Source organism: Dioscorea cayenensis, unplaced genomic scaffold, assembly GCF_009730915.1.
Source record: "Dioscorea cayenensis subsp. rotundata cultivar TDr96_F1 unplaced genomic scaffold, TDr96_F1_v2_PseudoChromosome.rev07_lg8_w22 25.fasta BLBR01000946.1, whole genome shotgun sequence".
In the NCBI taxonomy this organism is placed as follows: domain Eukaryota; kingdom Viridiplantae; phylum Streptophyta; class Magnoliopsida; order Dioscoreales; family Dioscoreaceae; genus Dioscorea; species Dioscorea cayenensis.
This window is the reverse complement of record NW_024087337.1, coordinates 25,718-97,250: the sequence shown is the minus strand read 5'-3', so window position 1 is coordinate 97,250 and position 71,533 is coordinate 25,718. Positions and strand designations below refer to the sequence as shown.

Below are 71,533 nucleotides of genomic sequence, written 5' to 3'. Positions count from 1 at the left end.
GGTGGGTTGTGTACACTTTGTTTCCTTGAAGAGGTAAGCTCAGTCTTGAATTTCTCTTTGAAGTAACAGAACCTGATAATGAACAGTTTCATATGATAGAAGTCTTTTACTGATATATTTCTTATTTTGGCAGATTGACCATTTGATAAATCACAACCATCTCTTCAAACGAAGCATTATATTGATTAAAGCCTGGTGTTACTATGAGAGCCGTATACTTGGTGCTCATCATGGGCTTATATCCACCTATGCTTTAGAAACTCTGGTTCTTTATATATTTCATGTGTTTAACAATTCGTTTGCTGGACCACTTGAGGTAACTTTACTGCTAGTTGTATACCCTTTTTACTTCCTAATATTTTCTGACCATGTCATGTTTGTTATCATTGAATTTCAGGTTCTATATCGTTTTCTTGAGTTCTTCAGCAACTTTGATTGGGACAAGTTCTGTGTGAGTCTTTGGGGTCCAGTTCCAGTTAATTCATTGCCTGATATGATTGGTAAGTTAGGATTATTAATATTGCTAGTGTGAGAAACTCAAGAACTTTAATCTCATGTTTTCCTCTCCAATTCAGCGGAACCACCTCGGAACGATGGTGGCGAATTATTGCTTAGCAAAGGATTTCTTGATTCATGCAGCATGGTGTATGCTGTTTTCCCAGGAGGTCAAGAAAGCCAGGGCCAGCCTTTTATTTCAAAACATTTCAATGTAATTGATCCCTTACGAATCAATAATAACCTTGGTCGCAGCGTCAGCAAAGGTATGTGTAATAAAATTTAAATTTGAACTTGATGTGCCAGTTTGGTCATCTTCTTTTCCCTTTTGATATTGTTACAGTTGTCTCTATTCTTTCGACTTTTTTTTTTCTCCATGCGTTAATATTTGTATTTTTTGGTTTTTTCCCCTCCCGTTTTAATTTATTTATTGTGGGTTTCCTTCCTTGAAATCTAAACTACCATATCAGTCGTTTCTTTATGAAGTGCAAGACCCTTCAAGCTTGCTTCATTATTCTGTTTTGTGATTGATCAGTTCTTTCTTCAGTACATTTTCAAATTTAAACAAGGTCAACCTTGAAAGGGCCCTATTTTAAAATGAAATTCATTTGTACCAATGCACCAATATTGTTTATATTAGCTACTGATTTTTATTACGGCCATCACTATGTAATTTCCTCTAGGCAATCTTATGCATGCCTTCATTTTTTCATTTCACCAAAATTTTCTTAATTAGCATTTTTGCATTTAGTTTCTCGTTTTTTCTTCACCAACATCTTAACTAACATGATTTATGAATACCTTTACTTCCTCTTAGAAAATACATGAAGTTAATCCTGGTTGGCTGTCAAATGCATCTTCTAGTCTAGTTTTTGTCTAATGACATGCTAATAGTCATCATCTGATTCTGCTAAAGAATGTAAATAAAATGCTGTATGTTTTTTAAGTTAAATGCATTACTTTTCAATTGATTTCCCTTATGACTGTTCTATATCGGCTTAATCAATTCCTTTAATTTTATTTTCTTTGTTGTGATGACATTTTTGCTTTTCAAATTTTAAATTGATCTGCATATGTCTATGTCTACCATATATATTCTATGTGGTTGGTTGACTGCCTGCACATTCCAATCATTTTTTATAGCATTGCGATCATGACATGCTATTGGTTTATTATGGAGGCGAGATGCCAACATATTTCATGGTTATTCAACTATAAGGCATTGGTAAAATCCTGGTTTAAATACTTTAACTACCACTCTTACATGCGGCAGCTGCAGAATGTGTACTTTGCATCAAATTATTAGCTTGCAGAAATGTGCTTAATGGCTCATAAACTGTTTTATGCATTTTGTTTTAATTTTGTCCAAATGCATTTTGTTTGTTGTATTGACCTATTTGTTCAACTGGATATACTTTTCTTATACGTGCGTTTTGGTGCTCCTTTATGGCAAAGTATGCACTGAATTAACTTGGAAACCTTGCTATTACTGAGTTTGGAGCCTTTTATTTCCTGCATGCATATTGATAGAAATGTTGCACCAGTTTTGACTTTCTTATATGATGCTCAGATAGTTGACTCTGATAATTGCGCCAAATGGCTTCAGTGTTTGCTCCTTATCCAACATTGATTTCATACAAAAAATTTTATTTATTGCCATTTTCTATTATTACTCTACTATGTCTTTTATGAAAATGATTTTTTGAGCCACATACTTCTTGATGTTATGTAGGAATTACAAACAAGCATGCTCACATCATGCTGTATCTTTGTTTTTATTTCAGGGAACTTTTTTAGGATACGTAGTGCCTTTTCTTTTGGAGCAAAAAGACTAGCCAAATTAGTTCATTGTCCAAAAGAAAACCTCATTGCTGAATTGAATCAGTTCTTCATGAACACATGGGAGAGGCATGGTAGTGGTAATCGCCCTGATGCTCCTAGCCCAAGTCTCTGCCAGTTGCAACCTTCAAAAAGTGGTTCGCAAGAAGAATCTAACAATTCCAGAAGCACATCAAGCATTAAGAAAAATAGCGAACGTTTGGGTCCTGTTGAGTATCAGGCTGAAGGCAGTCTTGGCGTTCAAGCTAGGACTTCTCAGATTTTTAAAAATATCAGGCAGCAGTCAGCAAATATTGTTAAAACGAGTGCTCCATCAGCTTCTTACTCTCCAATCCAGCAAAATATCTCCAACCCAAGCAACACCAGGGCTTCAGATAAGGTTGAGAAGAGCACTAGTTCAAGAGGGTCTTCTCAAGCTGAAAAGAATCAGAAAAATTCCAGGCCTGTTTATCCTCTAAATGATCTGGGAGGCCAGGCAAGGTTTCAGTTTGCAAGGACACGTTCAAGTCCAGAACTAATTGATTCATCTGCAGAAGTGTCATTTGGGGGGAATAAAAACAAAGTTCCAGGTACAGGGAAAGATCAGATTGCTCACACAAAGTCTGAGTATAGTTTTGGTAGAAAAGAATCAAGCTATGAAGCTTCTGGATGCCATAGTGGAATATCTTCTGATGATCCATCATCTTTGAGGCAGATTTCCCCTCATAAAAGCCTTCGGTCTTCTGACTTAGACAGTGTTTCGAGTGATTATCAGGATGTTGGCTTCACAACTGTGGGTGGAGACCTTGGTTCTGTTGCTGAAGCAATCGAGTTACAGCAGGAATTGGACCAGGAGCAGCAGGATTTGATCAATTTGGGAGCATCTTCCAGTGGTCATAATTTTTCTGGCCCAATTCGTTTGCCCTTGCATTTTAGTATGCCTCATCTTCCTATACCATTGCCTCCTTCTCTGGCTTCACTTGGTTGTGCTCAAAGAAATTTGGCAAGCATTTATCCCACTAACTTTCCATTAATAGACCCAGCATGGGCACCCAAATTTGATTTCTCTCATGCTCTTATTTCTTCACAATTCTCCCATGCTTACCCTACTTCCACTCTCAGTTCAAATTCAGAAGAAATTGAATCTGGCAATGAAAGTTGTAGTGTGCCAGAAATAAATCATGAGGATAATGATCATTTCTGGCATGAACACGTGGCTGGATCCAATAGAGGGTTTGAACTTGATGCTGGAGGTTTTCATAGGATCGTTCCTGATGATCAAAAACAGCCAACTCTGGGATTTCTCGACTCTGTTGCATCATTACAGGTAAATAATTCGGGTGCTCCCTTTGTGCGAGGACATCATAAGTTTGCCAGGGAGGAGAAAGAATTGGCAACTGATGATTTTACTGCTTTCCATCATCAAACAAGCAGAACTAGTGAAAATAATGCTAATGAGAGGACTGGGAACTCAAGATCCCTTTCTGGCCATCAGCCTGGCTCTTCAAGGAATAAGTCAGCTTCTGAAAATTCGTGGGATGGATCATCCATCAAGGCCTCCAAGCCAGTGAAGGATAGACGTGGAAGGAAACCTTCTTCAGATGCAACCTCTGTTCCCGCTAAAACAAAAAGTGGGTGGCAGCATGAGGATTCTTTGGATTTGTTTTCTGCACAGGCCGATGATGAAGCTTCACCACGTTCTAGAAGCCATCAGTCACCCGGATATGAATCTGCAGAGATTGCTGGTGCAGACTCGATGATTTCAATCTCACCACTGGTTAGTGGTTCGCAGCAGAAGTTGGTTAATAATAATACTGGGGTGGTTCCTATTGCATTCTATCCAACTGGTCCTCCTGTTCCCTTCCTGACGATGGTGCCAGTCTATAATTTCCCTTCTGAAGCAGGCAATTCCAATGGCCCGACCACCCAAGTGGATAATGATGAGTTGCTGGAGCATGGTCATGTCAATTCATGTGATCAGAATTTTGATGCAGGAGAGAGTCTTGATCAGTTTGAAGCTCATTTAGGTTCAGCTGCATTAAGAACTGCTCCCATTCTTGCGGAGGAGCATAAGGCTGACATTCTAAATAGTGACTTTGCTAGTCATTGGCAGAGTCTGCAATATGGACGATTTTGCCAGAGCACACGCCAACAAGGGCCATTGATTTACTCTTCTAATGCCCCACCAGTATACCTGCAAGGGCATTTCCCATGGGATGGCCCTGGTAGACCATTCTCATCCAATGGAAATCTTATTACGCAGATTGGAAATTATGGCCCGAGATTGGTTCCTGTCACCGCTCTTCAGCCTGGGCCTCGTAGGAATTCTGGTGTCCAGCGTTTTGCTGAGGAAATCCCCAGATATCGACGTGGTACTGGAACCTACTTGCCGAATCCTGTAAGTTTTCCTAACCTGTGATGTGTATTTATCTGCATTTTCATTTTTTTTTAGTACCTGTTGAAGAGGTATGGTTGCTTTCCGCTTTTGATAAATTTCATCAATATAAAATCAGAATATCTTAATTATTTAATTCATTAGCTAGCCTTTTTATGTTTTAACCACCTTACGTTTGAACTTAAGGTGTCTTGAATCTCCTGCGATTTCTTTCATTTTTAAACTTATAAAATATTGTATATGAAGCCAATGCTTTGGATATAATCGATGGATGATTCTCAACTTTTAGGTTGCTTGAACATAAGTGATGATGCTCACCTGCTGTTTGTGTAAATTGACACATGAATTTAGTTGATGTCAGAAGAGTAGGCTACCTATTTAGATGATGGAATACATATATTTGTTCATTGAAAAGCATTTTTTGTTATCCTTCCTCTCATCCTTTCCTTTATAATCTAACATTATCCTGTTTGATTTGATCCATTGAAAATCTTTCCTGGATAAAGTCACAATGAGCTGGGAAACTCTGCTGTACTCGGAAATTTAATTTCTGTGAGCTTTTTGTTTTGCATCGTTTGCAAGATTTTGGAAATGATTATTGTATGCCTTTTCCATTTCAGAAATCTTTCAGGGACCGCCAATCTTCAAACACAAGAAACCACAGAGGAAATCAAAATTTTGATCAGAGGGATCGATCTGACAGGGAGAGTAGCTGGATTAACTCGAAATCACGCAACGCTGGCCGAAGTTATGGTCGACCTCAAGCTGAGAAACCAAGCCTTCAGTCTGATCGATTATCTGCAACTGACAACCGATCGGACAAAACATGGAATTCATATAGGCATGAACCAATTACATCCTACAATTCCCATACCAGTTCTTTTCGGTCAAGTAACCCCTCAAATAGCTCATCAAGCACAACATATGGTTCATACCAACCACTTCCAGCTTTAAATGCAAATGGAGCTAGTCCAACAGGACCTGCACTTCCTCCCTTTGTGATGCTGTATCCATTTAATCAAGGAGTTGGATATGGGTCTCCTGCCGAGCAGCTTGAATTTGGTTCAATAGGGTCAGTTAGTTTGTCAAGTATGAATGAAGTACAAGTACAACCCAATGAGGGTGTTTCCGCCAGGGGAGCTTATGACCAGAGACAAAATGCACATTTTGGAGGTTCTTCGCGTTCTTCGCCAGATCGACCCTCCTCTCCTTTAATACCGAGGTAACATCAGTTCATATCATACATGTCTATTTATCACTTGCTTATATACTCTGAGAATGACTTGATTTCGTATGACAACTATAGTTTGTTTTCTTACAAACAGATAAGAATTTATCAAACAATCTGCATTGAACTCGGAGACTTTAACATGCATTACCGGTCCATGTTTATTTAGTTTGTTGCTAAAGTGGTCATCTTAGCAGGTCGCGATGAATAACTCCTGAGCAAAGTCAAGGAAATCGGTCATCTGAAAGCTGGAGCTTTTCAAAGAATTACTCAATTAATCATGTTATGAACAGTGGTGGTCGGCGCCGTGAAGCCTTTATCGACAATTCCTCTTGTGCCCACAGCTCTCATCTAATCTGCAACTGATCTGGGGAGTTTCATTTCACCTGCTGTTCATGTACAGTAATGCCGACATCCTTTAGGTCTAGCATAAATGCTTCAGATGTACACTAACAAATGGTTGATCTTCTACCCATTTAGTTAGGAACCACTAGCAAGTAAAAAGGTTAATATTGTGGGTGTCACAAGAGGCATTTCCTTTCTTCTCCTCTGTTTTAGTTTTCTGGTTAATACACCATGATACCATCAATGTATGATTTAGGGTTATCTTTTCCAGCTTTAGGGGCTGCTAGACTTGTTAAATTCCATTTGTAACTCTTTTTCAAACTTAACCTACCATTTTAATGCCCAAGATTTTGATACACTTAGCTGTTAAAATTTTTCCTTTTTTCTTTAAATTTGTCTGTTTTGTTCATTGCATCTCTCTTGTGTGTTGGTCCTTTTCTTCTTATTTTTGTTATATTTTGCTCTGCTTGAAATTGTGATTAAATTTTCAAAGGACTACCAAAAAATTGATTATATTAACTCACTGGTTTTTGTTTTGGTGGCCAACGGTACAATAATCATAGAAGGCATTGTGATTTTTCATTATAATTAATCATATATATATATATGTATTATTTTTAAATAAAAATTGTATAATATATTTGTTAACTTAATTATACGCCTAATGACATGACATGCACTAAAAATAAAATTGTGTATAAATAAATTAGAAATTAAATTAAGTTAAATCAATTAAGAAATTTTTTTATCTAATAAAATAAAATAAAAAATGCAGGTGTCATGATATATGAAAACCAAAAGATTTTAAATTAATTTTTACCAAATGACTCATATCCTAGAGATATTTAGTTTTATTATGGAATACGAAGGTAAAATAGATGTATGAGTTGAATGATTAATTTTTAACTTTTACGATTAATTTTCAGCTTTTACTTATGTCCCTGCTTTTTAAAGAGGTGGCAAGTAAAGGCTCCATAAAAACAATCTTTCACTTCACAGTTCACATGGTAAAGTAATTTATGGTGAGCAAGTGATCAAAGTCAAAGTCATTAAACTTTAAATTAATGAATAATTAAAGCAAAGTAACCAACTTTAATTTCTGTCGGCAATATGAACAGAAAAAGGGTCCCATGCCATCCAATATCTTAAGCCTTGACAGTCACAATTCAATTACCAACAACCACACAACCATACAAACATATCTCACAAACACACTTTGCATGAATCTCATCCACAAAACTTCAAACAAAGAATCAATGAAATATCACCAATTTACAACTCTATAAATCCCCACACTCATCATCACCATCACCATCTTCTCCAAATCTCAAAAGCAAAGCTTCAAACCTCTCTTCTTCAAAACAATGAACTTCTCTTCAATACTCAAGGCTGTCAATCCAGATACTAAGGAAGATGACAACAACAGCAAGTCTTCATCCTCTGAACTTCTGGGTAGTGCTAAGGTTCTAAGTGATGCTGCTTCTGCAGCTTATCGGCATGAAACCGATAAGATCGATAAGTCGAAGGTGGCCGATGCCGCCGGAGATGTTCTCGGTGCTGTCTCTGATCAAGCTAAGCTTAAGAACACAAGCATAGGTCAGTATGTTGACAAGGCTGAGACATACCTTCATTCATATGGCAAACCTTCAACTACTCCTACTACTGATCATCCTCCTCCTGCTACTACTACTACTACTACTGAACCAACTGCTGCTACTGCTGCTGCTGCTACTCATGATACCACTGAACCAATTCCTGCTGCTGCTGCTGCATCTGAAGAAGAAGAAGAACCTAAAAGTGGAGCTGGTGAATACTTGAAGGTGGCTCAAGGATTGTTTAAGTAGTAATCTATGTATGAGTTTACTATTTTCAGTATTTGTGTTTATGTTTGCTTGCTATATATGTTTTGTGTTGTGCCTGTTAGAATTTTTATTATATATATATAACTTAAATTTTATGTTGGTTATTATTAATTAGTGTTTGTATTTGTGAAAAATCAGATTGTGGCTTTGTGCATCTTGGTTCACTCTAATTTAGGCAGTGTGTATTTATGTAAGCTTGTATCCTCATGGAAGTCTGTGATACTTTAAGTAACAATTATTAATGTTAGTTTGTATCCTCATGAGAAGCCTATGATACTATGGTTCTATATATATATATATATATTATACACACATTAGTAGATCCCTGATCTCCTGAGTAAAATTAGAAATAGTACTTTTAAGGATTGTCTTTGAACTAATGGACAGGAAAAATCTATGTCTGTCTTGTCCATATTCAGAAATTGAGATTCAAGTTTTTTGAAAAGAAAGTTGCAAATTAAAGGTATAGGACATGGGGCACATTATTATTATTTTTTAAATAAAAAAAAGAATACATTATCTAAAATTTATATCTGTGTTCTAAATTGTTTCAGGATATTTTTGGAATTTTATGCTCATCATATTTGTTAGTAATACATTGCTTATTTGATAAGAGGAATAACAGTATATATATATGTTTATATTTCTAGCAATATGACAAACACAAAGGGAATTTCTTGCTTTAAGTTTTATAATTTAATTGACACAGGCAGTGAGAACTTGATAAATGGCTTAAGAGAGGAATGGATTCAGGGTATCTCCATCCGAGTGAAGTGAGAATTTATTTCCTTTTACTTTTTTTTTTCTTTAAAAATGTGTCTACTTATTTAGTTTAGTTTAAGTATCACTAATGAGGGTTTTAAAATGTTATTTTATCGATTTTTTTTTTTGAATTTTTTTTTTTTGTCAGTTTTTCAATGTCTAAGTATTTCTGTTTTTGTGTATATGCTTATATGTTTTATGTAATACTTGTTATTGCTAAAATTTCTTAATTGTTTGATAAGATAAATGACATTGGAAATTGTTTTGTTTTTTTTTTATAAAATAATATAGACAAACTCCCACACATCTCTTATTTGCTCTCTAATTAATCAAATATTGAAATTGAGTTTAATTTTCAACTTCTTATAAAATAGTTAAATACTTTACAGGTTAACTACCACAAAAGCGATTGATGATACTTGAAAAATACTATAAAAAAATCTCATGAGAAAAGATATAGAATATAAAACTTTTTTTTAAAAAGATTTTTTTTATCAATGCTGTGCATTTTTTATAATAAGCTCTTATATTTTAATTATTATAAATTAAACATGCTAATGATTCACTGGGTCAATCCTGCCTCCTCTACCTCAATCTCTCACTTAGTAAAAGAGAATTATGGGACATGCCATCTGTGAGCTGAAACTTGTAGTTAATTAATACTTAATAGTTTGTTTAGCTATTTTTTAAGTTAAGGACTAGTTAATGAAAGGTTAAAATCATGGGCGTAACCAATAGGCATTTCCTTCCATTCTTTTGTAGTTTCCAATAATTAATTATATACCATGATGATAATGATACCCATCCATCTATGCATTATCATCTTTGACAGCTTTACAGGCTAGACTTCTGAAATTCCAGAGAGTATAATGTTAAAGATTTTGGTACAATTAACTGTTAACTTTTTACCCTTTAAAATTTTAATTTATATATATATTTATTGTTATATTTTTTTTTAATAAAAAAAGCTAAGTGCTATAAATAAATAAATAAATAGACCTCTATACATCAATTATGGTGGTTTAACAATCTCGTAAAAATCTATCATATGGGTGAACTAATATAAAAGAAAATAAAAATTTGTTATATGTAAATAATAAATAAATAATGTTTATAGTACTTAGTCTCCTCCTAAACTAAATTTCAGTCAAGGGTTCATAAGAAGAAATTGGTTATATGCTTGCTTCAAGACAAAAATTGGGAGTATAAACTCAACATGTGCATGGTCCCTTTGGGGGGTTACATGTAACATGTTAGTTGAGCTTTAATTCAGTGATCCTATATTCTGATGATTATCTTAAAAGAAAAGAAAGCATTGTTAGGTAGTGTAGTTTGACTCTTTAGGTCCTAAGAGAAAATTACTATTTTTAGTGACGCTTCATGGTCATCATAGATATCTTCTTGTGGCCTAAGATTTGTAATTTTTGTTGACCTTCATCATATTGTCTTGACAACAAGTTCTGTCACTGTGAAAATGGACTTAAAGCCTTCACATTGAAATTGTAGCAATACTAATTAAAGACCTTGGAATATATTGCTTTGAGAGAGGACTGCAATCCAACACAATGTTTTAACTGATGGCCAAGGTGGTTTTTTTTTGGAAGAAGAGCGGGGCGAATCCACTAGAGACCTCAGAGACGTGCATAAGCCTCGGTGGAACAAGTGGAGACGAGGCGGCGCTCACGTGGGCGCTGGAACCACTCATACACAACCACTATTTATAACTTCCAGAAATGTACTCTCAGCCGAGAATCGAACTCTCACCACTCGGTGAGAGCTCTATCGGCGACCCGTGTACCAATAGACCCGCATGTCGTTGGCAACTGATGGCCAAGCTTTAGTGGAGACAATTAATTAACCATATGGATTTTGTAGCTAGTGCATGTCTTAGCGGATAACTGAAGTGATTAATGTGATTAGATTAAGGCAATGAGTTTACTGATAAATTGCTAGACATGCATGCATGTTGTAATCCTGCTATTAATAAATTAGCTTGACATATATACTTTATGCAATCTTGCTTTATCTCTTAATTTTTCATAAATTAAGGGTTAGATTTCCCTAAGTGCATTATTGATACTGCAGGTAAAGCAAGTTCCTTTTTTTGAGTTAATTAATTGTGTTGTTTTGGTGTTTCTCTTGAAGTTTTTCTCAGTTTGTCAAAAACTCAACTCATTAGTACCAACTCTACATGCTTATCCATATTTTATAAAAAAAAAGGGAAGAATCCTCCCAAATTCAGTAAATATTTTTTTGACAACATTGCATTATTGCATAAAACAAAGGTCTCACGTTCTTAGAATATCAACAATATCTCAAACAATATTCATGGCATTACCACCACCACACAAACACAAAATATCACGTGCATGACTCTCAACCACAACTTTTTAAATTTTTAATCTAAGCTTCAATAATTAAATCTCACCATGTAGCTCTATAAATAGTAAATACCCTCATCTCCGTTCATCATCACCACCACCACCTTCTTCTCCTTAGCCAATTAATTAAGCTCACTTCAAACCTTTCAATCTTTTCCAAAATGGATTTCTCAGCAATACTGAAGCCAACCAATCCTGATGAGACTAAGTCTCAAACCTCTGGTGGGTTACTGAGCGCTGGTGGCAAGCTTCTTGATGCAACTGAAGCTGTTGTGATTGACACAGTGACCAAAATTACCTCCGGAGATATTCTTGAGCCATTTACCGGGCATGCCAAGCATGGTAAGGAACATCAAACTGATACTAGTACTACTAAGCCGGGTGAATCAAATACTAATCCTGATCATGCTTCTTCTGAGAATGAAAATGAATTTAGACCGGGTCAAGATTACTATCTTATGCCACTACCAAAATCAAAAACTACTACTACTACTAAAACTGATGCTTCTGAGAAGAATAATAAAAATGAAAATGAAAATGAAAATGATTTTACACCGGGTCAAGAATACTATGTTATGCCACTACCAAAATCAACAACCACTACTACTACTAAAACTGATGCTGATGAATATCACATTGCTGGAGGAGGAGAGGTTAAGCACTGATGTTTGTATTTCATGAGTATTGTGTTTAATTATGTTTAAGCACTTAATGTTTGTATTTCAGTATTGTGTGTTTGCTATGTTTCATTTGTGAGTTGTCTTTATGTGTGCTAATTTTCGGTGTTTCATGCATGAGTCATGAGCATGTTTTATGCATTAATTATAATTTTGTCATAAATAAAATGTGTGCTTGTTTGATAAGACGTACAGCATATATATATTTATATGGAAATTATATATATATATATCTATATTTGCTAATTTTCTATGTCAAATGAGATCTTTAGCTGATCTTTTTTTGGGAGTGCTGACAAATTACAAATGCCCAACTTGGCCTAACTAGAAGGATGCTTGCTTACTTTATAGCAAGGTTTTCAGACCCGGCCGACTATCGACCCGGAGAAGAATAGGGGCCAGGGTCGAGGCGTTCAACCGGATTGAACCGGGGTTGAACCGGGGTCAATAATTTTTATTAAAAATAATATAATTTTTAATTATATATAATTAAAAAATTTAAATATTGAAGAATAAAAAACAAAAAAAAAATAAAAACCTGATTTTTAAAAATTTAAGCGAGTATTTTATATAAATAAATATTGAAGTACACCACATTAAAAATGTAAAATACACCCAATAACATAAAAATAAACTAATATAAAATTAATTGAGAAGCATAAAAATATTCACAAGGAAATCCACAACTAAAAAATTCATAAAAAAATAAAAATAAAAATATTCCCTTAGTTTCTCCATTCCTTAGTTTTATAATTTTACATTATAACCCCAAACATTAATATATTATAAAAATAAAATAAGAATTAAAAAAAAAATTGGTGCAAACCCGGGTTGATGACCTGTGCCGGTTCAACCCCGGTTTTATCAAAATCCGGTTTTATACATTGAATCGGACCGGTTTTAAGATCGGGTCCGGGTCAACCCGGTCTGGTCCGGATCTGAAAACACTGCTTTATAGTCCTACTCTGTCCTCATGGACGACTATAACTTAAATATATATATATATATATATTAGTAGATATTATATATATTAATAAACTTCAACATCTGCAGATATGAACGTGTATGAGAGAGAAAAAAGAGAAGGGTAGGTGGTGTAATAGTAATTTTAATCCTAGATTTGGAGTAAATGAGTTTCTGGAGACATCGGTAGATTCTCAATTTGTAGATGTTCTTGTAAGCAGTGGCGGAATTAAAAATTATAAGGTAGGTGATGAATTGTTAATAAAATATAATTAATAAAATTTTTATAATTTTTATAAAGTTTTTATTTATTGATTTATAATTTATTTTATAAAAATTAGATATCAAACAATAAATTTTTTGAAAAACTCAGCTAACAATATAATTATATATATTATATAAATTAATTTATAAAAAACCAAAACCAACCATCCTTGTGCACCCTTGTTCTATGTGCTCATTTTGATAGATACAATTTGTCATATAAATTTTTGAAAAAAATATACTATGTAAAATAATTTATACAATTTTAATAAATCAAATTATAAAATTTTGTAAATATTTTTAATAAAATTATTATGTTTTAAACTATAGATATTAATTTGTAAAAAGATTGATTTTTTTTAAAAACATAAAAATAAAAACTCAAGGAGAGAGAGAAAGAGATTTTAAAAAATAAAAATAAAAACCTAAAGATATAGAGATGTGTAATATATATATATATAAGTTGAAATTTGAACTAGAATCTTGGTAAACAAGATGAACAGTTTCAGTAAGAAGGTCATGTGTCAATAAAGGAAGTGATTATTGTTGATCAAATATTATATATTAAATATGAAAAAACTTCTATTGTTAATAAAAATATCAAATATTATTTATTAAATTTATAATCTATATCATATTTAATGACGGGCATTTAGTTTTGATAAATACTGATAAACAATTGATTAATTGAAACAACAGTATGAGTAGATAAAGAAAAACCAACAGATGATGAGAATTTACTAGAAATGAATATAATTGAAACAGAACACAAGACATATAAAAATTAAAAAAAGAATAAAGTGAAATGTTGGAAATAATAAGTTGTCGGATTATACATTAATGTTATAGGATTTTTCCAGATTTAATATTAGTCGTCATATCTCTAGAATTACTCATACAGGACTCTTTAAACTTTAGATTTTTTTTAATAATACAAATCAAATTTTCAAATTTAAGTTTTTTTTTTTGTATTGGGAGTTACAAATCTCATAAAAGAAATATACGATTAATAGTAGAGTTTAGTATAAATGATTTAAAATTAAAAATACGATAATTTTGTTTCAGCTGAATATTAGATTTTGTATAAAGAATAATTTGGAGAAATTTAAGATAAATTAATTAAAATAATTTATTAAATAAAATAAAATAGTTTTTTTTTATTAAAAAGAGGGTGACAAATTTTACTTTAAATCCAAGAGATGATAATTATTTTTTTTTTCTATTTTTCACATATGTGGCAAGTATAAAATTGATTGCTTGTGACTATTTTTAATCAATAACCACCACACAACCATGCTTGGAGATTCACCAAAGTAATAATGATAAATATGCCACCATGCAGCTCTTAAAAAATAATAAAAAAATAAAAAATAATAATAATTGCAAACCTAATAAACCCATAACATCATGAAGAATAGGACATGAACACAATTGTTAAATAATAAGACATTTAACTTTCAGGCGAGAATTGAACCGTTCAATTTTTTCTAATACATAATTAAGACGTAATAATAAAAATAATTGTGAAAACACTATAAAAACTAATAGATAAATATTCTACTTATATAAAAAAAATAACAATTAAAATGGTTATTTAACAACCAGTTATATTTATGCCTGAATACATACAATCAAATCTCCTTAAAAATAAATATAAATCATCTAAAAATATCCTGTGATATCACTATATATATATATATATATATATAATGATTACACTAAAACAAAGGGGATTGCACATGAACTTTTGTTCTGTTACCACAAGTGTGTTGTGGTAAGTGGTTGGTTGTTGTTTATGTTTTTTTATTAATTTAAATGGTTTATCCACATTTTGATATATATATATATATATCTATAAAACTTGATAAGATTGACAAGGCCATATTGGTGGCTGATGCTGCCGGAGATGTTCTCGGTGAATTAAATCTATGATCTTGCTGAGCTTGAGAACACAATTATCAGTCCATATGTTGACAAGGCTGGGAAATTAATTCTTGAAATACAATATATCTTATGCTTCTGATACTATTACCACTATATATTGCTACTGAACCAACTCTTATAACTCCTATTATTAATTTAGATCAACTTAAAATTGGTGCTAAATATATACAATGTGGTTGGTGGATCAACTGCTATTACTGTTGCTGCTGATGAAGCTTAAAGGTAAACTTCAGAAAGATGCAGAATATTAAGTGGTTGTAGGATTGTTTAAGCACTGATTTTTGTATTTCAGTATTTATGTTTATGTGTGTTTGCAATTTTTAATGCATGAATCATGACTATGTTTTATTTAATACTTTGCCAGAAATAAAATGTGTTTGTTTGATAGGAGGAATAGCAGTACATATATGTGCTTATATCTCTTGCAATATGGTAAAACAAAATGGAGATTTCTTGCTTGATTTTTTTTTTAAAATAATTTAATTGTAACAATCAATGAGAACTTGATTCATGGCTTCAGAGGGGAATTGATTCAGGGTCTATTTGAGTGAAATGAGAGCTTTGCAGAGCTTCTTGGAGGACTTCGTCGTCGTCCCAGAGATCTCGGTATGTCTCTAAGTTTTTCTCTGAGTTCTTCAGTGCTGCAAGGCAGAGTTGTTTCCTCCATTCTTCAAGGTGTGGGAAATCACAGAAATCTCCATATTTATCACAGTACTGACATGATATATAAACAAAATTTGTTAAGACTAATTTGAATTTCTGCAGAAATAAATAGGTAAATAAAAGATCACCTCAAAGTTTGCAATGTCATGTGTGTTGTGTTTTGGAATTCCTGCAATGTCTCTTGAATTATAAAATTCTTGGATTGAGTTCATCATCTCATCCCATGAAGGAAGACTTCTTTTGCCGGATAGTATTTGTGCTATCCATTTTGCTTGTGATTCGAAGAATGGGAATCCGATGAGCTGATCATCGTAAATCTCATTTAGAGAAATTGTACAAACTGGTTTTTTTTGTTGCTAATTTTGTGTGCAATTAATTGAGATCTTTAGCTCACCTTTCTTGGAATGCCGACAAATGACAAACTCGGCGCAAGTGAAGGAGGGAATGTGTGCTCATATAATGGTCCTACTCTGTCATCGTCGACAACTATTCCTTTTGTGTCAAGGAATGGGAATGAGTATGAATAGCTTCAAAGCAAGACCAACAAACAATTTCATCAATATAATTTTTAGATTGATTCTAAATTCAAATGTTTCAGAAATTTGAACTTTAGAGTTTTAAAGACTCACCCTGTGCAGTAAATGATTGAATCAGCGATAACCAATGAACCATCGATGAACAAAACCCGGCCGTCTTCAAACAAAGTGTCTATCTGCACATGCAGATGAAGATTTTGATGTTTCGATATAACTTTCGACAATCCTTCAGAGACTTGAAGTGATTTTGCACTAATATGAACTTCTTTTGCAATTTCTACAAGCTCCGTTGATATGTCCTGACCACTAAGTGAATTTCCAACAACCATAACAACCTGCATTTCAATTGCAGAAAAAAAAAAAAAAAACTTTTTTCAGTAAAGAAAACAATGAATCAAGCAATGAAAACAGAAATTATAGCAACAAACCTCATCACGGAATGGTTCAGGAACTCGATACACATGACTATGAATCTGCCTCCTCCTCCATTCATTCATACCTTCAAAAGAACAAATCATTTAAGCATTCAATTCAATTTAAATTAACAAACAAGCAAACAAAATCTGTATACCTTTAATTACAGGCATTCTTGGCTTAGAGTAGTGACCGGTGGCAACAACAACAGCATCAAAGATCTCTTCAATGATCTTTTCACTCTTCTTCTCTTTAGACCTCACAATCCATTTCATGTTCTCCATTCCAACATACTCAACTCTTGTATTAAACCTTATCATTTCTCTCAATCCAAACCATTGGCAGAAATCCTTCAGATACAAAAACAGTTCACTGTGACCGGGAAATCTTCGCATATCCCTGCCTTTCTTCGCAATAAAAGGGAAATCACTGAAGCCCATGATCTCTCTTGGTGAAGTTAATCTAAGAGAAGCATAAACACTACTGTGAATACTCATTGGGTCCTCAAACTCTACATTTGGATCATACAGCCATTGCCCTCCAACTTCATAATTTTGCTCCAAAACTGTGACTGTGTGACCTTCCTTCTTCAGCTCCCTCGCCGATACCAATCCCGACGGTCCTGCACCGATCACGCAGACATGTTTCGATTGGTTCTTTTCCGACACCATTGCAAAATAATCCAACCACCAAAGATTCAATGCAGTGTTTATGTTTTATGTATGTTTGTGTATGTGTCTATATATAGATATATATATGTCATTGTAAGAGAATTAAATGCCTTAAGACATAATTAAGCAAAGAAAACAAATTTATTAAGCAGAAAACATGATGCAAACAAGAGATTTGATGATAAATTGCAGAAAAGTTTCAGAAAAAAAGCTTCCAATTGCTTGAAGCCATGGGAAGGGTGGACAAAGAACATCATGCCACATTGTTGAACACCATTGCTTGCATATCACTATATCAAGAGTGTTCATTTTGTGGGGCTCATGATCATGATCATGAAACAAATTAAACAATTGAAAAAACATTAAAGTATCATTCTTTTTTGTTATTATTATTATTTTTTTCTGAAACTGTATATAAGTGTGGCAAAAAGGAATAAAGAAATATTTTGGCATGAAGAATGATTATATTAAGGTGAAAACTATAGCGATGATTTGATGAACTATTTTTCTCGACATTGATTCAGATCGATGCCAAGCTTGCACGTCAAACTTAAATTGATGATTATATATGATTACTAAGGGAGCTCTTTCATACTATCTGTTGTGATAATAGGAAGCATGTCATGAGTTATTATCAGTATTAAAATTTAACTGCAAGCATTGTTGAATTTTTTTCTTGTCTTTCTTTGCATGAATTCAAGTTTATTTATTTATTTATTATTATTGTTTTACTTTCATGAGGAGGAAAGTCATGTCTCTGATAACAAAAGGCATTGGATTAGAATTTAAGCTTCAACTACATCATCAGGGTAACTTGATGTAATATAGTAATATATAAAGTATGATTTTTTTTTTTAACTCCAAGAATTTAATATATAAACTTATGAATGTGATCTACATCATGAAAACTCCACTTACACCAAATTTCATTTATAATTTAGAATTATTTTTTCATTCATAAAATTCAACAAATTGATATATCATAAAGTTAATTTTTATGGGCTATTTTTAAGGATGAGATGACTCTAAAACAACTCATAAAATTTAAGTCAATAATTTTAAAAATAATACGAATTCCAATAAAAAAAAAAATGTGAAGGTTTCTTAACATTATATATATATATTCCTATCAGGATCATAAAAAATAATAATAAATAATAATAAGATATTAGTGAGGAACCCATGCAATGTCCTTAGTATTTGAGTTCGAGTAGGATTGTCATGTTGATCACATGTTATTTTTTGTTCGAATGATAAATAAAATTTTACTTGTATTTGAGAGAGAATTATTAGTGAAATCCAAAAAAAAAGATCTAATTAAGAAAAAAAATAATTTCTTTCCCTAAAGAACTTAAGATTTGTGTCACAATTGAACCAATAAATTCAAGAGAGAATGGCACCTTCATGTGTTCATGAATGTTTAATTTTGGAGTAAAGGGACAAATATTCATTTTAATGTTCAAATTAAGAATTATTAATTGTGTGATTGAGAGTGTCATCTAACTCTCCCATAATTAATTACTAATATAGTAATATATATATATATATATATATATGAGATATTATTCAGATTATTGTATTTAATATGTCCTTTTCTAGCCATATTGGAATATATCATTTTGTTGATGATTTTAATTAAATTATTATAGAATATAAAAAAAGCAATATATATATATATATATATATATTCGTTAACTTTTAATTTTGTATAGATATTTTTTTTTTGTGTTACTATTGAAGTCTTCCTTATTTGCCAACAAATATATGTTGTACTTACATATAACTCCTCCTTGTAAATCTTGCCATCATAATTTTATGCAAGATCTAATAAATGATTATTTTTAACTAAAAAATTAAAGAAGTTAAAAATAACTTCTATAAAAATAATTTGGTGAAAGAAACTTTAGGTTTAAATTGATAAGTACCAAAGTTGAAAGTTTCAATTAAAATGGCATGTAAAATTGAAATAAAATTTAAAGTTATATATAATTAAAATAATAAAATTATAGAGCTATTCCCAAATATTCATTTTAATGTTCAAATTAAGAATTATTAATTGTGTGATTGAGAGTGTCATCTAACTCTCCCATAATTAATTACTAATATAGTAATATATATATATATATATATATATGAGATATTATTCAGATTATTGTGTTCATTATGTCATTTTCTAGCCACATTGGAATATATCATTTTGCTGATGATTTTAATTAAATTATTGTAGAGTATTAAAAACCAATATATATATATATATATCTATATATATTCGTTAACTTTTAATTTTGTATAGATATTTTTTTTATGTGTTACTATTGAAGTCTTCCATATTTGCCAACAAATATATGTTGTACTTACATATAGCTCCTCCAGGCCTCCTTGTAAATCTTACCATCATATTTTATGCAAGAACTAATAAATGATTATTTTTAACTTAAAAAATTAAAGAAGTTAAAAATCACTTCTATAAAAATAATTTGGTGAAAGAACTTTAGGTTTAAAATGATAAGTATGAAAATTGAAAGTTTCAATTAGAATGGCATGTAAAATAGAAATAAAGTGTAGAGTTATATATAATTAAAATAATAAAATTATAGAGCTATTCTCAATATCAAAAATTTTGGTGGGTAAAAGAAAAATCTTTTTATTTTATCCCAACCAAATGAAAGCCTTGAAGGAAGTAGTGTTTTTTGGGCCCCCAAAACATGTCACCATGGCCTTTTTTTCATGCAACGTGGCACGATTTTATGGTGCCCACCCATGCCAAACGGATCCAAACCCGATAGGACCCATTCTTCTCCTTATCGGGTCTGACCTACCTTGAACAATTTTAAAATATTAAAAAAATATATAATTATTTGCACAAGAACAAATAAATAACAAGTATCAACCAGTTTTGGTCCAGTAGTAAAAGCATTGGACCCACCGTAAAAATATTGGTGTGAAAAGTTCTAAAACCCGAGTTTAAGTTTTGCTGAATAAAGTAATAATAGGTTCTCGATTGTGAGTGTGCTTGCAGTTCTGGACAAGGGCTTATGATTGAACTTTTAATTCTCACATGTTCATGACAATACTTGTGGCATTTGTATTAAAAAAAAACTTTTCTATTATTTATTATGAGTATATAGAATAATTTTATATTTTTTTAAATAAATATGGGCAAGTTATATTAGGACGGGTTCTAAGTAGGACCGGCTTTGCATTTTCAATATAAAGTTTAGGCTTCAATTAAAGAATATATTCTATTCTTTGATTTTTTTTAAAGAAATTTCACTCATAAAATACTATAACTTGTAATTTGAATTTTTATTTCAAAACCATGCTTTATTGTTATCATTATCACAAATCTAGACATTATATAGTAAAAAGTTCCAAAAAAAAAATAAATAAATAAAAAGTATAAAAGGAAAACTAAACAAAAGCTATCGTAATAAACCTACTAAACATCTGTGATGCCAAATACAGAGCCAACAAACTTGTAAAAATAGTAGCATTCTCATGCAAGAAAGAAAAAAAGGAATAGCCATCCCTCAAGCTTAATTATGATAAGATGAAAATTATTTTTAATAGTATTTAAAAAAATATTGAATAAAATATAATTTAAATATAGTTATCTACATTAATAGGATAAGATTGGCATATTTTAAATGTTCATCTTATATATATATCCAACTATTATTATTAATGGTAGCTTTTTCAAATTTAAATAAAATAATATCTTTTACATATTTAAAAATTCTCAATAGTTAATTGTCTTAAATATGCAAGAAGGATTGATTATTGGGATACATATATAGTTTCAGGAGTTCCAATTATAGGATGTATAATTTTCATGCATAGCCAAATTTAGTTTTGTATTTCTTTAAATAGTTACTTGAACCAGAAGAAAGAAAGAAAAAAAAAAAAAAAATCTTTTCTATTATTAGCATTAGTGGTTATGGAAAGATTTCATATTTTGAATTGTAAATTGAGCTTCAATTAAGAAAATCAATTCTATTTTTTTTAATTTTTTAAATTTTTTCATAGATAGTTGAAACATATGATTTGATTTTTTTTTTTTTTAATGATAAGGAAAGTATAAAAATTGGAATTTTAATTAAAATGACAAGTGAACAAAAATATGAAGGTAAACAGTAAAAAAAAGTACAAAGAAACAATGAAACCCATTAGAAGTGGATACTTACAAAAAGAATTACGATAATAACATGAATTAAAGACAAAAAAAACAAGAAGAAAAACTACAGAGGCAAGAGAAAAGAAACTAAACTCAAATTAACAATTACCAAATCCAGTATTAAGACACTAAACTCAAATTTAAAAAAATAATATACCTAGTCTAAATTTTTTAAACAATTCTTTTGAATCATATTTTTTTTAATATTTTTGGAATTATATACCTGATAATGATAAGATAAGATTATAAAATATTTTTTTTTTTATCATTATTAATATTATCCCTAATGATTTATTTGAATTCATGAATATATATATAATTTAATATTTCATATACATTTTTATTTTCTATTTTTAGATAAATAAGTTTTGAATGGAAATGTTTTTCAATTGATCTACTATTATACTTTATTATATATATATATATATATATAATAAAATAATAAAATCATCGAGCTATGGAAAATATTGAAAAATTCAGGGAGTTTTATAATTAAATATCTTATTGTTTGTTTATTGTTAAGGTGACAAATAACAATTTTTTCTATTATTAACAAATGAGTTTGTGCATGGAATGGTTCAGAATTAATTTTATTTGATTTTTTTTTTTAATTTCTGCTCATAAATAGCTGGAACATATATATAACATAAATTTTTTTATTTCAAAATCACTCATTCTAGTGATTATCATTGGCTCAAGTCTAGACATTACATAATAAAAATTCAAATTAAAAAACTTAACAAGAAAACTAAACAAAAGCCATTGTAATAAGCCTAAGAAGCTGTGATGCCAAGCATAGCAAACAAACTGATAAAAGGAGTTGCAGTATCATGAAGGAAAGAAAAGAACATGAATTTAATAGTGGCTTCAAACACTTGAAAATCTTGTGATGGAAAGATCCTTTTATGAATGGTCTTGATGTACCAGTTGAACCAATTGTTCAAAGGCTTTATCCACTCGTTGTCTTCCGGTTTAAAGTAAAACCCTCTCAATACTCTCTTCTCTAAGTCAGTAAACTCAATCAATGGTGGTGGAACACCTCCAATATTATCTCAATCAATGGAGTTATACCTTTTAACAAGTTCACTTGCAAAACAACTCTTGCTTAAAACTCTCTCAAAGCAAGATACCGGAGAATCATTGCAGCCTGGATATAAGGAAGATGATGAGGATGACAAGTGATGGAAGCCGAGATTGGAAAGGACATGGCGAGTGAAAGTTTCAGCAAAATCAGCAGCAGTTTCTGAAGGGTTGTTCAATAGATGTTTGATGAAATAAGGTGTCTTTCTTGGTCCTTTAAACTCCTCATATGCCTTCAAACTGTGTTGGTATTCTTCAGGTATGATTGTCCAAATGAAGGAATGACCAGTCTCAGCAATCCTATGGTACCAGTAAAAATGAGAGATGATTTCCCAGACATTTAGTTTTCTTATGTTACTGTTACTGTTGTTGCTCTTGCTGTTGTTCCTTTTTTCATCAGTTGGTTTAAAGAGCTTAGAAAGGGAAATGGCATGAGCATCAACAAATGAGAGACTGAAGATGCTGACACCGGATACAATGAAGGCACTAAAAACCATGCGAAGCATATATTGTTTGAAGGCATTGACAGCCATGATTCTGCTTCTGAAGTTGTGGAATGTTATTCTACTGGACTGTTGCAATGAGGCAAGAGAATAGGTGTTCTATTAGTATTATATTATTATCATTTATGTATGTATGTGTATATATATATGTATGATTATGATTTCTTAAGGGTAAAGTTTCATAATTATTATTAATGGTACTTTATCAAATTTAATTATACATTTAAAAAAATTTTGGAAGAAAGAACTTTCAAGATTTAGATATTTTTATAAAAATGTCAAGAAATTATAACAGGCATATTTTGATGTATAACTAAATATAGTGCTATATTTCTTTAAATAGTTACTTGGACAAGAGGAAATAAAAAAAAGGAAAAACTCTTTTATATTATTGACATTGGTTATTGTGAAAAGCTATGGCATTTTGAATATAAAGTTGAGCTCCAAATAAGGACTCAATTTTTTTTTTTTAATTTTTGTAATTTTATTCAGAGTTAGTTGGCATATATAATTTGAATGTTTTTAAATGACAAGAAAATATGAAAATTGAAAATAAAATCACAAGTGAAATTTAAATATTAATATTTAAGTCGTTGTGAATCACAGTTTAGTTTATTGGCATTAGAACTTTTATATGCAGTGTTTATGTCTCATTGAAAGGTGTGTTAGAACCTCAGGTGTCGTAAAACTTGAGTACGCATGTGCTCGCTTCTAACACATAATTTATCTATATTTATTGATATATATATTCATCGAGTGAAATAAATATTTAAAGTTGCTTTTCATTAATTATCTCAAAGGCCAGGGAGGTGGTCTCGCCATGAATTCAAGTTTTCTATATTTATCTATATATTTATTATGTTTTTACTTTAGTGAGGAGGAGGTTAATGTCTCTGATAACAAAAGCCGCAGGATTAGAATTTAAGGTTCAACCACATCATTCCTTAAATTTGATGTAATATAGTAACATATAAATATGACTTTTTTAACAAAAAAAAAAATTTATATAGACATATGAATGTGATCTGCATCATGAAAACTCCACTTAACTAAATTTCATTTATAATTTAAAATATTCTTTTTATTCATTTTTATTCAAAAAACTATGAGGAGAGAGAGTTTATCTCTCAATCTCAAGCCTACTCTAATGTGGACATGATACATGAAAAAAAATAATTATTATTTATGCTACATAAATATTCATAATATTACTTTATCATGTCTTCTAATTAGGTGATAAATATGGGTGACTTTATATCCGCTTAATTTTTGTTTTTCTTCTATATTAACCTAATTTATAGTTTATATTTTTTATTTTTTATTTTTTAATTAATATGAACAAACCGCCGCACACAAATACTTATTAACGCTTCAACTATGAATAGAGAGAAAATCAAACTTTTGATCTCTGAATGAAAATAAAATGCTTTAATTACTCTGTCATTGCGACAGTGTTTATATTTTTATTCCTAATACGATATTAAGGTTATCCTATTTTTTGTTATTACATTAGAAACAAATTGGGTGAAATATATATGAACCAACATGTTTGTGTATTTGCAATAATATGATATATAGCCCAACCCCAAATGTATTTGCAATGATATATATCAAAATAGCCCAACACCAAATTGCTTGGGGCGAGTTAGTTTAATACATTTTTTTATACAAATAAAATTTTGTGGAAAGCCGTATTTAATGAAAAATAAAAGATTTAATTTTAGATGTTTCAACTGTTGATTTTAATATTAAACGAGCACATAGAATGTTAACTGAACTCAACATATAGGTGATAGGTGATAGGTGGTAGGTGGCTTTATATCATTTTATTTTTTTTTTGGTTTTCTTTTTATATTAACCTATTTTATATTTTTATTTATATTATATTTATTAATTTTTTAATAATATGGACAAACCACCACACATACATCTTATTTATATCTCAATCATGTATTGAAAAATAAAATAAACTTTCGATCTCTAAATGAGAGTCAAATGTTTTAATTGTTTGGCCATTGTGATGGTTTTATTTCTAATATGATATCAAAAGTTTTTATATTTTTTGTTATTATATTAGAAATCAATTGGGGTTAAATTTGAACTAACTAATAATATATTCACAATAATATGCTATATATATATATATATATATACACACACAAATAACCCAACCCCAAATATTTTGTAGTGAGTTAGTTTAATGATTTTTTCTTTGATAAATATAAAATTTTGAGAAATACTGTATTTGATGAAAATAAGAGATTCAGCTTCAAATGGTTCAATTTTCAATTTAGTATTGAACTATTTGGGAGAGTGTTTTTAACATGTAATCTCTAAAGACACCCAATGATTTATCCATATACACACATATATGATTTGATATGATATTATAAAAAATATATAACCAAAAACTCTTGTTGATATTAGAGAATAGGAATTTACTAGAAATACCAAGGTCTTTTATTGAAGAATAATAATGGTAATAAATAATTAAAGAAATGGAAGAAGGAGTTGTCCCTAACTGAGTTTGAGACATATGGAGAGGACCACATAATAAATACACTTGTCTTCTTTCCATAATTCTCTGAGAACCACATGCATGATGCACTCTCACACAACTCCAACTCTTTTTCTCTGAAATTTCTTTTCTAGACAAGATTGCATTCAGAGGGTCCCATAACTGAATAATGCATCTCTTCATGCTCAATTTTACCCAAATCAGTATATTCAATGCATGAATAACATCTAATTTTGTTCTTTTCTTTTTCCATTGTGATTTTAATATATACACAAACATTTGCATAATAATCTTTCCCAAAGAAAAGGAAATTTAAGTGAGGAACACATGTGATGTCCCTGTTTCTTTTGCTTGTGTAGTATTGTCCTTGTTGATCACTTGTTATTTTTTTTTTTAGATTTCTTATTATATATTCACGTTTGAATAATAAATAAAATCTTTACTTGTGTTTGAGAGAGAATTATTAGTGAAATCCAACAATAAGATTTAATTAATAAAAGATTAAAATTTTTCCTAAAAATCAAACTTGTGATATGTGTTTATGAATGTTTAATTTTGGACCTAAGTGGACAAAACTTCAATTTTAATGTTCAAATTAAGAGTTATTCATTTTGTGATGGAGAGTGTCACCCAACTCTCCCATAATTAATTTTCTAGCTATATATATATATATATATATAAGAGAAATTATTAAAATTATTATATTCAATATGTCCTTTTCTAACCATATTGAAATATATCGTATTGTTGATGATTTTAATTAAATTATAGTATTTTAAAATACAAAATAAGAGAAATTGTTACAGTGAAGAGATATAAATAATAAAAAAATAAAAAGAGTTCATTAATAACGAATAAAAAGGATCAACCCTACAAAAAAGAAAGAAAAAACACTACCTAGCACAATCGACAATGTTACATGTTTTTATATGACTCCTCAAGACTGGAAGTATAATCATGGCATGTACTAATAGATAGTCCATTTAGGGCATGAGTGTTGGTACCCAGAAAAATTTAATTTTTTTCTTCTAATTGTTAAGATCAATTCTTCTAACTTGGCATTCTTTGTATTGTGTGCTTTAAAAATTTAAACAACAAGCCAATACTTTTTAGAATTATATATATATATATTTAATTTTTTAATATTTTTCTTTTACATATAGCTGCCAAACTCTTCCATAGTTACAAATAAATAAATGTTGTACTTACATATAGCTCCCCAATTTTAAGCTAGATCTAATATAGTTTTCTTCTTTAACTAAAAAATATTATAAAAAATTCGTATATAAAAATAATTTGGCAAAAGAAATTTCAAATTTAAAATAATAAGTGTGAAAGTTTAAAATTTCAAAATAAGATAGCTATCTATTCTCAATATTAAAAATTTCAAGGGGCTTATATATATATATATATATAAAAAAATTTATATACATATAAAAATTTCAAGGGGCTTATATATATATAAATATATTTTGTACCTACCAAAGGAGAGAGCCGTGTGAGAAGGCACTGATGTCCTTTTGGGGCCCCACAAACGTGTCAGCATTGCCACGTGTCGTGCAACGTGGCAGCATCTTACAGAGTTCCACATGTGCCAAACGGATCCAAACCCGATAGGACCCCACTCTGCTCCTTATCGGGTCGGACCTACCTTACAAAACCACCACCAACCCATTATTAAAATATTAAAAAAAAAAAAGGAAAGTAACAAATAAAAAATAAAACTCACTCACACTGTGACTCATTCCTCCGTACCATCCAATAATTTCTCTAATATTATTTATTAAATTATAATTCCATAATTATGTTCTAATTTATGGTGAATCATTGGCTTTAATTTGTCCGCACGTATTAGAGAATCTAATACTATGTACTTTATGAAGGAACAAAGAGATTTTGTAAGGAATAATACCAACCATTTATATGTTTTATATCATTATTGTGTCATTCCCTCTGAATATACAATGCATTATTTATTTGATTTGAATTGATTCTTTTTATGTTGTAGTAGTATACATGGATAAACTACTTGTATAATATATATATATATATATATTATGCGTGTGGTTTTAGTCAAATATTTATTTAGCTAATGTGTGAAATATTTTACTTATTAACTCTCATATAAAATTTATCACTAGTTCTTTAAAAATAAGTAGTAATAATACATTGAATAAGGTAATATTTGATTTACCAAATATTCTTGCTCAATAGCTGTTATATTGTTTTGTTTATTTTTAAATGATAGCTGTGAAAGTGTATTTTTTTTTTTTTTTTAATTTTTACAGGTCTTAAAGACACAATAGGTTTATTTTTCAATCAAATAAATATTTAAAATTTGGAAAGATCATAAAAATTTTCTCATAATTTTGTCCATTTTTTAAACTTTTTTTTAGGTTTTATCATTAAAAATGAACATAAAATATAATTCTTAGAGCGGAAAAAAGTATCCCCTTCAGTGAAAACTCTTAATTTCTTTTCAATTTTTATTTTATGCATTTTATTAATTTTATACAAATTTTATAAAAAACAATTTTTTTTAATATAAAACCAAAACTACCAATTATTATTATTATTATTTTTAATTATGAATAAATATTCAAACACTAATCTTTGACAAAAAAAAAGAAATGAAATACCAACAATATTGCATGCCAGAGGTCCGGACTTGAATCACTCACTCATAATAAATAATATAAATAACAATTTATCCATTTTATTAAAAAAAAAAACTCAACAATCATAATGCAATGGTGGTTAAATTTTACATTTTTCAAACAAAATCATCAAAAATTTCTAATTTCACATACAAATAGTCAAATACTATACTTACTTTTTTTTTTTACATTAATTAATAAAAAAAATCTATTAAATAAACAAATAAATAATTCCATTTTTTTTAATTTTTAATTTTTAATTTTTATTTGTCCTTCTTCCACTCCTACAAAACTCTTCATGTGCTCCATCATGCCACGTGCCATCTCCCTTCTCTTCTTCTTCTTCTTCTTCTTCTTCTTCTCCAAAGCTCCTCTTTTTCTCTCTAGAGCTCTTCTTCTTCTCCTCCATGGTTCTTCTCCAAAGCTCCTCTTTTTCTCTCTAGAGCTCTTCTTCTTCTCCTCCATGGAAGACAATGTTCTCCATCTCTAAACTTCTCTCTTTCTTCAACCTCTTCTCCTTCTTCCTCCGCCGCCGCCCACTCCCAACCACCACCACCACCACCACCACTGACGACGCCACTATAGAGTGCTACGCCTGCACTCAACCAGGAGTCCCTTCCTTCCACTCCACCACTTGTGACCATTCCCACACTCCACAATGGCAAGCCAACGCCGGCTCCTCTCTTCTCCCCATCCACAACTCCTCCAACTCCAATCCCCCACTCACCCTCACCCCTTCCTCTCTCTTCGGCTCCGTCCTCGACCCTCGAAGCAAGCGCGTCAAGAGCTGGAACCGCGCTTTCCTCCTTACCCGAGCTCTAGCTCTCGCCATTGACCCTCTCTTCTTCTACTCCCTCTCCATTGGCCGTGATGGCACTCCATGCTTGCAACTGGACGCTAAGTTAGCCGGCGTTGTTACAGCGTTGAGGACTTGTGTTGATGCTTTGCATGTTTTGCATGTTTGGTTACAGTTTAGAGTTGCTTATGTTTCCAGGGAATCTCTTGTTGTTGGTTGTGGCAAGCTTGTTTGGGATGCTCGCACTATTGCCTTGCATTATCTTCGTTCCATTAAAGGCTTCTGGTTTGATATCTTCGTCATCCTTCCTGTTCCTCAAGTATGTCTCTTTCTCTCTTTGTTTATCTCTATATATATATATACATGCACTTCATTTGGAGTATTTTATTTGCAGCCATTGTTGTGCTTTGTCTTCATTTCTATTCATGCTCTGTTCTCATATTTAAATATATTTCATTATGTATAACCATTGTTTGTTCTTCTTCTTCCCTAGTTATATTCAAGAGATCTATCTCTATGGATCTATCAATTTATATGATATGTTTTGGTGTTTTGTTTTCATGTACATTTATACTTCACTTGTTGCTATTGTTGTTCTTGCTCTCAGTTAGCGTGTCTGTGTGGTTGTCTGTCTCTATTCTTATCTCTATCTCTGTCACTATCTCTCTCTCTCTATATATGAATGCTCTGTTTTTATTTACATATGTACATCATTTGGAGCAATTCTTGTTCAACTTGTTCTTCTTCTTGTGCCATGATTCACAAAAGATAAGACAATCTAGACTCAGTCTTTGTCTGTTTTGAATCATAACTTGGTCCCATACTTGTCATTCAAATCCATCTCTATCTCTTGGTATTCATGCTTGTGAAATTCTAAAATCATTTGCAGCCATTGCTTTTCACTTTTTGAATACTGTGTTTGTGGTGCTAAAAAGATTGAAAAACCTTTTTACAAAAAAAACTAAAAAGCAGAAACATATAGAAACAAACGTCTCTCAAAACAATGGGCCCCCCAATCTTTGCAATCAAAGTCATATGCTTGTGTGATTCTCACAGTGAATTAACAATCAAGCAAAACAAGGCAAAGTCCAGTTCAATTTCCGTTTTACATGGCAACATTTACAGGGTCTTCTTCTTGAATCCTTGCAAACAATTAGCTAAAAATGAACTCAATAGAGCCAATAAAGTTCTGCATGTATTATCATGCATGACACTGACAAGTGAACTAACTCATGGACCCTGTTTTGTATTCTTCAGGGTTGGTACAAATTTCATTCACAAACAACAATTGATGCTTTGCTATACTTGTTAATCAAACAATGCACATGTTCCTAGTTTTCTTTTTCTTTCCTTTCTTTCCTCTAATTCTGCATTAATTGAATGAAATGTACAGGTGGTGTTCTATTTGGTCTTGCCAAATTTGATCAGAAATCAAGAAATCAAGCTAATAATAACAATGTTACTGCTAATGTTCTTGTTCCAATTCCTGCCAAAGATCTACCACAGCATCTGTGTGATGAAAAGAATGCAGAAAGTGACTGGCTACATTTTTGGCACAATTTGGTGGGGCTTTGGCCTCAACCTTGTCGCCTATTTCATTGCTTCACATGTAATTCATCCTTTATAACATTCTAAAGTAAAATTCAATTCAACTCAATTTAATGCATTTCAATTTGATCACTTGTATGTTAATCTTTTCTGCTGATTGATACTCAGGTAGCTGGTGGTTGCTGGTATGTTCTCGCAATTCAGCGTGTCGCGTCATGCCTTCAACTTCAGTGTGATACGAACAACAGAAACTGTGATTTCTTTTCATGTGATGCCCACCAAAAGACTTCAACGTGCATGAATAAGGATGGACCATTTAATTATGGAATTTATGATGGTGCTCTTCCTGTAATTTCAAGCAATTCACTTGCTGTTAAAGTCCTCTATCCAATATTCTGGGGCCTTATGACTCTCAGGTGAAAGAAAAGTTCGTAAACATTGATGAATTTTTTTTTATCTCTGGATAATTAAAAAGATTTCTTAATTTTATCTAATGATGCAGCACTTTTGGCAATGATCTTGAGCCTACTAGTCACTGGCTTGAAGTGATATTCAGTATAATCATAGTATTGAGTGGATTAATGCTCTTCACTTTGCTCATCGGAAACATACAGGTAATTAATTAATTTATGAACCATGGTTCTTGTTTTGATTTCCTAGAATTATTTTCATGAATGCAAACATGTTTGTATAGGTGTTCTTGCATGCTGTAATGGCGAGGAAACGAAAAATGCAATTACGGTGTCGAGATATGGAATGGTGGATGAAACGAAGACAATTACCGTCACGGTTGAGACACAGAGTTCGACAGTTTGAACGACAACGGTGGGCAGCAATGAGAGGAGAGGATGAGATGCAAATCATTAAAGATTTACCAGAAGGTCTCCGTCGAGATATAAAGCGGCATCTCTGCCTAGACCTCATTAAACAAGTGCCATTGTTCCATAATTTGGATGATCTGATCCTTGACAACATTTGTGACAGAGTCAAACCTCTAGTGTTCTCTAAAGGCGAAAAGGTGTGTATATATATATAAGCATTGTTTCAGTACTGAATTACGATCTAATCGATCGAGAATTTGATTGCAGGTAATTAGAGAAGGTGATCCAGTGCAGAGAATGGTGTTTGTTATGAGAGGTAGCTTGAAGAGTAGTCAGAAATTGAGCAAAGGCATGGTTGCAACGTGTATGTTAGGGCCCGGGAATTTCCTCGGTGATGAATTACTTTCTTGGTGTCTTCGCCGTCCATTTATCGATCGAATGCCAGCTTCATCTGCAACATTTGAGTCCATTGAGCCTACAGAAGCCTTTGCCTTAGACGCAAATGATCTCAAGTACATTACTGAACATTTTCGGTACAAATTTGCTAATGAGAGACTAAAAAGAACGGCGAGATACTACTCATCAAACTGGAGAACATGGGCAGCAGTAACGGTACAGCTTGCTTGGCGGAAATACAGATCGACAAGTAACAATGTTGTTGTTCAAGCAATGCAAGGAAGCGATGAAGAACGACGTCTTCGTCTTTACGCAGCGATGTTCATGTCTTTCAAACCTCATGATCATCTTGAATAGATCATGATTGCTTATCTATTTCTTTAAGAATTATTCTTTGGAATTCAATAAAATAGCAATGCCATTACTTACAGTTCAATTCTTATTGAATCAGTGACAAACATTGCACCAAATTCCTTCCAATTAATCATTTATGCAGTTAAATTTTTTTTTTTTTAAAAATCTAATTAGAATCTCTAATGAAAACACCAAAATTTTCATCTATTTTAAGATTTTCTCAATGTCTTTTATGTCCTCTCAAGTAGGCAAGAAGGATATTTCAAGATTTAGACATTTCTAAAGAATGCAAAAAAGGTTTTCAATATATAGAATAGAATGATCTATTATAGATTTACATATCTTCACAAGTTTCAATTACAGGATGCATATTTTCATGTATGGTTAAATATAGCTCTGTATCTTTTTAAATAATTACTTGGATATGAAGATATGAAAAGAGAAGTTCTGTTTTTTATTAGCATCAGTGATTAGGGAAAGATTTTACATTTTAAATATAAAGTTGAGCTTCTTCAATTAAGAAATCAAATTCTTTTTCATTTTATTTTATTTTTAAAATTGTTCATAAATAGTTGTTAACATGTGGAAAAATCGTAGAGCTATTTTTTTTAACAATGAGAATAATTCATCTCACATTATTTTTTATTATACATTTCAACAATGTAATTATGAGTGTTAAACCTTTAATCTTTCGCATAAAGTCAAATATTGAATTTTTGATTAATTGACTTTGCATTGCATGAAATCAAATGCTTTACTATTCGGCTATTAAATTAGGAATTTTAGTCTAACTTATGTATTTCTTGATAAAAATAGCTGAAAATTTCTATATTATTATTATTATTATTTAATGAACATGACTGTGATTGTAGACGTAGTTTCGCCGGCTACCGTCAAGTCAGCTGTCTTTTTTTTTTTTCCTCTTTCTTATCTTCTTTTTTTCTTTCTTCTTCTTATTTAGAGTGTCTCACTACTGGTAAGAGCCTCAGACTGTTTTTTTTTTGTAATGTTTGTACTCCTTTGTGTATTTGTTTGTCATGTATCATGAAAAGGTGGATAAATCACTTCTATTAATAAAACAACGTACATAGCACCAACCAGAAAACTTGACGAACAAAACCCACTCATACCACAAGAAGTGATACAAGAGAAATAAAACAGACACCCCACGAAGATGAAGGATCATCCTCCAATACTGATAGACAAAAGGACTACTCCGTGCTCCGATCTAGTGCCTCCTCGGCCTTACTATCCCCCCTGTCCCTCTGCCTCCTCGACTCAAGGAACTCTAGGCTGCGTCTGACGGTAGCCATGGTATCTTCTAATCTCGCCTTAGCGCCATCTGCAAGAGCATCGAACCACGACAGGAACATACGATTAATACATAGCAGAATGCAAATAGCAGGCAAAATTTTATCATTGAAAATTCTATCGTTGCGTGCAATCCAAATATTCTAGACTAACGCCTTGACCACTAAATCCACGGCTACCCTATTGTTGGGCCTCACAGAACTCCTCCACTCCCGCCACACACCATTCATTGAACTCTGGGGTTCCGGAATGCCCAGCAGCCTGCAAAAGTAGCCCTACACTTCCCTAGCTACAGAACACTGAAGGAATAGGTGATCCACAGATTCTGCATCCGCATAGCACATGACACAAGTTGATGTCGAGAGTTTGTTGCATCGTCTTATTTCCAGGTTTTCCATTGTCAAAATCTTATTTTTCCAGACCAACCAATTAAAAATGTTAATCTTTTTTGGACACAAGTTGCTGTCATGTATCATCTTCTTCTTTTACTAAAGTTGTAGTTTATCCACTTTTTTTCCCAAAAACTAGAAGAATTTACTTCAGGGAATCCTCTACAGCCACCATGGAGAAATGATTTTTATGCTGTTGATAATACTGATGCTCCTAACAATCAACAAGAAGTTCATTCACAGGAATTCTTTCAACCATTGTCTAGTGATCCTTCTCTTTACATTGAATATATATCTCTAATTATTCTTACTCTGTTCTCTCTTTAATAAAATTCATGAAATCACTCTTCATTCCACTTTTTCAGGTTTAATGCTGCAAGTACATATATATCAATTGAATGTTCCAAGTGCAATCCTAAATATCCATGGCTACTCAAATGGGTGGGTTGGTTGAACTCTAACCTTGAGAAATTTTCATGTTTGTCATGAGAGATGCAATGTCTTACTCTTATTCATTTATTTTAAAGGATAATAATAAGCATGATCATCCCAACGACCTTCGGGTCTATTGATTTACGGGTCACCAATAGGACTCTCACCGAGTGGTGAGAGTTCGATTCTCGGCTGAAAGTACATTTCTGGGAGTTGTGAATAGTGATTGTGTACGGGTGGTTTCAACACCCACGTGAGCGTGGCTCAGTCTCCACTTGTTCCACCGAGACTTGTGCACGTCCCTGGGTCTCTAGTGGATTCGCCCCGCTCCTTTTCCCCAAAAAAAAATAATAATAAGCATGATCATCTTGAATAAATCATAGAGACTGCTCCGTTTCCTCAAGAATTATTCTTTGGAATTGAACAAAAACAACAATGCCATTAGTTTCAGTTCAATTCTTATTGAATCATTGTCAAAGATTAAGCCAATTTCTCACCAATTAATCATTCATGCAGTAAAAAATAACACTCTGGTTAGAATCTCTAGTGAAAAAGGCCAGAACTTTCTTCTATTTTTCTCCATTTTCTATCTTTTTTTTCATCCACAAACCAAGAGTTTGCAAGTTTGAAGCTCCAATCACAGCACCATGAGTTGCTCTACGTGGCAACAAACCAACCATCCATTGCTTCATACCATATACAAATACTCAAGTATGAGACTGTGAGTCTGTGTGTTTGTGTGTGTGTGTGTGAGGTAGTAAGAGAGAAGAGAAAATGGTGGCAGCTATTGCTGCTCTTCCAAAGCCAGGACCTCTTCAGAAATCTTTAATCTGTGATGGTTTCTCAAAAAGATTCAATTTTGAGCAGGTATCAGAGAGAAAAAAGAGAAATTTCAACAGTTTGGTGGTGGCATCAGGAAGTAAAAGCAGTAGTAAAGGTGGCAGTGAGAGGTTTTACCTTAACTTCACTGGTTTTCCATTCCCTCTTGGTCCATTCCTCAATAGAATCACTATAAGGACTGAGGTGAGCTTTAGTTTATGTTCCTTTGATTGCTAATTTAGCTTCTTTTTTATCAAAAATTTTGTAATCCTTATTTCTTTTGGAGTGGCACTCATGAACAACTGATTCTTCAATGAAAAGATGCAGTTTTGCTCATTTGAAACTCTTATTAGTTCTAATATCAAATTCCTTCATTTGCTTCTCTTCTTTGTTCCTTTGATTGCTTATTTAGGTTGTAGTTCTGTAACCCTAATTTATTTGGGAGTGGCACTCATGAACAGCTATTTTTCACTGAAAAAGATGAAATTTTTTGCTCATGTTAAACTTTTAATTGAAGCTTTTTCAATGAGTTCTAATATCAAATTTCCTACATTTTCTTCTCCTATTAATTTGTTCCTTTGATTGCTAATTTAGTTTGTAGTTCTGTAACCCTACTTTATTTAACGGTGGCATTCATGAACAAATCATCTTTAACTGAAAAGGATGCAATTGTGCTCATTTGGAGCTTTTAATTGAGGTTATTCCATGAATGAACATGTAATAAAATGTTTTTTCTTCTTTCATTTTTCTATCTGATGTCTTTTTAAGGTTGTGAAAAATAGCATATGGCTCTTTGAACAAGAACAAGCATTGGGATTTAGCAGTGTTTCCACAAATATCAGAATGACAGTAATAAAGCTGAAATCCGGAGGTTTATGGGTTCATGCACCAATTGCTCCAACAAAGGAATGCATTCAGGTTTTGCATTCAAGATTCTTGAATCTCTATTTGATTCTTTAGTTCATTCAAATGTAAAGCTATTAAAATCAAATTTTCGATCAGCTTGTGAAAGAACTGAATGCTCCTGTTGAGTACATTGTCCTACCAACCTTTGCATATGAACATAAGATCTTTGTTGGGCCTTTTTCAAGAAAGTTTCCCAAAGCACAAATCTGGGTTGCTCAGAGGCAGTGGAGTTGGCCGATAAATTTACCGCTCGAGTTCTTTGGTATCTTTCGCGCCAAAGCTTTGGTTGATGAGGATGAATCAACCCCGTGGTTTGATGAGATCGAACAAAAGGTTCTTAGTGCACCAGAAGTTGGTAAAATCATGCTTATCTCTCAACATTTTAATCTTCACAAAATTTCTGCATTTTGTTTAGCAATTCATTAGTTGTATTATGCAGGAATTGGACCATATGTAGAGGTTGCATTTTATCACAAGCGGTCACAAACATTGATGGTAACCGATGCCGTGATTTTTGTTCCAAGGCAACCGCCGGAGTGCATTAGTAAAGAATCTTTACTAGCTTCGGCGAAGAATGGTTTAGCAGTGAAGCTCCTCAGTAAAGGAAAGGAGGTACCTGAAGAACCAGTGGTTGACAATAAGTCAAACCGACAAAAAGGTGAGTTATTTTATTCGATACATCAGTCTAGTGTTCAAATTTAGTTTTGATTTTAAATGAACCAAATAGAAATTGTTAACAGGGTGGGAGAGAATGGTTCTTCAAATCCTGTTTTTAGGCCCTTCAAATCTTTTGGAACCCACTGCTAGTTTTGCTCAAATGTCGCAGAAATTGATTGTTTCCCCAATTGTGAAGACATTAGTTTTCAGCAAAGTTCCTGAAAAGGTTAGCATTGAAAAAAAATCACCAAAATGTATCATATCTTCTCATACTTCATCTATAAAATGACAAGCTTGAAAACAAATGTCAGGTTCAAGATTGGATCGATAGAATTACGAGCGATTGGCGTTTCAAGAGAATAATTCCTGCACACTTTGCAGCTCCAATCAATGCAAGCAGATCGGAATTCTTAGCTGCATTTGGTTTCCTCGACGAGCTCTTAGGCGAGCAATACATCACAAGGCCTTCTTTATCTCTACTTTTCGCTTCGCTAATGGGAAAAGCAGCAAGTTACTTCCCTCCAGATGATATGAAGACATTGTCATCACTTGATGAATTCTTGGTTTCAGCTGGTGTAGTGAAAAAGACAGTGTCAGGGAGAAAACGGTGAAAATACGAAAACTGCTCATGTAAATATATCATCAATTTAGGAAGTCGGTAAAAAATACAAGATCATCTGAATAACTGTTATGCTGCACATACTTTACAAAGTGAAGCAAAGATGATCTATATAATTTTGGATTTGGTTTCAGTTTTGTTTTTGCTTGAAAAATTGTAAATATTCATGAACAGAAAATACGAAAAATAGTTACAAAACTGTTTTGCATTGTAAATTCAGTCACAAGAAAGAACTACATGAGAACATGATTGAAGTTATGTTTCTGCAAAATTTCATGGTGTGTTTGGATTGTAATGTACTTTGTTAATCAAAACACAGTAACAAACAGAAACACAAACAGTTACAAACCTAAAATTTCAGGCACATGACATTGTCAGTTGTTGAATCAATCAAATGATTTAATTCCTCTGCCACCTTTTTTTGGTTGCTTGTTTTGTTCTTCTTCTTTTTATCACTGTTTCCATTCATGTTTTTCAATGTTTGATTGAAGTGTGGACCTAAGTACCAGCTCCTCATGCTCTGTAAATTTGTTTATTTATTATATATATATATATAATATTTCCATAAAATGATATTTCCACAAGACTTCCTTGAGCTTGAAGACAACGGAAATAATTAAAAAAAAATTGAAGTTTTCATTATTGTTGAAGATATTGACACCATTTTTATTGGTTGATGGCTCACCTTCTTCATCATCTTTTAATACATACATACATATATAAATATAGTAATATAACATTTTTTAAGTAGTTGAATAAATGAACTTTGAATATATATATATATATATATATAATTGTTCTTCTACTACTTCTCATGATTCAAAGTCTAAAGAAGTTCATGGGAGGCATGAACTACTTGAATACTTCATTGATGTATGTACCTAATGACCCAAATGATGAAGATGAGGCTTAAAGAACCTTGGATACTTAAAAAAGATAAAACACTATCCAATGTTAAAGTTATCATCATTTAGATCTTATTGATTAAGCAATTCATAGATGTTTTAGTTTAGTGATCCATCTTAATCTCACTAGTGTAAGAATGAAAGTCCACTATATTATAATTAGAACACTTTAATTAATTAAAAACTTGTGCTTCCAACTAACATTTTATAATTAAATATTCCTGTCTTGATGCTAAATCAAAGTAATGGTATAATAGTCAATAATGGAAAAAAAAATTGAGATCTCTGTCTTGTATTATTCACAAGTTAATTAAAAAAAAAAAATTAATTTTTCCTAATGAAACCCAAAGTAACTCCTAATAGTTAATTATTCAATACAATTAGTTTTAAATGAGTTCAATTAAGTAACTCCAATGGCCACTAAATTTTATCAAATTTTTCACCATCAATTGGCTTACATTTTCTATAGAGAAGAGCAATGAACCAATAAAGCAATGCCAAGTCAGCAAGATGACTATTTGGTCACTTTTAGATGTTGGTTTTTTGGGTCTGTTGAGAAAAATCTCAAAGATAAATACATACATAGAAAACAGAGGGCCCTCTAATTCCAGTAAAACAAAAGCGGGGCCGTTTTGGTGTTGGCCGCGTGGGAATCGCTTCTCTCTCTCAATCTCTCTCAAAGATCGTTCCTTTATTGCTTTGCTTAGCTTGGAGAGGTCTCTGCAACCGACCACGCAACCAGAGCACCAAAAAAAACCTCCTTTGTTGCTTGCACGACCTCTAAAGGAGTGCTTGGTTGCTTTCTTTTTTATAGCTTTCGCTGTTTGGGAGATGCAGGCCTGAATAGCATGGGTTAGCTTTTGTTCACCGTCTTGTGGTCAGTTTTTGTGGAAAGGTGCGATCTTTATTGGGTTTCTGTTAATTCTTTGTTCTTTTTCTTTTGAGTTCTTTGATGCATTTCTTTGGAATCAATGGATGTGTAGTTGGAGTTTTGAGTTTTGTTCTTGTTTGTTTGATTTGCATTTTTGGTGGGTTATTTCTTTTGATTGCATTTGAATAGATTGTGATTGGAATTCATGGAAAGATGCGATCTTTATTGGGATTTCGATGTTTTGATTTGAATAAGAGACAAGCATGATTTTTCTGGGTAATTCTTGAGTATGTTTTCTTTTATTGAAGTTTTTGCTAGATTAATCTGATGATGTTTCAGCATTGTTTTTTAATTCATTCTATTGGTTTGAAGGATCAATTTTTAGTTTTTTTTATGTGGTTGTTGAGGCAGTTGTAGGTTGGTAGGGTTTTGGTTGGTATTCATTTTGGACCATGACTTTGATGGGGTTTTTCTTGTTCTTGTCGGTTGATAAAGACATTACAATCTTGGGTCTTTGTTGAGATCATATGAAATGACTTTTTGCCTTCCAATGGTTTACTTAATTCTTGTTAAAACATTTAGTTTTTATGATGATTTATATTCTTGTTTGTTTTGATTCTGATTGGGCGTTAATCAATTTTTTTTAGAGATTACAGCATGGATCTTTCAGAATACTTCTTCACCATCTCTGTCCTTTGAATGAAGATTATAACTCTTTCATTATGTATGTGTTTTCTACACCATGTTGTCTTGTAGATTGAAATAGGTGATGATGATGTGTATGCTTATTGTTTAATGCTTTTCTTGTCTTACATGATCTATGAAGAGAATTACATAAGGTTGACTTATGACTCTAAGTTTATTGCTGTTAATTAGTTAGGGTTTTTGATTGAGACAGATATAAATCTTTTTCTGATCTTACTTCTGTCGTAGAATAAAACTCCTCCTTAGTAATAGATCAGTTTCTGAAATTCCTTTGGTTTATCTCATGGAATTTATGATCGAAGAAATTTGTGCAATTTCGTTATGTTTCTATTTTTACAACTTCTACCATTAATTGTTCCTCCATTGATTTGCTGATCTATGGTATTGATTAATTTAATTATTCAATAATTGGTAACATTCCAAAAGTTATCTTTTGGTAAGATCTTGCTCGTAACTTCAAATAGAGGAAAAAATAGTTGTTATGACGATAATGGTTTTGGGTACCTTTGGCCATTAAGACAACAAATCTTTTATGTCTTGATCATTTTGGGTTCCTTTACATGATTTTAGCTGAAACTTTTATTAGGACAGAATGATCAAGAGAAAACAGTCTTGATGTAACGTCTTTGGCTATTGTCGACATTATTATATTGGTGAAACTATTTGAAAATTAGTCTTTGAGGTGGGTGGTATGAGCTTGTCATGTGTATATTAAAAAAGTTAGATGATTGTTAGTTTATTGTTATTTTTAAAGTCTGTTCTAGAATTAGGAGAATTTAAGGACAGTTGAATTTGTATCTTGTCTTGAGTAAAACGTTAAACCATTTGTCACTTGATAATTATAATACTGCTAGTTTCACCTTCTTAAACATTAGCAGATTTCCATGTAGATTAGAAGTTTTTGTCTTTACGTTTTATGTTTCAGTTGGAGACCAATTATAGAATCTGATTATCTTATTTATTTATGTTTTCCAAGATAGCACAATGTTTTCTTCCAACTTTTAGCAATCTTTGAGCAGATATTAATGCAGGTTTTAATATCTCTTTCCTTGTTAAGGTCATAACTTCATTATTTGAATATCATTTTGACACTACTCCTTTCTATTTTTTCAATTTCAAACTGCAGTTTGCATTTGTGTCTCATACTACTTTTCTCAAGACTATGTGCAATTTCATGAACATTCATTTAATGTCAGAAAGATATAGAAAGCCATGATGATATTACCTAGCATTTCAGTCTCATCTCTGTCTCTCTCCTCAAGTTTGTTTCCTGTTTGGTTGCAGAATTGTGCTTCTTGGAGATTTTACTGTAACACTCAGCATTGAATTGTGTTTTGTCAATGAATCAAGAACCAACAGAGCCTGTTACAATCCCTGATTCCCCGGATTTCCTTACCCCAAAAAGAGAGGCAAGGAGTAATTCAACTGGGAAAGATATTACGAGAAGCTTACCATCTCCTTTAGCCGGCAATGAAAAGCCTCTTCCACACTACCTCAGAGCTTCTTCTGGCTCTTGCCATGACTACTGTAAGTATGGCAGGAAGCATGCATTTGAAGATAAAGCAAGACGTCCCAATTTTCGAAGATCCTCGGGTGATAATGAGATCTCAGAGAAGGTACGAAATCAAGTGGAAGTTCTACCTCGAGGAGGGAGGAAGAAAAAACCAGTGCAGAAGCTGAAACCTACATCTCAACATGAGACTGAACTTTCTGGTCAGTCAAATGTTGTGAAGAACAATGGTCTGTCAGCTGCCAAGGACATTCAAGTATGTGAATATGGATCAGAAGGATTTTTATCGTCTTCTCAGAATAGTATCTCATCTACAGACCGTAGATATTCAGATAAAGCTGAAGGACTGTCTGAGGAGCATGTGAGCGTTGAGTCAATTGGTCCATCAGTTGTCGAGAAAAGTGTCATCACTAATGAACTTATAGTGAGCACTCGAGAAGATGTTCTGCTCGAGGAACCTATGAGCATTGTAATGCCATCATCTGGTTGGGAAGGCATTGCAAATGAATCCGGAGGATTATATGGAGAACTTCATGAGGCAGTATCGCCTCTCCAGGGAGGCATTGTAGGATTTGCTGCCAGTACATTAAGCAGTCAGGAAGAGATGTCAGGTGAGATGCCAATCAGCAAATTAACCGGTACACTATCTAACACACTGTCTCGGGATTCACCAGGAAATCAGGCCATTAAACCATCTGGAGAACCTTCAAAGGCATCACCATCGTCATCGCAATCCATTAAGGGAAGCAGTTCAAAAAGAATTGATTTAAACAAGAGGGAGGCACCAAAGCTGAGGTCAGTGCCAAAGCCAAAGAATGAGATGCCTGTGAAAGCAAAGGCTATTGCTCAGAAAGAAACTGATGTGTTGGGGAAGAGTAGTACTATTATCAAGCAAAAGGCCCCTTCGGCCAATAAGAAAACCATGACATCTGATCAACAGAAAACCATCAAGCAAAAAAGCCGAAATGCTGCTTCACCTGGTACAGCGGAAGTTCTCAAGCTGAAAGCTTCTTCACCTTTAAAGAAGACTGACATATCTGCAAGAGCCTCTGCCTCATTGAAGCCGAAGGCCTCAGCAACCAAGTCTCTATCTCCATTAACTCCTGCTGGAGGCCCAGACAGCAGCAGAAGCAAGCCAAGCCAGATATCCAGAACTCAAGATCTTCCAAAGACTGTTGAAAAGAAAGTATTGAAACTTCCAAGAGCTTCTCTATCCCCAAAGATTGGTGATAAGAAGGTATTGAAAACACCAAGAGCTTCTCTATCACCCAAGATTGGTGAAAAGAAGGTAGTGAAAACACCAAGAGCTTCTCTATCTCCGAAGATTGGTGAAAAGAAGGTTTTGAAAAAGCCACGGGCTTCCCTATCCCTAAACATTGGTGATAAGAAAGTATTGAAAGCAGCGAGAGTCCTTTTATCCCCTAGACCAGCTGTCACTAGGATTTCAAGCATGAAACTGAGAAAGTTTGGAAATAAGAAGCTTGGCTCACCTGTGAAGTATGCAAAGAAGGTATCGGCACAGGATAATAATGATCAGGTAAAGGAGAAAACAATTTATGCTATTGATCCAGAACCAGAGATCAAAAGTGAGGAAGATGTGCCTCAAATATCGACCGGTTACAAATCATCTACATCATCACAGAGCTTGTCAGTAGCTTCATCACAGTCTACAGCTTCTGATACTTCAGAAGAGAATGAAGAGAATGAAGAGAAGGAAGAGAATGAAGACACTGAATCCACATATACTGAAGTCAGTGTAGTTTCTGAAGATGAAGACACAGAGAGTGATAACGAAGTTGAGCCTCAAGAAGTTGAGGAGAGAAGGATGTCAAGAAAAAAAAGTGTTGTTCACCCAGATGATGAAGCTCAGCCACCTCACAAATTGAAGTTCCGCAGAGGCAAAGTACTTGATCCTCAGTCTCAGAACAATGGTCCTAGACGCCTTCGATTCAGAAAACCAAGAGTGGTGACTGAGAATGAAAACGGCAGAGGAGAATTAGGGAGGAGAAGCTTCAGAAAAAGAAGCAATATTAGTGGTGTAGATACAAATGAGGTTCCTGAAACTCCAAATGTGGTGTTGAGACATCAAGACCAGCAGGGAAAGAAAGATTCTCAAGGTTTGTTCAATCATGTTATCGAAGAAACTGCAAGTAAGCTTGTGGAAAGCCGGAAGAGCAAAGTGAAAGCCTTGGTTGGTGCATTCGAAACCGTGATTTCCCTCCAAGATACCAAAGCTGCACCTACAGTCTGAGTGCTTCTTCTCTTTTTCGCCATTACATCAATAAAAATCCTAATTGAAAGGCATCAATCTTCATAAGTACATATATATCTAAGGCATTATCGTGTACAAAATGAGAGAATAAAACATTATAGTGTGCATGAATCTGTTTTTCCTGGCTTTGATTTCTTTTGTTTTATGTTTCTAATTTGATACTGAAATACCGTTCTTTTGTAAATTTATGATGGAGAACATTTGTTTGGATGTTTTGTTGAGGATTGAATGAAGAACATTTTGATTCTGTAACTCTGGTATCTGTTTGATTTACTGATGTCTCTATTAATTTCCATGCAGAACTAACTAAAAGTCAGACAAAGTTGAAGAAAGATTGGATCAAACATACAGAGTAAAAATGATCTAGATTGTCAACAGACCAAGTATTCTGAGATTTAATATAATGCCAGGCTTGAAATGATCTGAAATGGTTGTTTTCTATGAAACTCTGGAAGCTCTGAAAATTTCCAACCAAAGTTCATTGGAGTCAAACATGGTTGATAAAATAATAGGTCAAATGTGGACCTTCAAAGATTCCCAAATGTCAAAAGGATTGAGGGACCATTTACATGTTCATTTATTTCTGTTTGGCATATCCTAGTTAATACAATCTCTTAATCCTGATTAACATAATTTCTATTAAATAATTATATTTTATATAGATATATTAGTATCTTCATGATAAACATGTTTTGTGTATAAGGCCAAAATTGTCTCTATTGATTTAATTGGCCTAGGATTTCTTCAATAGAGACACTTTCCATGTGAACCAACTTCCTTTGATTGAATTGAATTCATGAGTAGGGCCTAGTTGTCTATTTTTGACAAGTCCTTCCTCCTCCTGAGTCCTGAACCAGACAAACCTGTGGTAAACATGCTTGACATTGGGTTTAAACAATTTCACTTATTTATTTGCTCACAAAAATTGGATCAATTATTGTTTTATTTTTTTAAAATAAATAAATAAACTACCCAAATGTATTAGGGGGAGAAAAAAACACAACTCGCTGACTACCTTTCGATCAATTGCTATCGGGTCTTAAACATAAAATGTATTCATTTTTATTTTTATTTTTATTTTTTAAAAAGCGACAAATGCTTGTCTCTATGGCGCGTGAGTTGGTTGCGACATCATCGAACCCTCACCATTCCGCACGCCACACGAAAGACTTATTTTTGTACCGATAACTATTTAAACCAAATGACTTTGGCATAGAGTATTATCTGGATATCCATCATCAGTTTAATAGATTGTTATTTATAATATTTTAAATATTAAGTATTATTATTAAAATAATATATATAATTAATAATCAATGGATTAATTTAATATATTATTATTTTTCATCCATTATTATAACTTTATTCTTCCATGCAACACAATGTGATTCTTTGTCACTTTAATATATTGCTCAACATAAAAATATATTAAATCATATTCTAATAATTTCATTTGTTGTTGCGGAATAAAATAATATTTTCTTTTCACATTTATATTACCCATGTTATAAAATGATTTTATTGTAGAAAAGTTTAACTACTAAAATTTTTATAAATATTCACTTTATACTAATAAAGCTTTATATATATATATATATATAACTATATATTAATCTTAACTAATAGTACTCCCTAGCCTCTCCAATTGACATTTGGGCTTACAAGATTGGTTAACCAAACCAAATGAAATTACTCAATAGCCCTTACACTCTCATTTACTTGAGTGGGTCCCACACCAACCTATCATCCCTCTCAATACATATATATATATATATATATATATAACATTATATTATATACTTCATCTTTTTGTTTTTTAATTTTGTTTTAATTGTTTTTATTATTTTTCATACGTGTATATATATATATATATACATAAACATGATTTTGTATATTTTAATATTCTTTTTTTAGATATATTGTGTTTTTATTTTAATTTTGTTTTCGTTGTTTTTCATTTATATATATATATATATATTATTATTATTATTATTATTTGTTTTATTTAATTAATCTAATAATATTGGTGTTTGTGTTTTTTTTTTTGTATTTTTTGTTAAGTGATTTTTTTTAAAAAAAAATGATTTGTATTATTAGATGAAGCCTGTAGCACAAACACGGGCATCCATATTAGTTTATCTTTAAAGAAAGTGTGTCTTTTTCTGGGTGAGCATGACAAACACTCCACTCTCAACATTTTATATTATTCTACTAACACGAGCATCCATATTTTTTGTTTTTCATTTATAACTATATATTAATTTTTATGAATAGTACTCGGGACTCTTTGCAGCTGACATTTGGCACTTTCATATTGGTTTATCATATATCAACTTGGTATTCAATAATACAAAATCGATGGCTGGGATTTAATCAGAAAAATCTATAACTTTCAGATTTTTTGAATCAGGCTCCTTCCTAAAGATCACTTATTACCCTCTGCAGCTGACATTTGCCATTTTCATATTGGTTCATATTGGTTTATTGGGATCATGAGAAAGAAAACACCACAAACAAACTAAACAAAGGCCATGAAATTCATATGCTGCCACATATTATTTGTGCAATGAATTTAGTAAAAAAACAACTCATGAGAATATAAAATAGACAAAAAGATATAGACGAAAATTTTCACTATAAAAAAAAACTGAACAGTTGATTTTGCCTGCCATACACTTAGATAATGACATTTTTTTTCCAAGTTCTTTGCTTTTTCCATTTTTGGTTCTCTTCATTCCTCATCGTAAACATGTTGGTACAACTAATCCATCCCCTTGCTGTGAGAGATGGCGTAGCAAATTCTCTTGCCCGCACCTTCATTTCCTGCCCTCCGTTATGTAGTTGGATTCTTCGGCTCGATCACCGCTTTCATCCCTGCAAGACTCTTCAACGCCGCTGCTAATGTCCTCTACTCATCCGTTCCCCTGCCGTGGGAGATGGCGCATCGAATGATGGAAGGGACGGCCGGAGGTTAAGATTTTAGTTTTAATATTATAATAATTATTGTTATTATCTTTAATATTAAATAAAAAATATTAATTAATAACCTCATGTTTGGGGAGAGAACATGATTCAGGTTTATTTTATTTTTCAAAATAGTTACAAGACTTCTCTCACATTCTAACATAATAAAAAAAATGATCGTTAAGAATTTGAGAAAGCAAATAGAAGACAAAGGAAAAACAATAAACATATGAGAAAAATACATAAATAAAACAAAAAATTAAACCTAAATAATTTAAAAAAAATTGTTGTAACAAACTAGAGAAAAAAGATTGCCACAATTCCAAACTTCCAACCTGAATTATTAGAAATGGATTTATATATATATATATATATAAACAAAAAAAAAAATAACACAAAATAATTTAATTTATTGAGAGAATCAAAAATCAAAATCAAATCTTAGCAAAAGGGAAAAAAGAACAAATACATTTACTAAATCCACCTCCTGATAGCGAACATCATAAAAAGAAAAACGTGCCTAAAATTTTTGGATAAAGATATCGAAAAGCATTAATTCAAATGCATTTCTACACAAATCAAACAATAACAATTTGAATAACTATGTTGATAATTCGAAAATAAAAAAACATTCCCTTAAAAAAACAAGGAAAAAAATGTAAAAAAAGCATTACACCATTGTTACCTTAACACTTGAATCATAAGTATAACAAATTTATCTTTAAATATATTTGTTTGAACTATATACTAAATTTAATAGAAATATATAGATAATGAAATCTTTAAAAAAACAAATGAAGGAGATAGAGTGTTAGAGAGAATGAGAAACAGAGAAGGAAAGAAATATGATAATGATGACAGATAGAGCATAGAGCATAATTAAAACAACATGGAATAATTATTTCACCATAGTTGAGTAACAATGCTCTCTCTCTTCTGTCATCTCCTCCATCTTCATCATCTCTTCATCATACCATCACGTTTTATATACATGCATTTCTCAAATCAAAAGCATATAATATATACATATATATATATCGAACATCACTATTCCTTGAGAGTTTGTCTTTGTTGATTTCCTTTATCATTAATACCTCTGCTAGCTCACTTTAATATCCTTCTTGATTCCCCATTGTTAGTCAATGGGCCAATGAGAAGGCAACAACAATATACTATGATGAACACCCGTGAGTGAGCATACCCGACCATTACTTGGCTTTTGATTTATCCTACCAAATCATGTTAGGGTTTTGCAAATAAAAGTAAAAAAACATTTTTTTCCCGACTCTCTATTGTTAGTCAACTGGCCAATAAAAAAACCGACAACAATATAATATTAAGAACACTATCCAACACCTATTTCTCTACTCCACGTGGATAAGTATACCATCAAATCGAAAGGGTTTTATCAGTGATTGTTTTTTTTTTGAACCCTAACCCTACCCCTCAATGATGCTACCTCCTCCGCCCCCTACGCTCTCAAGCGTGCCACTAATTCCGCCGCTTGAATAATGTTCCCCTTCGGCTTCAAAACACACACACACACACACATATATATATGAAAAAAAGAATTGGGAAAAAGTGAAAATAAAAATAAAAAAATAGACAAAAATCATGCCTATATTTATATATACAAAAAAATTGGAAAAAATGAAAACAAAATTAAAATAAACAAAAATCATACCTATATTTATATATGCATATATATCATATTAATAGCTGATTTTTTTGGTTTTTCTAATTTTTGGTTTTAATTGTTTTTGAGAGCGTAACACTAATCCACGCCACTTGAATAATTTAATAAAAACCACTAATTTAATTGTTTTTCCAAACTAATATATATATATATATATATATATGATTGCATAAAAGTATATATAAAGAGATAAACTACCCTGTCACCAAAGAAGAAGATCTAGATGATTAACATTTGATCCCCTTAAATCCTTTCCATGTCATTTGGAGATGTTTAATTGGGTGGGAAATTTAATATTATTTTGTTGTATTGAACCTATTTCCCATTAAACTTTCTTATTTTTTTTCATAATGATAATAAATAAAATTGAATCATAATTCAAGAACGGCCTTAGATTACAAATATAAAGATGTCTATAGTGACTGCCGTATGACATCCCAACAACACCTATATTACTCTACAGAACCCTAATTCATCAATTCAAATATAAAAACAAATCTACTCTTCTTTTAAGAAAAATCTAACAAAAACATGATCACAATCTTTGACAAAATAATATATATAATGTATTTAAAAAAACATAACAATAACCAAAGACAAAACAAGACAAAAACAACTATCTTTCTCTATATAGACATTTGTGAGGTAGTAATGGCTATCCCAACCAAAACAAACAAACAAACAAAAAAACTTGAGAAAGTCGAGATAATATTCCCAAATAACACTCCAACATCACTCTGCTAAATCTAACATGATATACAATCGCATCAATCTTTGTTGAGATATAATTTGCCATGTTCTTCAAAGTGTTGAAACATCTGTTGTATTCCAACCTAACAACACTTACATTACTCTAGAAAACCCTAATTCAATTGTTTTTCCAAACTATATAAATATATATACATATATGATTGCATATAACTATATATAGAGAGATAAGAGACAAAACAACCTAACAACAATTAACATTACATATAGCAACCGACCAACACCTACATTACTCTACAAAAACCCTAATTTAATTGTTTTTTTCCAAACTATATATATATATATATATACATATATGATTGCATAAAAACTATATATAAAGAGATAAGATACAAAAACAATCATGCAATAATTAACATTACATATTTATGGACATACCGACTTCCAATGCATAAGGCTACTGTCACCAAAGAAGAAGATCTAGAAGATCAACGTATATAAAGTTAATCCCCTTAAATCCCTTTCATGTCATTTTAGAGTCTGTTTGATTAAGTTTTGGGGTTTTTGTTTGAAAAAAACTGTATGAAAATAATTTATGTTATTATTATTAATTTAATATTCTTTTGTTGTATGGAACCTATTCCCCATTAAACTTTCTATTTTTTTTCATAATGATAATAAATAAAATTGATTCATAATCCAAGAACGGCCTTAGATTACAAATATAAGGACATCTACAGTAATCACCGTATGACATCCCAACACCACCTATATTACTCTATAGAACCCTAATTCAATTCTTCCTCCAATATATATATATATATATATATTATTCAATTCAACTATCTATATAGAGATAAGATACTAAACAATCTTGCAACAATTAACATTGCACATCTATGGACATGCTTGACTTACAATGCATCATCTTACCCGTCATCGGAGAAGGCGATGTAGAGCATCGGCGAGGGTGCTTAGGAGTCTGAAGGAGACCATCGGGGACGTTATGCGGCGAGATTAGAAACCCTTCTACTAAAAAAAGACATTGGTTAGGCACATTTGATACACCGGGAAGAAGCAGCGGTGGCTTATGACATGTCATCAATCACCTTTAGAGGTATCGAAAGCTCGGACTAATTTTTTTGCTATGAGTTTCTCACTATGCCTTCTCCACCACGTCCATCACCACCTCCATCACCTCTTCCTTCGAGAAAAAGGAGAAGGAATATTGTTACGAAGATAACTTGGAGATTAATGATGATCATGATCATTTAGTTGATAGAGATGAGCGATGATTGGATCAATATTACCACCATTTCTAGAGTTTTTTTGTCAATCGAATGCATTACCTTCATCTTTAGATCTTGTAATGAGTATGTTGTTCATCACTTCTAATGATGTATTGCAAGATGAAAGCTTTGCTATGAAAAAGCGATGAAAATAATTAAAGAGAGTTTTTGTTATGAAATAAAAATGAGTTTTTTTAAATTTAATAGAAATATAGTTTGATCATCAAAACCTCTGTGATAGTCATCAATATATATATATATATATATATATATAAAACACAAGTACCATTAATTCTCAAATGGTTTATTAGGTAGCATATTCTTTCATATATACTCAATTAATATATGTAATGAAAGTAATTAATACAAGAAGTTGACAATTAATGGTTGCATACTATAATGCAAATAGACAAAAAGATACAGACGAAAATTTTCAATATAAAAAAAAACTGAACAGTTGTCTTTTGAACAGTTGTCTTTGTCCGCCATGAACTTAGATAATAAACAGTTGATTTTGCCTGCCATAAACTTAGATAATGACATTTTTTTCCCAAGTTCTTTGCTTTCTCCATCTTTGGTTCTCTTCATTCCTCATCGTAAACGTGTTGGTACAGCGAATCCATCCCCTTGCTGTGAGAGATGGCGTAGCAAATTCTCTTGCTCGCACCTTCATTTCTTGCCCTCCGTTATGCAGTTGGATTCTTCGGCTCGATCACCGCTTTCATCCCTGCAAGACTCTTCAACGCCGCTGCTAACGTCCTCTACTCATCCGTTCCCCTGCCGTGGGAGATGGCACATCGAATGATGGAAGGGACGGCCGGCGGTTAAGATTTAGTTTTAAAATTATAATAATTATTGCTATTATCTTTAATATTAATTAAAAAATATTAATTAATAATCTCATGTTTGGGGAGAGAACATGATTAAGGTTTATTTTATTTTACAAATGTTATTATATATGTAAATATATGATTTTACAGAAACATCCTTTTTATATATTGAGAGTAAATTCTCTTGCATCAACATCAAGCATGGTAACATTTGGACTTTCAAGATTGGTTAAACTAACAAAATAAAATTACTCAATAGCCCTTACACTCTCATTTAAACCTTTCCAAATGAGATTTTGTACATATATATATATATATATACACATATACATACATATACATACATATAAAGTTTATCCCCCTAAAGCCTTCGAACTCCATTTGGTGCATGGATTTTGAATTTTTTTATTTGAAAATTTTATTATGATAGATTGCATTGAAATGGATTGATGAGTCTTGAAGGGATGGGAACCTAACTTTGTTTTTGGTCTAACCTTTTAAAAAAAAATTATTATGTTAAAATCAATTGATGAAATTTGAGCCTAACTCATTGCCATTTGGAGCATGTTGATTCTGTTGTTTTTTTCAATTTTTTTTTAGAATTATTGTTATTATGTTAAATACATAGAATAAAGACTCCATGCAAAAACCATAAAGAATTTAGTCATTTTTTTACAACCATCATATAATGACAAACATAATAAGAAAAAGATAATTTATCATCTCCATCACATTATGTGAAAAAATCATCATAACTATTTTATCGGTAAAAGATGAAATATTAGAAGAATCCATCATCAATGAGAAATTTGAAAAAATTTGGAAGTCAGAAAAAAACATGTTAGCCCTAAGTCAAAAACTTATTTTTTTCAATAAATAAATAAATTACTAAACAAATAAATGAATCAAAACAATGAAATTTTAAGCATTGCTTCAAAATTCCATTACAGATAAAATCCATTACAGAAGTGTTGTAAACATATTAAATTCATATTTTCATCTACAAACTTGACTACAAAACTCTCTCACTAATCCATCTTCACCTAACCATTGATTACAAAGGACATCATCTATTTTTCGACCACACAAATGGCTCTCACACTCCCATCCCTCTTTTTCTATCCATTTACATTCTATACTCCATATGATATCTCTAAATAATCTTACTGCAAAATATTTACAATTATTTATTATATAATTACCAGATTTTTTGCTTTCAAATGGTTTTGAGCCATGATCAACTCTTCCAGTAGCAACCATGTTGAGCATTATCATGCCAGAAGGACGTGTTCCCTGATTTTTGTACAAAATAATTCCCCCTACATACCCAGCAAGTAAATGACCTTTAAAAGCTGCATTTGTTAGATATTGGATGCCTGAATCCATTTTCAACTTCATACAGTCGATCTGAAAAACAATGTCAAAAATATATTGTCAATATTAATACTATAACTTATCTACAATAAAAAAAGGAAATGATAAGTTTTGCACCAATCCAAGCACCAAACAAGCTTCCAAATTGTCTTGCCGGGCACAATTTTGAAGAACACTAATATACTCCTTCATGTCAAGATACCATAAATTATCAACCCGCATTAACTGCCCAACTTTCCGACTTTTCGATGCTACATAAAAACTCTTACAACTGCAAAAGATATATGTATATATACACTCATAATTCAAAGAAGCAACTATGGCTTTTATGCTATGAATAATTAATAAAATTACCAGCCACGTAATATTTTGAGATCATGAAGAGATCTAGAAGATGTTGAAGCAATATATGCAATGATTTCTTCAATCAATTCTTGAGGGATGATGTCAATAAAAGACTTGCAATACTTCTCTCCCATACTAACAAAATGAAAAAAATTATCATTAGTAATGTGAGAAAAAAAATTGAAGACAAACAAAAATGAAAGCAACCAATGAAGGAAAATACATAGAGAAAAAAAATAGACCTAGATAAGGAAAGAAAAACATTCTAACAAACTAGAGAATAATGATCACCACAAATGCAAACTCCCAAACAAAGCTGTGATAGATGGAAGTGTATATATATATAGAAAAACAAAGAAAATAACACATAATAAATGGATGTATATATACATAGAGGAAAGAAAGAGAGAGAGAGAGAGATTGTGTGTTTTGTTTTGTTTGTTTTTTTTTTCTTTTCTTGCTGCCATGGTTTTCCAGACGCAACTTTTTATATTATTTGTTTGCATATGTCATTAGAGATATCAAGGATTTTGTTGTCAATTCTTTGTCTAAGGAGGTAAGATTTGGTTTTAATTTTCACAATTTTTCATCAATTCATATATTTTTCTTTGAGCTTATTTGGCAAAAGACTTTTTGTAGCTATTAGATAGTTATATCATTTGTCATAGGATTTTGCTGTTATAGGGCATCTGTATGTTACTTTTCTTTGTCTCAATTTAACAATTGATGGTCATTGTTTTTCAAACATGATTTTTTTTTTGTTATTTGTTTGCATCTTTCGACAAAGATATTAAGGATTATGTTCTCAATGAGTTGTCCAAGAAAACAAGATTTGCTAAAAGATGGTTATGGATGTCAAGATCGCCAACTAATCATTTAAGCATGGTATGAAATAGCTAGATTCATTTTTGGTATTTGAGCTTGACTTCTTTGTCTTTGCCCATTATATGTTATAACACAATATATGTTGTTCATTGCTCCCATCCAATCAAGAGACAATCCAATGCAGATCTACACATTAATCATCGGGATCAAAAATTTTTTAGGGTTTGCTAGCTTATGGCAGGATTGGAATGGATTTTTTTTTTATCATCATGATCCAAAAAACTAGAGTTTGCTAGCTTTTGGCTGGATTTGTATAAAAAAATCTACTCTTCTTTTAAGAAAATCTACCCTTCTTTTGGATTTTATCATAATTTTAACATTTTCAATTACATTTTTAGAGAAAAAAAATGTACGAATGGAAATCAAATCTATTTTTATGAACCAAAGAAGAACAACGCAAGGAAACCATCTCTCTATATATAGAAATAGACTACTCTTCCAACACAATCATTAATATCCTAGATCAGACGTGGTAAGACTCCAACAAAAGATACATATCATCAGTCTAATGTTTTCTACAATTCCAAGATCCTCTTTTGCTCATCCTTATTATTATTATTCAATTATCAACCAGTTTGTTTTATTTATAGCAATAAAAAAAATATCATACTTGCATCTTGAATTTATCTTTCTTTATTATAATTTAATGCAATTCGCAGTGTTAGTAAAGCAAAACAAAAGAAAGAGAATGAGTACATCCAAATTCAAGACAATTTGTGTTTTTTGCGGTAGCAGCCTAGGAAAGCAAAAGAGTTATCAAGATGCTGCTATTGATCTTGGCAAAGAACTGGTTTGGCTTCTTACTTTTACCTAATTTTAATTTTTTTTTTCATCACTCTCTCTTCCGTTCCATTGTTCTTTCTCTATTATTGTTCTTATAATCATATAGCCTACTCATTTGTGTATGCTCAACTACAAAAAATATGAAATAACTTTGCAAATCCCTTCAGGTGATGAAAGACATTAATTTAGTATATGGAGGAGGCAATATTGGATTAATGGGCTTGATATCGCAAACTGTCTTTAATGGTGGAAAACAAGTTCTTGGGTATGGTTTATTTAAAAAAATAATTTAAAACACCATTTATTTGAGCTGAAGTTATTAACATTTTTTTCTCCATATGCTTAGTATCATTCCCAAAAGCTCTAATGGATAAAGAGGTATGAAAAAAATTATTGAATTTTTATGACAAGCTATTCCAAAAACCACAAATACCAATGGCTATTCGAGTAATATATTGTTTTGTAAATTTGTCAGATCACTGGCGTCACTATAGGAGAAGTAAAACCTGTGGCCGATATGCACCAAAGAAAAGCGAGATGACTCAGCATTCGATGCTTTTATTGCTATGCTCTGGTTATTACACAACCTACATTTCATATTTGTTATATATTCACTAACATTGTTTTATTTTGGTATCATTCTGTTATCATTCATTATACAAATCCTCTCACAAGTCATTAATTTTTTCTCTTGAAATAAAAAAATAATTAATCTCAATTGAAATTATTATACAGGAGGTTATGGTACTCTTGAAGAACTTTTTGAAGTGATTACGTGGGCACAATTAGGCATACACAACAAGCCGGTAATTCAATGGCAATTATAGGCAAACATAATGGAAATTATGAACAAATTATGACAAATTTATTCATTTTTGTAGGTTGGATTATTGAATTTTAATGGCTACTACGACTCATTGCTTTCTTTCATTGACCAAGCTGTAGAAGAAGGTTTCATCAACCCAAGTGCAAGACATATTATTGTCTGCGCTTCAAATGCAAAGCAACTTATGGAGAAACTCGAAGTATTTTTACAAATGTTTTTTGTAATTTTTTTCCAAAATATGAATGCATTAATAGTTATTGCTAATGTGTAAAAAATTTTACTGAAATGACAGGACTACCACCCATGTCATGAACAAGTGTCATCAACTAAATTGGAACTATGAGCAACTAGAACACTCCAAAAAAAATGTAAGTTCAATTTAAATATGTGAAAAATATCAAGTTAACTACAAATTAATCTTAGACTAATCATGATTAATGAAAAAAAAAAATCACATATAACAATAATACTTGCATATCAATTTAAAAATACAAAACAAAATGAATAACTAATTGACTTACTCTGATTATCATGGAAAACAAATGTAACACTAAACGATCCATGCATTAGTAACTATAGCATGGTTTTTTAGTATATCTTCCCAATCACCAACAACACATTACTTAATGAAAAAAAATGAGCTAATACATTATTATTTTTTCAGGTTGACTCATCAAACAATAATGGGAAAAAACCTCTCAAATCCAACTCATCTCCTGAAAACCCACCAGAAATCACTCTGTTCGACCTCAACCTTCCAGCTACCATGGATGACAATGTTGAACATACAAATGTTTCTGAAGCACATTTATAATGAAAATCATGAATGAAATGAAAAAAAATTATTTTGTACTCTTTTATGTTGCTATTTAGAATGGACAATAAAATCTTGAACTTTTGCCCGTATTTAATACATGAATAAATATTTGCAAATTAAATGTGTTTTTCAAAAAAAAAATTAATGAAACACTTCTAATAAACAACAATTATTAGCAAATAAAATATTAATTACATGTAAAGTTTTTCCCAAAAAAACACATTATAGATAACCCCGTAGCGTCAGCACGGGCTGGCCACACTAGTATATATATATAGATATATAAGCAAATAAAATTATTAATTAGGCTAATTAGTTTGTTTTCTCATTGTTATCATCTATTTGACCATAAATTATTTTAAACAAAATATATATATTAGAAAAACACCAAACTACATCTCAGTCTCATTTTCGGAGAATATAAGGATAAAAGTATAATATTTTTTTTAAAAAATAGATAAATTACTACTATTAATGAAAAAAGAAACAATAACAAATCTCCACTAACAAAAATAACAAAAAATAAAGACAGTAAAAAATAAAAACTCGAGTCCATTAGCTGGGCAATAACATCCAGCAATAGAAACAAAATAACAAAAAGATAAATGAGGAACAAAGACCTCTTTAAAGACTCAACAAAGAAGTTGATTTTGAAATGGGTAAAACTCACTCATACTATTTTCTTAATTTAACAAACTTTTTTTTTTCCCAATTGAAAACAATCAATTTTGTAAAATAACAAATCAAAACTATTTCTGAAAAAAAAAAAAATTAAATTATGAAAAATTTCATTCTAATTTTTTATTTTAAATAAACTCATAAAAAAAGCAAACCATCTAGTGATCCATATCTCGAGGGATATCTGACCGTTCAATTTACATCGGACGGCTGAGACCTCTCCCGCTCATTTCGAAACCCACCCCCAAAATTCATTTGAATTGTGAGAGTGAGGATCAGAGCAGCGACCATGGAGGGAAGCGAGAGCGAGGCCGTCTTCGATGCTTGCGATCTCAACCCCCAGCGCTTCATCAACGAGGTCCTCAACACCTCCGACGATCTCCTCGATGGTGCCTTCCAGTTCTGCCTCCAGTTACGGATGATCTCCCCGCATGATCTATTGATCTTTGTGTGACGCTTCTCAACCCTAATGTTTGCACTTTTTTTGGATTTCTCAGGCAGGCTTCAATCATCACGGGATATGGGGAGAAGCAATCTGATGAGCTTGCCAAGGTATAAAGGCCTCGGCTTTGCCCGCATTATTCATCGATTTAGTGGTTTTGTGGATGATTTAGTGTTATGTTTGTGATTGCCTGAAATGTGTGTGTTTATTTTCGACGATTATGAACGATTGATCATCAGAGTGTTTTGTGGATCATTTATTAGCCCTTAATGATAGATAATTGTGGTATTAACCACAAACAATGGTATTTGATTCTGAAAACGTCTTTCTTATTTTTATTTGGGGGAACAAGTGAACAACCGTTTTGCTGAGCTTTGTATTTGAAAATTAAGCAAGATGGTTCTTGCTTGAAGGAATTTAACCAAAAGTGCTAGTTTGTAGGGGCGGCCATGAGTTGGGACAATCTATGAATGGAGGACAAAAAAACATTGACCAAAACCATAGGGAACTTCAAGCTGTTCCTTAGCCCTTTTGTTTGTGGTTGGTGAAAAATGATGTATGGAAGAGAAAAACTAAAAGCTCTATAAAAGTGGGACTTATATAGTTTGAATAAGTTATTATAATGATTTTTACAACCACCATTTGGTTAACATTTCTGGATTCTTAGGTTTGTACATCTTCCCTTTTTTCTTTCTTTTCTGGTCAAATTCCTGCGTAATGTGATTTTTTTCAAGGCCCAAGGCTTGTTTGCGTTAGATAATTCATAATCAAGGCTTGTTGTTCATCTTGGAAAATAAAGGGGTAACATTCAAATTCTCACACTCAACTTCTCTCTTAGATTCAGAAAATAGATTAGAATATGTAGTGTCTATGATCAATTTCTATTGCTTGGTGGATGATACTAAGTTCAATTTAAATTGCCAGCATCTTACTGAAAAACAATCTTGGTAGCTGTAACACTTTATTCTTTTCCTTAAGCCTCATTTGATTTGTCTATAGATGGCTTCATTTGAATTGGCTGACATTAATGCTCCACTATGAATCCTAAAGAAAGGAGTCTCCATCAAGTGCTTAATATTAATAACCTTCAGTTTAATAAAGGCTAACCATGCTCTAATAGTTTGATCATATTTATTGTTTATTTATTTATTTATTTTTGTGATGTTTATTGTTTATTTATTTATTTATTTTTGTGATGTCTTAGGGTGTTTCATACCTTCGTAACATGACCCAAGGAATTCTGGACAAGAGAATGAACATCTGGGAAAAGTATTGTCTTCGACATTGTTTTTCTGTACCTGAGGGCTTTTTGCTGCAAAAAACTGTAGGTTTTCTATCTGAATGGAGCTAATTTATGCAAGCATTGGTACTTCCTATCTTGCCTGTTTTTTGTTCTGCGTTCTGCATCTGCAACTGTTCCTGCTATTAACTATAGGATGTGATGCATTTCATGATGTTACTTCTTCTACTAGATCTTTTCATGGATCAGAGACTTCCACCATCATGCCATTCTTGGTTAAATTAACTATAGCCTGCTAGCTCTAAAGTTTTATATTTAACTATTACGAAGGATTCAAATTTCTTTTTTTTTATTATTACTAAAGCCGGTAACCAAAAAAATTTATCAGAAATTCTTTTTAAGCTATTAGTTTTCTCTGCAAAGTGGGGAAAAAAGTAGCTTCACCTTTTTCCAAACCACCGTTTTAGCTCTTGTTTTTGCAATCAAGAGAGATGGAACTTTTCAACATTGTTCAAATGGTTTAACAATAATTTTAGTGTTCTAACAGCTTTTTTTTGTTACATATTTTTATCCAGCAAGATTTGTCTGTTGAGAATTTATCACTTCAAGAAGGAGGTTCTGAAGCAGAACTTGATTCTCAGCTGAGCTCATTAAGAGAGAAGCTTGCTGCAGTAAATATCTGTTATTTGTTCATCTTTCTTTGGTTTCCTTAACTCTGCTTCTCTAGAGACAATTGCAAATTTTCTAGGTTAGGAAGGAATCTTCAGAGCTTCATAGAGAGATCCAAGCTCTGGAAAAGCAGGCGTCTCTTAACAATAGTTATGACGCATCCATTGCTGAGGCACTGCAGCTGTATGAGCCGAACTCAACGCATGAGATGTTTCAAGGTATAATTGCACTTCCAAACATCTGGTATATCATGTTCGATGGTGTTCTAGTTGCACTTCTGCTTTGTGTTTCTGTTTAGCAGTTTTCATCAAAGCATGTCAATGTCCTCAAGATAACCTTGAAGCCATTCTTTCATAGTTTCATTTGAAGAATCAACGAGGAGTGGTTCAATTCTGCTTATGATTTTCTGTGTCATTCCAAATTCAAATGTAACAATTTAACTACTAAGTGATCTTCCACCACAGCATTTTAACTATGGTAGATTAGAGTATGTACTACCAAGGATGGAATTCTTTCTTTCCTACTTTAGTCTTTGATGATCTTAGGGACCTTGACTTTTAATAACCTAATAATATATATCCACTATTTCATCTTCATTTCTTCTTTCATCTGGTTCTGGTTTGACAAAGAGGATTCCCAAGGTCGGACAGGCAAAAGAATCACAAAGAAATCTTTTGGTTCAAAAGATTTATGCAAATTAATCATACTTCCTTTGCATGCGTATTAGTGAACGACAAAACTAGTGTAATCACTTAAGCTACCTAAATAACAGTTTTTAAATTAAATTATTGTCCTTTTACATTACACTAGCCTTAATGTTTGGGGATGACCTTTTTTTCCCCTTTCCTTTCTTGATCATGCTTGTTTCTAAGACTCGATAGCTAGCCATCCATGTTTCCCTCTCTTGCTTGAAATTTCATTAAAGATTGAGATTTGGAGCATAAAAAAAGCCTCAAGTGGTTTTGCTTAAAATTTACTGTATTATTATTACCACACCATATGTAGATCCTTTTCCTTGCTTTATCTCAATTTGGTCAAATGACTTAGTAGCTTTTCAGAGGTAAGGAAAGTGGCATCAGTACTGCAAGCAAAAGCTGAGACTATGCAGATCAAAAGAACAAAAGATATGGAACCTCTGATTGCTGGGAAAATAAACTCACCGAGTAAAAGGCAGCATGTGTTTGATAACCATGGTAATACAGAATTTCATATGTTGCATGCTGCTATCACCTGTAAATTATTGAAATTAAAGCCTAGAATATGATCCTACTTGGTCTCCCTACTTATTTTTCAGATCTTACTGCAAGCCTTGATGATATTCTTGGAGTAATAACTGTCTTGAAGAATATGTAACAGCAATATGCAATGACATTATCATGGTACCTTCCTCTGCCCTTGCTTTTCTTTCTTTCTTTCCATTTTTTTACCCTTTTTTTTTTTGCTGTGTGTGTGTGCGGCCACACGTGTGTTGTTGTAAATCTGTGCTTTATTGGAAGGAAGCATGTTACTTGAAAGCAAGTATTGACTAATCAAGATGATCAAGTGGTGTGTATCAGAGTTCATATTTCTTGACTTGTGACTGTCTTATCTTTATGTAGCTACAAGTTTAAGCAGTTCATTGATGTATTTATTAGTGACTACTTATAACCATTTGGAGGTCACCAAACTACCAACTAAGCTGAACTGCATTGGTTACAATTGTATCCAACCAACTTTGCATACCCAAATCCATCATCCTTTATCACCATGTTGTAACAGGTAGAGACTGTTGGTAAGCTTATGGTGTACTATCAGTTCTTTTACTCAAGGAAGTTTGATCATACAACTGATTAGTTCATGGACTTCAATCAAAGAATTGTTTTAATATGTATAATATTATTCATATAATTTTTTTTATTAGTAAAATTTACTATTCAGATAGCTCATGATCAAGACTAATCATCCTTCATAAGATTGGGTTTGGACATCCCCGGTAAAGGTGAGGCTCTTGCTCATTTGAAAGCATCTCATTTGAAACAATGAAGATAATGTTTTTACTCAATTTATTCTCCCAATTATATGTAAATTATTTTTCCATACCATCAATGCAGTATTATAAATTGTTTTTCATATTTATTCTATTTAGTTATTTGCAATATATTGTTGTCAGTGTTTTTGTGGTGAATATAGATTATCATTATCATTGAAATTTTCAACATAGACCTTGACTTACTACATCACTCTCACTGACGACCTTGATTATCTGCATTTAGCCCTCATGCATAGCACTTGACGGAACTGACTTTTTCAATGCATTTGATGTTTGCTCAGTTGATGGATTTACAAGCAAAATAATGACCGAATGAATGATGCAATATGAAATGAGATGTTGAAATAATTATATGTGAATAAACAACTATGACAGACATTTCCTTTTAAGTAATTTTAAAATTATGATCATATTGTATTGTACTACATTAATATTAATTTTGGCTTGAAAAATATGGAACGTAGAGGGCAGTCCTTTGTTATTTCTTTCCTAAATTCCATTTTATCTAAAATTGTTTATTTACTTATTTCCACTTAGATTGAGAAAACAACAGTAAACCTAGTTGGTGACAAAGTGGTTGTTATGTATGTCTTTATCACTGTGTTTGAATGTTTCAATGCATGCTTACCATTTCATGTTGGCTATAAATTCTAAGGTTGGTGAATAATTACTAAATATGCTTCCATCTCCTCCACAAAGACTTGAATCTCACTGTCTCTGAAAACAAAGTGAGAGGGAGACACCTTGAAGAAATCAAGTCTGGCAATTGGCAGCCAACTGTCTTAATTAATGTGGTTGCTATGCCTCCCCATCAGTGTGGTTGAATGCTATCAATGCTTGTTTTTAAGGTGATATTAATTATTAAAGGAATTATCAATACCGTGCCAACAATATCTTGGCCTATTAGTACCGGGTCTTCTACGGTTGTGAAAAGCATTTATGTTTTATTGAGAAAAGAGGTTTGAATCTCAGCTCATGAAAACGGATAAGTTGAGTATTTATGCATACTCGTTAACAATGTGGATGCTTATCTTTTTAAATATCATCTTATTTTTAAGATGATATAAGTTTTAAAGGAGTACTACTCTTCTCCAAACTTTGATGCTTAGATGTGTAAACTCTTGGCTTATTAGGCTATGGATAATTAAAAAAAAATGCGCAAATGTATGTATATACTTGTCAATATTTAGCAGGACTACTACCTTGCATTTGTATAGATTTTTTTTTAATTTAATTTGAACTCTCACCATGCTTATCACTTAAAAATTTACTTTTATTTCAACCGACCTTTTTGCATTCTCTGTAAGGAAAAGAACAGTTCTTATTGCAATCACATCCTCTAAAATAAATGTTGGTTGAAACCTTGATTTAAAATTTGCTTGTTTGAGTGTATAACATATGATCAACATTTATATATTATACATTCTTGATTCAATGCAGTTTATATATATTATTAAACACAAAACATATATAGAGAGATTAGTTAAAATAAGTTTATGAGAATTAATGGACATGCATGTCCGCGGTTAATGCACTATATTTTACTCTGGTTGAAAAATATCATTTCTATAGTATCTGTTTTTGTTTTGTTTTGTTTTTTATCCTATTTACCTGGAGTCAGAAATAGTCATGAGGTCAGTCTATCAGTCATTTATGTATTCCATTTTATTCAAAATTTTATTTGTTTATTTATTTATTTTCATTTGGAGTGAAGAAAAAAAAAAAAATTAAGGGAGCCTCCTTGGAGAAATATTTATAAATAATTAGTTTTTAAAAAAAAAGTTGAAATTCGATTCAGAGCACTATGAAGAAAAAGTCATTAGAATTTAATATGTGATTCACCACTATAAAAAGGTCATTAGAATTTGATATGTGATTTATAACAGCACTTGAAAAAAGTCATTGGAATTTAATATGTGACTTTAATGTATAATTCGTTATGTCATTAAAATAAATACAATGACAATTTTTATGTGATTTTTGAAGTGACCATTGAGCTAATTATCATCATATTTCATTTTTTTTCAAATACAAACAATTATGTATTATATAGAAATTATAAAAAATTATAAAGTTTGAAAAATTATATTATTATGAGATAAAATAATTTTAATAATTATTTGAGGTATATATATAATTTTTTTTTAAAAAAAGGATAAATCACGTAAATTAAAAAAAATTGAAGGAAAAACGTTATTTTATACTATTCATGAATTTTAGAAACATGTAAATTTTCAAAACTGTATTATATATACTGGATAAGATGGATGTAGCCACATTGAAATAACTAAACTGCATTTAATTGAGGGCCACTTATCTTTTTTACTTCTGAATTTTCCACATTGTTTTTGGTTTGAATAGAAAAATAAAAACCAAGTCTCATTTGATTATTCATCCATGACAAGCATAGAATTTAAAAGAAAAACCAACTCTGAGACATAATACACTTAATTATACACCCCTAATTTGAACAACTGTTTCTTTGTGCATTCATGTTGGCTATAAATGGATGCTTGAATCTTGCTTTAATTCTGTTAAGACATTCAACATTGAGAGTTAGACAACTTGGCTGAGGAAGCCACAAATTATATCACAAGTATTACATCAAGCCTCATCACATGCAGTTAATTTGTGGAAAAGTATTTTGTAATCAAGACTGGTAGTTGGCTATCACTGTGATTGAATATATGCTAAAAATAATGCTTATTTTTAAGATGATATTAATTATATATTATGTGAATTATCTTTCATGCTGTGATGCTACTATAAAAAGGTGCTCAAGGCCCTCTTGACAAAACTCCAAGAACATGTCTAGAGGCTTTCTAGGGATAATAATATATAGTTTCAACATGAAATCATGGCTTCCCTCAAAGTTCACAGCCACCTTCCCAACATTGATGATGATCATGGTGCTTTTGCTGTTAGTACTACTCTTCTCCAATCTTTGTTTCCCTGCTTTCAACATGGCAACAGCTTCAAATATTGAATCCGAAGGGAGAGCTCTTCTTCAATGGAAGGCCACACTCAAATCACAAGACCTGCTTCACAACTGGACATCAACAGAAAGTCCATGCAACTGGACTGGAATCTCTTGCAGATATGCTGGCCATCTCATGCCAACCATCACCAAGGTCCAACTGGGAGAGTTGGGACTAGAAGGGAAGCTGGAGACTCTCAACTTCTCTGCTTTCCCATCACTCAGAGTTCTCGACCTCAGTGACAACCATCTGCATGGATACATCCCTGAAGCCATTTCAGCTCTCTCCAAGCTCATCATCCTTGATCTCTCTAACAACAATCTCACAGGCGTCATCCCATCAGAACTTGGCAATTTGACAAAGCTCAAGACCTTGTGGCTCTTTGAGAATCAGATAAGTGGCTCCATACCTCCTTCTTTTGGACAGCTTAAAAACCTAAATTTGTTAAACATCGCTAGTAATGTCATAGTTGGTTCCATCCCTCCAATGCTTGGAAACTTGACTAAACTCAATGCTTTAATCTTAGCAAGAAATAACCTCACTGGGTCCATCCCTCGTGAGATTGGATATATGGTGAAACTCAAGGATTTTAATATTGCAAATAACAATATAATAGGTTCCATTCCTGCAAGCATAGGAAATCTAATTGAACTCAACTATTTAGGCTTTGATGGGAATCAATTACATGGATTCATACCATACCATATAGGAAATATGACTGAACTTAAAGGACTTTACATCTTCAACAATTACATAACTGGTCCCATCCCACATAGCATTGGAAATCTGACAAAGCTTGAAGATTTATACCTAGGTGCAAATAACATAAATGACTCCCTTCCTGGTGAAATTGGGAATCTAGTGAATGTGAGAACTTTTGACATATCTGAAAACCAAATAATTGATTCCATTCCGCGTAGTATTGGAAATCTAACGAAGCTTCAATTTTTTTATCTATATAATAATAACATAAATGGCTCCATTCCTAGTGAGATTGGAAATATGACAAACTTGATAGTTTTTCAAATATCTCACAACAAAATTAGTGGTTCTATCCCATATGAACTTGGAAACTTAACAAAACTTGAAACGCTCTACCTATTTAGCAATAACATAAGTGGATCCATTCCTACCGAGATTGGAAATTTAGTCCGTCTGAAAAATTTTGCAATATATGATAATCAAATAACTGGATCAATCCCTCCATCTCTTGGAAGTTTGAAAGGTCTTATAAAATTGATTTTGTTTGACAACTATCTTTATGGTAAAGTGCCTGATGAATTTGAGAACCTCACAAATTTAATCAACCTTCAATTGTTTAACAACTACCTTTCTGGTGATCTACCACCAGGTCTGGCCAAAGGAGGTTTGCTTCAGTATCTTATTTTGGGATACAATAAGTTCCAAGGTCCCATTCCGATCAGTTTAAAAAATTCAACAAACTTAGTAAGGGTCCGGCTTGATAACAACCAATTCACCGGAGATGTTTCTCAAAGCTTTGGAGTTCATCCATATTTGGTTTATATTGATCTAAGCTTTAACAGATTGTCTGGCACTTTATCACCGTTTTGGGGAGCATGCCTCAACTTGACAAGCTTTAAAATATCAAGCAATAGAATCAGCGGACAAATACCACGGGAAATCGTTCAATTGCCAATGTTACATATGCTTGACATCTCTTCCAACAATTTTGTTGGAAAAATTCCAAGGGAGTTGGGTAGGTCATCTTATATGTTTCACTTGAACATAAGCAATAATCACCTCACAGGAGCCATACCACCAGAATTTGGGGATCTATTTTCATTAGAAGTTCTAGATTTGTCAAGCAATAATTTGATTGGAGAAATACCAATACGGTTGGAGAATTGCATTAAATTGAGCACACTCAAGTTGAGCAATAATCTACTAAATGGCACCATCCCATCACAATTTGGTAATTTAAACTTGCATGATGATCTAGACTTAAGTGACAATTTATTCATGGGAGAAATACCACCACAACTTAGCAAGCTAACGGAGTTGCAAGAGTTGAATCTATCACACAATAAGTTAGTTGGTGACATTCCTTCTTCTTTTCAGTCAATGACAAGCTTAACATTATTGGATTTATCTTATAATTCTCTGGAAGGTCCGGTCCCAAAGAACCATTTCTTTCAAACAGCTCCCATTAAGTGGTTTATCCACAATAAGGGCTTATGTGGGCAAGTGCAAGGTTTGCCACTATGTGCTCAATCCCAGTCAACAAGTAGAGATGATGCAAAGAAACAACATAAAGTCATTATCTTGATTATTGTTTTGGTACTTGGCACTTTACTTACCATATTTCTAATAAGTGGAATATTCACATTGCGTTGTTTTAAGAGAAAGAGATCCATTGTAATTGACACAAGGGAGGAATTTGATGGCCATTTCTTCTCTGTTTGGAGAGTCAATCAAGGAAAGGAAGCATACAAAGAGATCATTAGAGTGATGAGACTTCAAAGTGAAAAGTATCGGATCGGTACCGGAGCATCTAGCATAGTATACAAAGCATCACTATCACTGGATTGACACTTGCTATTAAGAAAATCTCAAGAAGAAGAAGCTCAGTGAATGAGCAAGCTTTTCCAAAATGAAATACAAGCATTAACTGAAATTGCATACGGAATATTGTGAGGTTTTATGGTTTCGCTCTACAAATCAAATTCAACTTTCTTGCATATGAGTATATGGAGAGAGAAGCTTGGGTGCCACTTTGAGATCTCAAGAGAGGGCAATGGACCCGATTGGATCAAGAGAGTCAGAGATTATACAAGACATTGCTCAAGCTTTATCATATTTGCATCATGATTGTGCTCCACCTATCATTCATCGAGACATAACACGAGCAACAACATTCTTCTCAATGAGGGAGTACCAGTTGTGTTTCGCACTTTGGTATTTCGAGATTGCTAAAACCCTAACTCATCACATTGAGTTTACTTGCAGGCACCTATGGGACATGTTTTATGAAGGTATGTATATATCTCCTAATCATTTTAATTATTTCTTCTATTCATATTCTCTTGTAATTAGATTTATTAGATTTACCAACATTGAACATGAACATTAATGATGGAATATTGAACTGAACTTTGACTAAATGTGAATTAATTTATTACTATTTGCAGAGCTTGCCTTTGTAATGAAAGTGACTGAAAAATGTGACGTATATAGTTTTGGGATTGTGGCACTTGAAGTGATAAATGGGACACATCCTGGTGATCTGCTAAGCAACTTTTCACTGAGTATGTTAGTGAAAGATATCCTTGATCCCCGTCTTCCACTTCCTATAGCTGATCAAGTGATCACAAACCAAGTGCTTTTAGTGATTTTAGTAGCAATGCAATGCATTAACAATGATCCACAGGCTCGCCCTACAATGCAACAAGTATCTCAAAGGTTGTCTTCTCCAAAGTCGTTTACAAAGATCGACAACTATTCTTTTCAAGCACTTACACTTGATCACCTCATAAACATTGTACAAGTGCATATTGATGATCAAGCGCATGAATAATGAGAACTTAGGTACAATTAAGTCTCATTCCGCTAAGTTTCTTTAATAAGATATATATTCTTGCTTAATATCCAATGACTATTACTGTGCATTTATACTTCTTGTTTGATAGAAATTTTAGTATAGTTGCAAATATTTTAGTATTCGGTTGAACTTTAGCCATGCTTATCACTAAAAGAAAAAAAAAGTACTTAAATTTTAATCAAACTTTTGCTGTCTTGAGATATGTAAACCATAATATTAAAATAAATCATAGATTGAACACATTATATACACATGAGACCTACTCAATATAAATTTGCTTTGTCTAAGTGTATAATAAGCACGAGAACTAATATTATAGTATATTCTTGGTTTAATGCTGACTCATATTACTAAAGCTGTCCCAAACATGGATGTCAGATCTTTGTGCTTCACCTTTACCTAATAAAAAGAGCACAATCCACGGGTTTACTCACAGGGAGGTTATTCTGTAACAGTGAGCCATGATCACACTTGTATTTGTTACTGTGTAACATTCCTCTTGTCTTTGGTAGTTTGTGATGTTGTAATGAACTCTCCTTTTTATCTTCATTATCCTTTTATGCTGTAATTAACTCCATTTTTATTTGAATAAAGCGGTTGTTCTATTTTAAAGAAAACATACATGTTGAATATATATATTTTTTTTGGTAGGGTTGTAAACAAGTCAAGCTTGATCCTGCTAGGTCCAATTCAAGATCTTCTTGAAATTTTGAGTTGAGTTTAAGCTTTTATAGAGCCAAATTAGAGAAGCTCATGAGCAGCTTGATTGATCGATATTGCTAGCTACCTATTGAGTTGATTATTCTACATTTCTATTAATTCATCCTATGCAGTTTCCTTCTGTTTTTGGAAATAAATAAAAAAGAAATTCATGACTTTATCCATTTAATTCGGAAGAAGTATGTTGTTTCTTAAGGTTTAATTTTTCATTGAATATATTTTCTATCAAAGGTGACCTTACAAATAATACAAACCCTTACATGCTCTATATCTTGACTTTAGTACGTTGTGCATTCATATTTTCCTTTGCATTTATATTTCCATTTAGTGGGCAAAGTGCGAGGAAATGTCAAGATTGTGGTTAACTATGCTGGCTAATTTAACTCTAAAACCATGCAAAGTTCATAACGAGGACTGTTGGTGTGCATTAATATTTTGAAAATAAAAATATGTATTTTGGAAATAGCCTTAACTTTGTTTCAAATTTTCCAAATGATTCCTTCTTCCTTTTTATTTTATTTTCTTTTCAGAAAATAAAAGAAGCTTGTTTACATTTGTTCAAACAATTTATTCAAATTAAAAAAAAAAAAACTTGTTCAAACTAATGGCTAATGTTTCAGTGCTAGCTTTAGTTTTGAACCATCACTATCTTGATTATGCAAAGCTAACTACCCTAATTATGTTAAAAATATATTTGCTCTTGACTCATAACAGAGTAGAAGATTTCTTCTTGTCCTTTAAGGGTAGTAGAAGTTTTTGTTTGATTGTATTAATTGGTAGTGAGCCACCTACCCCGTTTGATGACATGAGACAAGACAAGCTTATACTTTCACTTTTCAGTCATATATACTCTCAAATTTAGTGTGAGTTTCAACTACGGGTCAAGTAATTTCTGAGGGTAATAATATCTCTTGTTCCATTGCTAATGATATCAGAAATCTTGTTCATCTGCACTACATTCATTTTGCAAGCAATAGTATAAATGATTCTATTCCTTCTAGCCTAGCCTAGGTAACATAAGAAAAAATTTATTGAAAGGGTACCTTCTACAATGGCCTCTGATGATGAATGTATCTCCAATGCACATCTGGCAGTTCAATTCATGGACCGGTTGAGATGCACCGGTACTATACAACCAGATTTTGCAAAAGGAGGTTTACTTCCAATATATTGGTTTTGGGACACAGCAATTCCTTTCAAGGTTCTATTCCAATGAGTTTGAAAAATTCAACAAACTTAGTAAGGGTCCGGCTTGATAAGAACCAATTCTCTGGAGATGTCTCTCAAAACTGGTGTTCATCCATATTTGGTTTATGTTGATCTAAGCTTTAACAGTTATGCGGCACTTATCTTGCGTCTTGGGAGCATGCCTCAACATTAAGGGTTTAAAATGTCAACGATAGAATCGGCCGAGACAAATACACAATCATTCAATTGTAATGTTACTGAGATGCTTGACATCTCTTCGACAATTTTATGGAAAAATTCAAGGAGTTGGGTAAAGTCATCTTATCTCTTCCATGAACCACTTAAACAAACTTAATCATCCTCACTTTTGAGACCCGCCACCACCCGAAATTTGGGGATCATCTTCATTAGAAGTTTCTAGATTTGTCAGAAATAATTTGATTGGAGAAATACCAATCTGGTTGAAATTGCATTAAATTGAGCACACACTCAGGATTGAGCAATAATCCTCTTGGTCGCTTTTTCCATCCCTTCTGGCTAATTTGGTAATTTAAACTTGCATGATGATCTAGACTTAAGTGACAATTTATTCACGGGAGAAATACCACCACAACTTAGCAAGCTAACGAGAGTTGCAAGAGTTGAATCTGTCACACAATGAGTTGGTTGGTCACATTCCATCTTCTTTTCAATCAATGGCAAGCTTAACATTATTGGATTTATCTTATAATTCTTTGGAAGGTCCGGTTCCGGAGAACCGTTTCTTTCAAACAGCTCACTAAATGGTTTACACACAACAAGGGCTTATGTGGTCAAGTGCATGGTTTGCCTCTATGTGCTCAATCCCAGTCAACAACTAGAGATGATGCAAAGAAACAACATAAAGTCATTATCTTGATTATTGTTTTGGCACTATGGCACTTTTCATTTATCTTATTTCGTGATAAGTGGAATATTTCACGCTGTGCATCTTATAAGAGAAAAGAGAGATCCCTATAAATGACACGAGGGAAGAATTTGACGGCCATTTCTTCTCTATTTGGAGAGTCAATCATGGAAAAGGAAGCATACAAAGAGATCATCAGACGACGACAGAAAATTTTCAGTGAAAAAGCATCGGATCGGTACTGAAAACGCATCTAGCACCAGTATACAAAAGTTACATCCACTATCAATCAGAGTTTACCACTTGCTATTAAGAAAATTCAAGAAGAAGAAGCCCATGTTAATGAGCAAGCTTTCCAAAATGAAATACAAGCATTAACTGAAATTTGTCATCGAAATATCGTGAGGTTTTATGGCTTTTGCTCCACTAATAGATTCAGCTTTCTTGCATATGAGTATATGGAGAGAGGAACCTTGGGTGCCACTTTGAGATCTGAAGAGAGGGCAATGGACCTAGATTGGATCAAGAGAGTTAGCATTATACAAGACATTGCTCAAGCTTTATCTTATTTGCATCATGATTGTGCTCCACCTATCATTCATCGAGACATTACGAGCAACAACATTCTTCTCGATGAGGAGTACAAGGCTTGTGTTTCAGACTTTGGTATTTCAAGATTGCTAAAACCTAACTCATCACATTGGAGTTTACTTGCAGGCACCTATGGGTACATGGCACCAGGTATGTATATATCTCCTAGTCATTTTAATTATTTCTTCTATTCATATTCTCTTGTAATTAGATTTGTTAGATTTACCAACATTGAACATGAACATTAATGATGGAATATTGAACTGAACTATGACTAAATGTGAATTAATTTATTGGTATTTGCAGAGCTTGCCTATGTAATGGAAGTGACTGAAAAATGTGAGGTATATAGTTTTGGGATTGTAGCACTTGAAG

The 71,533-nt window shown here is 32.2% G+C and overlaps 9 protein-coding genes and 1 pseudogene across 12 annotated transcripts in view; 9 read left to right on the top strand and 1 right to left on the bottom strand.

The window, feature by feature from the left end:
* The window catches only part of LOC120255321, an 8,843-nt gene extending 2,204 nt beyond the window's left edge, over positions 1-6,639 (top strand). Inside the window, exons 3-9 of the mRNA XM_039263159.1 lie at positions 1-33; positions 134-316; positions 398-500; positions 576-761; positions 2,280-4,711; positions 5,329-5,930; positions 6,134-6,639. The exon at positions 1-33 is cut by the window's left edge and continues 60 nt beyond it. Of these exons, the coding sequence (XP_039119093.1) occupies positions 1-33; positions 134-316; positions 398-500; positions 576-761; positions 2,280-4,711; positions 5,329-5,930; positions 6,134-6,143 (3,549 nt within the window). The 3' untranslated portion in view covers positions 6,144-6,639. The remainder of the gene's footprint in view (positions 34-133; positions 317-397; positions 501-575; positions 762-2,279; positions 4,712-5,328; positions 5,931-6,133) is intronic.
* Positions 6,640-7,575: 936 nt separating this feature from the next.
* LOC120255322 (nodulin-related protein 1-like) lies at positions 7,576-8,297 on the top strand. Its single transcript, XM_039263161.1, has one exon. It carries the CDS (start codon positions 7,646-7,648, stop codon positions 8,123-8,125), a length of 480 nt encoding a protein of 159 aa, XP_039119095.1. The 5' UTR covers positions 7,576-7,645; the 3' UTR covers positions 8,126-8,297.
* A 7,170-nt stretch (positions 8,298-15,467) lies between these two features.
* On the bottom strand, positions 15,468-17,647 carry LOC120255323 (flavin-containing monooxygenase FMO GS-OX-like 9). Its single transcript, XM_039263162.1, has 6 exons — positions 16,905-17,647; positions 16,762-16,832; positions 16,427-16,668; positions 16,192-16,324; positions 15,926-16,099; positions 15,468-15,848 (listed from the first exon to the last, which is right to left on the bottom strand). Exons 1-6 carry the CDS (start codon positions 17,416-17,418, stop codon positions 15,651-15,653), a joined length of 1,332 nt encoding a protein of 443 aa, XP_039119096.1. The 5' UTR covers positions 17,419-17,647; the 3' UTR covers positions 15,468-15,650.
* An 11,083-nt stretch (positions 17,648-28,730) lies between these two features.
* On the top strand, positions 28,731-32,347 carry LOC120255336 (cyclic nucleotide-gated ion channel 2-like). Its single transcript, XM_039263183.1, has 6 exons — positions 28,731-29,465; positions 30,540-30,755; positions 30,863-31,110; positions 31,197-31,308; positions 31,389-31,712; positions 31,783-32,347. The coding sequence occupies exons 1-6, from the start codon at positions 28,824-28,826 to the stop codon at positions 32,266-32,268; spliced, it is 2,028 nt and encodes a 675-aa protein (XP_039119117.1). The 5' UTR covers positions 28,731-28,823; the 3' UTR covers positions 32,269-32,347.
* A 2,778-nt stretch (positions 32,348-35,125) lies between these two features.
* Positions 35,126-37,617, top strand: LOC120255337. Its single transcript, XM_039263184.1, has 6 exons — positions 35,126-35,420; positions 35,985-36,134; positions 36,219-36,477; positions 36,562-36,780; positions 36,863-37,005; positions 37,091-37,617. Exons 1-6 carry the CDS (start codon positions 35,172-35,174, stop codon positions 37,388-37,390), a joined length of 1,320 nt encoding a protein of 439 aa, XP_039119118.1. The 5' UTR covers positions 35,126-35,171; the 3' UTR covers positions 37,391-37,617.
* A 1,308-nt stretch (positions 37,618-38,925) lies between these two features.
* LOC120255333 lies at positions 38,926-43,913 on the top strand. Of its 2 annotated transcripts, XM_039263179.1 has the most exons (3): positions 38,926-39,198; positions 39,822-39,898; positions 41,164-43,913. In XM_039263179.1, the coding sequence occupies exon 3, from the start codon at positions 41,220-41,222 to the stop codon at positions 43,638-43,640; it is 2,421 nt and encodes an 806-aa protein (XP_039119113.1). In that variant the 5' UTR covers positions 38,926-39,198; positions 39,822-39,898; positions 41,164-41,219; the 3' UTR covers positions 43,641-43,913. The 2 variants fall into 2 exon arrangements, with proteins under 2 accessions (XP_039119113.1, XP_039119112.1); XM_039263178.1 differs by lacking the exon at positions 39,822-39,898.
* Positions 43,914-54,455: 10,542 nt separating this feature from the next.
* LOC120255325 lies at positions 54,456-56,175 on the top strand (annotated as a pseudogene).
* Positions 56,176-57,108: 933 nt separating this feature from the next.
* LOC120255329 (protein MIS12 homolog) lies at positions 57,109-61,171 on the top strand. 3 transcript variants are annotated; one of them, XM_039263173.1, is made up of 8 exons: positions 57,109-57,267; positions 57,354-57,408; positions 58,503-58,622; positions 59,114-59,209; positions 59,287-59,425; positions 60,266-60,400; positions 60,502-60,586; positions 60,704-61,171. In XM_039263173.1, the coding sequence occupies exons 1-7, from the start codon at positions 57,146-57,148 to the stop codon at positions 60,558-60,560; spliced, it is 726 nt and encodes a 241-aa protein (XP_039119107.1). In that variant the 5' UTR covers positions 57,109-57,145; the 3' UTR covers positions 60,561-60,586; positions 60,704-61,171. The 3 variants fall into 3 exon arrangements, with proteins under 3 accessions (XP_039119107.1, XP_039119106.1, XP_039119108.1); XM_039263172.1 differs by having other exon boundaries at positions 60,502-60,736; XM_039263174.1 differs by lacking the exons at positions 60,502-60,586; positions 60,704-61,171 and having other exon boundaries at positions 60,258-60,355.
* A 2,850-nt stretch (positions 61,172-64,021) lies between these two features.
* On the top strand, positions 64,022-66,764 carry LOC120255324 (probable leucine-rich repeat receptor-like protein kinase At1g35710). The gene has a single exon (XM_039263163.1). The coding sequence runs from the start codon at positions 64,044-64,046 to the stop codon at positions 66,762-66,764; it is 2,721 nt and encodes a 906-aa protein (XP_039119097.1). The 5' UTR covers positions 64,022-64,043.
* A 4,136-nt stretch (positions 66,765-70,900) lies between these two features.
* LOC120255330 (MDIS1-interacting receptor like kinase 2-like) overlaps positions 70,901-71,533 on the top strand; it is a 1,580-nt gene continuing 947 nt past the window's right edge. Inside the window, exons 1-2 of the mRNA XM_039263175.1 lie at positions 70,901-71,308; positions 71,465-71,533. The exon at positions 71,465-71,533 is cut by the window's right edge and continues 328 nt beyond it. Coding sequence (XP_039119109.1) covers positions 71,026-71,308; positions 71,465-71,533 — 352 coding nt within the window. The 5' untranslated portion in view covers positions 70,901-71,025. The remainder of the gene's footprint in view (positions 71,309-71,464) is intronic.

Coding starts and splice junctions, on each gene's coding strand:
- LOC120255322 (XM_039263161.1), top strand. CDS start 7,646: ATGAACTTCTCTTCAATACTCAAGGCTGTCAATCCAGATACTAAGGAA.
- LOC120255323 (XM_039263162.1), bottom strand. CDS start 17,418: ATGGTGTCGGAAAAGAACCAATCGAAACATGTCTGCGTGATCGGTGCA. Junction 16,669..16,761: donor CTGAACCATTCCGTGATGAG/GTTTGTTGCTAT, acceptor ATTGAAATGCAG/GTTGTTATGGTTGTTGGAAA. Junction 16,325..16,426: donor TCAATCATTTACTGCACAGG/GTGAGTCTTTAA, acceptor CTTGCTTTGAAG/CTATTCATACTCATTCCCAT.
- LOC120255336 (XM_039263183.1), top strand. CDS start 28,824: ATGTTCTCCATCTCTAAACTTCTCTCTTTCTTCAACCTCTTCTCCTTC. Junction 30,756..30,862: donor CCTATTTCATTGCTTCACAT/GTAATTCATCCT, acceptor ATTGATACTCAG/GTAGCTGGTGGTTGCTGGTA. Junction 31,713..31,782: donor TGTTCTCTAAAGGCGAAAAG/GTGTGTATATAT, acceptor ATTTGATTGCAG/GTAATTAGAGAAGGTGATCC.
- LOC120255337 (XM_039263184.1), top strand. CDS start 35,172: ATGGTGGCAGCTATTGCTGCTCTTCCAAAGCCAGGACCTCTTCAGAAA. Junction 36,135..36,218: donor CAACAAAGGAATGCATTCAG/GTTTTGCATTCA, acceptor ATTTTCGATCAG/CTTGTGAAAGAACTGAATGC. Junction 36,478..36,561: donor TCTTAGTGCACCAGAAGTTG/GTAAAATCATGC, acceptor TGTATTATGCAG/GAATTGGACCATATGTAGAG.
- LOC120255333 (XM_039263178.1), top strand. CDS start 41,220: ATGAATCAAGAACCAACAGAGCCTGTTACAATCCCTGATTCCCCGGAT.
- LOC120255329 (XM_039263173.1), top strand. CDS start 57,146: ATGGAGGGAAGCGAGAGCGAGGCCGTCTTCGATGCTTGCGATCTCAAC. Junction 59,210..59,286: donor TAAGAGAGAAGCTTGCTGCA/GTAAATATCTGT, acceptor CAAATTTTCTAG/GTTAGGAAGGAATCTTCAGA. Junction 60,401..60,501: donor GCATGTGTTTGATAACCATG/GTAATACAGAAT, acceptor CTTATTTTTCAG/ATCTTACTGCAAGCCTTGAT.
- LOC120255324 (XM_039263163.1), top strand. CDS start 64,044: ATGTCTAGAGGCTTTCTAGGGATAATAATATATAGTTTCAACATGAAA.